The 51434-nt window shown below is 33.4% G+C and overlaps 4 protein-coding genes across 4 annotated transcripts in view; 2 read left to right on the top strand and 2 right to left on the bottom strand.

The window, feature by feature from the left end:
- The window catches only part of LOC104885514 (protein NONRESPONDING TO OXYLIPINS 2, mitochondrial), a 6103-nt gene extending 4162 nt beyond the window's left edge, over positions 1 to 1941 (top strand). Inside the window, exon 3 of the mRNA XM_010670201.3 lies at positions 1566 to 1941. Within this exon, the coding sequence (XP_010668503.1) occupies positions 1566 to 1591 (26 nt within the window). The 3' untranslated portion in view covers positions 1592 to 1941. The remainder of the gene's footprint in view (positions 1 to 1565) is intronic.
- Positions 1942 to 14517: 12576 nt separating this feature from the next.
- On the bottom strand, positions 14518 to 16755 carry LOC104885528 (GATA transcription factor 12). The gene is made up of 2 exons (XM_010670213.4): positions 16117 to 16755; positions 14518 to 15453 (listed from the first exon to the last, which is right to left on the bottom strand). The coding sequence occupies exons 1-2, from the start codon at positions 16471 to 16473 to the stop codon at positions 14680 to 14682; spliced, it is 1131 nt and encodes a 376-aa protein (XP_010668515.1). The 5' UTR covers positions 16474 to 16755; the 3' UTR covers positions 14518 to 14679.
- Positions 16756 to 24160: 7405 nt separating this feature from the next.
- On the top strand, positions 24161 to 30962 carry LOC104885537 (uncharacterized). Its single transcript, XM_010670220.4, has 10 exons — positions 24161 to 24492; positions 24580 to 24624; positions 24716 to 24772; positions 26882 to 26951; positions 27366 to 27407; positions 27542 to 27615; positions 28574 to 28644; positions 28785 to 28870; positions 29282 to 29388; positions 30694 to 30962. Exons 1-10 carry the CDS (start codon positions 24343 to 24345, stop codon positions 30754 to 30756), a joined length of 765 nt encoding a protein of 254 aa, XP_010668522.1. The 5' UTR covers positions 24161 to 24342; the 3' UTR covers positions 30757 to 30962.
- A 1728-nt stretch (positions 30963 to 32690) lies between these two features.
- LOC104885547 (argininosuccinate synthase, chloroplastic) lies at positions 32691 to 39421 on the bottom strand. Its single transcript, XM_010670228.4, has 10 exons — positions 39242 to 39421; positions 38916 to 38962; positions 38670 to 38751; positions 37942 to 38071; positions 36925 to 36973; positions 35940 to 36122; positions 35691 to 35765; positions 35422 to 35607; positions 33612 to 33700; positions 32691 to 33397 (listed from the first exon to the last, which is right to left on the bottom strand). Exons 1-10 carry the CDS (start codon positions 39309 to 39311, stop codon positions 32845 to 32847), a joined length of 1464 nt encoding a protein of 487 aa, XP_010668530.1. The 5' UTR covers positions 39312 to 39421; the 3' UTR covers positions 32691 to 32844.
- Between the last annotated feature and the right edge of the window lie 12013 nt (positions 39422 to 51434).

The raw sequence follows: 51434 nt of genomic DNA, 5'->3' as shown, positions 1-51434 counted from the left end.
TTCCTTTCATGAAAGAATCAAGGACAAACCACTTTGGACAACAGCGAGGGCGTGAAAGTTTTAGATTCATTCATTGACTTAGAAGCAGAGGAAGTTATGATAGGTAATAGGTTTGAATTGAATTAGGTTAATTCAGGAGTATCCTACCGATATTCATGTATGAGTAACATTGGCTTTGTTGTGTACGTTACATTCCATGGGTCTGAGAAGTTCATTGTCAAACCGTGATGGACAATAAGTGGAATATACCTAATATTTTGCTGCTGAATACTGTTTTGAAGCATCACGAGAAGTGTGAGACAAGCTTTTCAATTGAAGAATATCGAATGACCGTGGTTTCCTCTGTTATATGGGATCATGATGTTAGAGGGGAAAAGGCTAGTCTGAAATTTTATCTAAGTTAAATTGCTGGTGGGAGATCAAAAAAAGGGGGGGGGGGGGTTGGCTTACCATGCTTTTGGCTTATTATATTGCTATCAAATGTAGCCTTAACACATACCATGCTGCTGTCTCCAAATAGTTATAGACACTTGGATGCTTCGTTTACCAATATTTACAGTTATATAATTTGGTGAAGAATGATCTCCTGTGCCAAGTACCATCGGTAGACGGGCTCGATGCTTAATGCCTAGACATATTTGTAACCTTTGAAAGAATTATTTTTGGCACCATATAATTATCTGACAAACGAAATCTTTCTTTTATTAATTATCGTGCCCTTATCAATCAAGGTCTTTGGTGCTTGGATTAAGCATTTAAATATTAGTAGGGCTGGGCTCTTTTTTACTTTGGCTTGGACTTTAGGGTTTTCCCAGTCGTAATTTATACATGTTGGATCGTGACAATTTGTTGATTTCCCTGAGAATAGAAGACTGAATTTATCTTGCTCCAAAATTGTGGTGGCGTGCTTTACTAAACTTAGTTGCTTCACATTTGAGCTGCTTATTAAATTGTGATACAGAATCATTAATTTCTTGTTTCAGCTTCTGTTGACAAGATATTTTCTCCTTTGTTGTTCATGATTTGTAAATAATGAACATTGTGCTTGGAAGTGTTAAAATTAGGTTCTTATCATGTTGATAATGATGGCATTGGCGGCAAATGGAAACCGAGCAAAAGAAAGTCTTTTCACACTTGATGTAGCTTAAGCTTCATGACTCTTGCTTTAGTAGTTTAGGATTCGTTGTTGTCAAGCTTCTGATTTACCCCCTTTATCCATGAATAAAAAGCGGATTTGATTTGAGGTCTACAACTATATAAAACTCTTTACATCTCCAACATACATACCAATGTAGTATTTCTTTCATATCTTAGCTGAAGGTATCGATAAGGACAATATGGGAAACCTCCAAGATTTTGATGTACTAAATGTATGAATGTGGCCTATGGAGTATGAATTTAGGTTGGACAGGAGAACCTTACTACTACTGAACTGCTTGCTGTCTCTCCACATTCACCAATGCATAAGACATGAATCTTCTGTACATTATATTAGGATTCGCTCTAAATCATTTTCCAAAAATTGAAATATGTTTATTACCTCATGATCACTTCATTTTCTGCAGAGCTTGGTCTCAGTGTACCTCGATAAGATGGGATAATAGCCTGGAACTAGAGGATAAATACTTCAACAAGCTGCAGCAGGGCCGTATAACCACTGTGAAGTTGTTCCTGACAAATTCTGTATGCAACACCACCATGCTTTAACATTATCATATTTCAAGGATATGAAGTATATTGCTAGACAAATTTTGTTTTATCTTATTGTTGAATAGCGATCCAGTGACTGATAAGTTTATCATAAAAGGTTCTTTTAGGCCATTTCATTTTCAGGCAAACTGAAATTTTCATGTGGAAGTAAAAATTTCTCCTATTCAAGTTTGAGAGTCCAGCGATTTGCTGGTTAAGCGATATAGCTGGATGGCTTGCTTTGATATCAAACTTGTGTTTCGTATACATTAATTACTTAATTACTTGCATGCCTGAATGTCCCACGTATAATTGAAGTACCTACGTACGCCTCAAAGCTGGTGTGCTCCACTTGCTAGCGTGTGGCTGCACTTCAGGCACTCTGCGCGTGATTCATGTACTTCATGACTGGTTCTATGCCAGTGAGTGTACTTTTACACAGGATGTAGAGTTAAACATTGCGAGAGGATAACCATTTGTTATGAAGCACTATATTAGAATTGATTTTGCCTTGTTGTTATAATGTGTCACGATTGAACTTTTAGGGTTACCCGCCAGATTTGACGAGGTTTGCTGTTAGCAAAAGTCGTAAGAGACTATTTATCTTGGGATGAAGGGATCTCAAAAACTGATATATCAAAGTACAAATGTGCAATATATACTTGACACTCCATTTTTTTAGATCTACCATTTTGGTTTTGACACTATTTTTATATTTCACCTTGATCATCTTGTTGGATTCATTTCGATATATATTTTCAAAAAATCTACATTTTACAATTTTTATTTATGTATAGTTTAATATATTAATGCTTAAATATTAGCTTTGAAAAACGTGCAAAATAGGAATGGTAGATTAGAAAAACGGAGGAAGTACAAAAATAGAATTGGATTATGTAGTGTTTTTTTTCAAGTCATTCCGGATTAAGTTGAAGTGCGGGTTGGTTTGCTTATGGTTTCATGGCCCAAATTTTTGGTTGGAAATGTAAATCTAGTTTCTTTCGCGATAATCTAGTGGGCCATAAACAATAACAAAAATAGTACCAATCAAATCCTTGGTATTCTATCTATATATTTAAACAACAATCTGCAATTAAATTACTAGATATTTTTTATGATACTTTAATATTTCTCAATATTAAATATCTGCAATTTACCAAGTGCTCCATAGCTTTATGAGTTTCGTAAAATATTAGGTTCAATTTAAAAGGAAAAGGTCGAATTTCTTTCCAAATTTGTTAACATCTTCAACTTTTTTTTGAGGGAACATCTTAGAGATTGTATAAATTGGCCCATCTTAAAGATGTAACGCAATTTTATCCATTATTCGTTGTGAGCAATTTTCTTTTAAGGAAAAAAAGAGGAGTGACAGGCCCAATACGTATGTGCATGTGGGGATAATAATTTTCTGAAGTTTCTAACATATATAGAGGCAAATTTTGGTTGCTTTCTCCGAGAGGAAAAGAATGTCTTGATTTGTAAGTCTGTAATCTTATAATATCCACTTCACCCCTTATGTGTACATGGTGTAATCAATTATCATTTAAACAAGCAATACTTTTTGTTTTTACTTAAAAAAAATTCCCTTTTAGTTTATTACCCAAAATCTTCCATATTTTCAAAATTTACGAAAATATTGCATTATGCTGATGTAGTACAACCGTCGTATATATAGTCTTTTTATCCTACAAACCACTTGTAGATTTATTAGGTACTGAAAAAGCTTGTGTAATATAGTAGTGATCGCCAATCGATTACTAATAAGGAGTTAATTTGATTGAATATTGCTATTGGAGTTTTATTTCTAACTTATACATGTACGTGAGTACGTGTCTACGTGACTAACATTTGACTTGTAGTTAATTCTCAATTAATATATGTTCGATAGCAAAAATACTCGCGAAAGGACTTCTCCCTTGTAGTATATATTAAGTAATTTTTGTTGATATTTTGTCCACAAGCATACATGTAGCTAGTATAATTACAAAAAAGAAGGGTAAGGAAGAAGATAGTTGTAGAGGGAGTGTAGTGACTAGTGAGTACTCACTACTCACTACTGAGGTATCTTAAAGAAGAGGAGAAGTGCACGTGAGACAGAGTGGGAGAGAATAGAGAGTGTTTGATGGATTGAGTTTTGAGATAAAATTTGTCTCCTTATCTTTACAAATTGCAACACTTTTAGTCATTGTTTTCATGTTTCCTTCCTTTGTCAAACAAACAAGTCTTCCCTTCATCACCTTATTGCATGTGGACCTTCTTTAATTTTTCTCTTTTTCTTTATTCTCCTTCCTTCTTCAAGCTACATGTAATTGAGTACCAACTACTATACTTTGTATCAATACCTTATACGTCATTATCAATGTATGTATATCTACTCTCATTTAATTGTACGGATAGATAAATACTATCTAACCCCACGTGTTTATTTTTATTTACTCCACCTTTTTTGTCCTCATTCATTTGTAGTATTATATATTTATGTCATTAAATCCAACGTTGCTTTTGGTAGTTTTATTAATTTTACTATTTTTCATGAATTTTATGCAATAAAAAACTCTTTCGTCCATAATCAAGGTAACATAACTAGGTTAATATATATATTGTGTTATGTTTATTGATGAAATATGAATTTTACCCTCTGAATTTAAAAGGGGATAACCTAAGGGGAATATTCAATTAAACTCGCTTTATTATAACTTATTTCATGAAAAAGAAAGTAAAAAAGTGATCTTAATATGTACGTTAATTAACCTCAAAAGAATATAATTAATTTTCATTAGTTTCAGATAGATTCTAATAATTAAGTTCTACTAATTTCAAATAACAAATTTGGCTAATAATATAAATTTGTACTAATATGTACAAAACAATACAAACTAGAGCAAGCTCAAATTTTTATTGAGAAATCTAAGAAATGAAGTATATTATTTAGTCACTTGAGTGTAACAATGTAAAACTCAATGTACTTAATTAGTCACTTTTGTATGTACAAGCTAAGAATCTTCAATGATAGATATCTAAGAATGTGAAGAGTGTTAGGTTAAAAAATTGATTGACTTACTATACCATAATCTTACAAGACAATTGCTAGTGGGTCTTAGAACAACGAAGACATGTTGACCCATAAAATTTGAAATAAAAAGGAAAAAGAACTAAAACATGTACAGACAACCTCTTTAAAATGATGAACGTGAAAGTACCCAGTATCCGCCATGCATGGAAACCCATCTATATTTTGATTTTTGAGACAGAAATCCTATTCGAATACCATTCTTATCTGATCATCATGCATCATGTTTAATATATAGTATGTGCATTTAGACGCTACACTTAGAGCATAACCAATGGTTGCCCTATAATTTGGGGTCATTGATTATTCTATTACTTTCTCACTCTTCCACCTACCCCACCATATTTTCTCTTTCCTCCAATTCCTTCTTTGCTCCTCTTTTTCTTGGTCCATCATGAAGAACTGGGCATCAATATTTTGCCCAACTTTTTTCTCTCTCCTAATAAACTAATAATACTTTTACACTCTCTCTCCTCATAACCCACAAGGAGGGCAACCACTGGGAGTACTCTTATTGCTTCGTTAGATAGCATCTTAAATATACACCACATAACATGCATTGATGCATATGTATTCTTAGATATCCACTATTATATTTGTACTTATTTGAATTTTTGACAACACATTTGAACTTTTAACCAGAGTAAGGTTAGGCTATGCTTAATAAAATATATGGTTTAAGCGGTCTATCCTCTTAGAATGATAAATAGGCTTTTGAATTTTTATTGTAGCTTGGCTTAGTCATAGAAAAAAACACTATTATTTTCATCGAGTCATTATTGAAGGAGACAATCTAATAATTTTTATATCTTGTTTGGAAAAATACCAATAATGTTCTTTCGTGTTTGATAAAATCCACGGTTCAATTTCTAGTTTCACAACAATGACCTCTAGTAGATAATCTATCGTGATGACGACAAGATAATTGCGTTGCTGATTCTCTAGGACACTCCGCTATAATTTCTTTGGATATCGACCCTTTTTCATAGGTTATAGTTTTTATTTTCTCTCATTATTGATCAATCACAAATTATTAGAATAGGTGGTCTAATTTTAATATAAAATTAGACGAATTCAAGATTGAATTTTTCTAACATGCCCATTTCATTTCACTCTTACCCTACACTATCGTCCTAGTTATCCCTTCTCTTCTCCTTTTTTTTTCTTGATTATCGAACTACAACAGATAGTTTCAAAAAAAATAACTCAGTAGTTTTATCAAACGGATTAAATTAGTCACTGAATGGGTTAAAGAATGTCATTATTGAATAGATTAAACTAGTCACGAAATAGATTAACTTGATCCCTAAATAGATTAATCTACTCACTATATTAAAAAAGGTGGCATGTTTTCCTCTTAATATTGGGCTTAGACCGTGCCTAATTTTAAGTTAAAATTAGGTGGTCTCTTACAAGACCAACTGTTGATCAGTTAGGGCACAATCTTGAGAGAGAACTCTTCTAATTATAAATTTATTGTTTGTATTTACCTTACTTCCACAAAACTCAATTTGTTATCATTTATTCCTATGAAGACATGAACATTAGTTAGTACTACGAATATATACTATGACGTTGAGAGATTTGATTTTGAACCTCAGCAAGCATACCAGAAAGGAAAAAAAGAAAAGCACATATCTCATAGGTGTATGTCATGTAGTGGAATAGCATATTCAAAAAAAGGACAGTAGAACACAAAGTAGAACTTGAAACCATAAAAGGCTAAAAAGCATATCCAAACCTATGGAAGCATCTGAAAGGCATTGTAGCAATAAACTACGGAGAGCAAGGTTTCCAAAAACGAATTAAACACGCAGCAAAATGGTGATGTATAGTTATACTCTTCTTTTCTTTTGAGTTATACATACATCACCATATGCAGAGGTGATCATTTTGGCCCGGCCCGACCTGTTTTGGGCCGGGTTTCGGGCAGATTTTTTGGCCCTCGGGTCGGGCATGGCCGGGCCCGTCCGTATTTTTTTGGGCTTTGGGCAAGCCAAAAATGACTTTTTAGTCTATTTTTTGGCTCGACCCGTTTTGGCCCACAAAAGCCCACTAATTTAGGCCTAAAATAGTGCACTTTTGACACAAAAATTAGGTCCGACCAATGGGCAAAATTTTTTGGTCGCGGCCCGGCCCGGCCCATGATCACCTTTAACCATATGTTTAATCATATATGTGACTTAGGCCTTGGTCTCTTAATTAATGAGAATTAAGGGGAAGAATTCTTGTTCAAGTTAATTTAAAATGTACTTTTTATATATTAATATTTTATTACTAGTACGTTATGATAGATATGATGACCAGAGTTGTTAGCTGAAAATCATGATAATAAAAAAATACTCTATATATATTTTTTAAAGGTAAGGAGAAGGCGTCATAATCAGATCGGAACCTCGCACAGGTCAACCCGATCCGGGTTTGCAGGCAAGGTCCGATCCCTTGAAAGTAGGGGGAATGGTAAGAGGAAATTCCCACCCCCAAAATGTCTCTAGTAGAATATAAAAATATACTATATAGATACTACTAAATACGTACTTGATTTATGCGTCTGAGTGTACTCACGATTTTTTCTAAGTTGCTTTATTCAACTCGACTCCTTTAAGTCTCAAGTTGAACTAAATTCTACTCCAGCTTATTCAAGCCAAGTTAGAGCTTGTGAGACAAGGAGATTCATTGATATAGTTACCCCAATTGTGTAAGGATACTATTCTTTGTACCTTGGAAGAGACTGTATAGGATAATAAAAAAAGAAGTATATATTCCTTTGCAATAATGTTAGCAAAACATACATTATATTTCAAAATGTAAACTTGTATGAATGGACAAAAATCTACAGAGATAGGATATTAATTATTTAAAAACACTGAAAGTTGATAGCTTTATCGTTGAGTTGGTTTAAGTCTAAATGGTAAAAGGCAAATTAAGGCAACATGGTAGTACTGGTGACTGGAACATGGGAGCATGCAGTGAAGACCATGTGATAACCCGCTAAGTCTGCTGCCTAAGTACGCATTATTCCAATTCTTAATTTTTTCTTGACTTATCCCCCCTTCATTTTCAGCCACTCTTTATTATATTTCTTCCTTCTTAATTCCCCTAATTTTTAAGTTAAGATAATATTTGCTATTTGCAATTGAACATGCAATATAACATGCCCACCCAACTTCTCCCCCACCCCCAAACCCAAAATGGAAAAGATATTGATAGGTATGTTTGGGATCATATCATAGAAAGTACCCACTTATAAAAAAAAAATATTAGAGAAAGTAACTCTTTAATTAGTATTTCTTATGTTAGAAAATAGTTGCAACACTTGAACTTTTGTACTATTTACGTAACTCAAATGACCGTATCATTTTAGCAATTCACGAAAAAAAGTGTTATCATATAACAGTAATATATTGTTGGATTAACGTTTAACCTATAATTTCATTGTTAAGTTTTGTGTCTTGAAAATTCGTTAGATGAAATTTTCACAGGCCCGTCCGATCGAATCGGGAGGTACCCCCGATCGGGCGTCCGTCGTGAACACGATCGAGGCGTTAGCATATTGGGAAAAGTCGACTGCCCGACCCGATCGGGCTGCCTGGTGGCTACGCAAGGGTACCTTATGTTATAAAAGGGTTTCATGGTGTTCATTATTTAACACATGTTAATTTTTTTAGATTTATATGAAAATGGGCATGGGTAACCCAATAAGGAGGAGGAGAGTTTAGCCCACTTACAAGTTAGGAGGTTCCATCCTAAAACCAATTGGTGATCGGAGGAGTAACTCCTTATCTTATAAAGTGGTTTATTCTCTCCTCTTTCTCCAATGTGGGACACTCACAAGTGGGCACTTAATAGGTTTCAACAACACACAACTTCAGAAACACTTTTTAGCCTCTGGTAAATTTAGGACTCCTTGTAATATTCTCTTTGGTTTTCTCCATTATAGTGAAGAAGCTCTAATACTCCATCTGTGGACGTAGGTCAAATTTGACTGAACCACGTAAATCTTTATGTTCTTTGTCTGTTCATCTTTATTGTTTTCTCACCTTTATTATTCCATTGATTTTGTTCCGCCTTAAATCAAACTACAACACCCTGTTTCCTAACATTCATAATCTCAAAATTGATGGATCAAAATTCACTAGCATAACTTTACTAGTTGAAATTTGAGATTTCCTCATACATCCTCTCAAACACAGATAATTTACATATAGGAAGAAATCTGTTGTGCAAAATTTTGGTCCCAAAAAAAGCTTCAATAGATAACAAGAAGAAACTAATATGTAATGAAAGATATAATGATTTTTAAATGTAAGCATGATCTGAACTGATCTGATCTGAACTTATTTTTTCTGATCTGATCTGATCTGATCTGATTAGATCTGAAATAAGCAAAAATAAGGTGAACTGAACATAGCTTAAATTGAAACACTACATAGTACATATACATGACACATAACAACAAACGTAGCAGTAGTAGCTTAGCTAGGGAACTAAATAAACAATTAACCTATGGATCAGTGTTGCCTAGGATCCTGTAAAGATTACATAATTATATAGGACTACTCCAGTTTGTTTAGTTTAAACATTATAATTAACTGTCCGTGCAGAGTGGAATAATATTCCTCTCTCACATATCTCATGCATTTCACAAACTAATCAAACTTTCAACTGTCTTTGATTCTTTCATATATATGTACTACTATATCAATTTTTTATTTTTTATTTTTTAAATTATTATTATTTTTATTTTGGTGTGCCTCGAATTGAGTGCAGCTAAGGTAAGACTTAAGAGGTTAATCATGTTAACAACTGGGGCAGCTTGATATGGGAAGAAAGAAAAAAAAAGATGTTAAAAAAAAACAATGTGAAAAAAAAGTACAAAAATAAATAAATACTAAGGTTAATCATGAAAATCTCTCTCTGCTACTAACATTCTCTGAACTGGGTAAACTCTGAATTTTATCATCAGGGTGATTATTGGTCACTCTACCCTTTTTCCCTGTTAGTTTAATTGTTTCTACTGTACTAATTATTGGGTCTCTTTTCCAATGCATAAATTTTATAAACTTCACCGACAATTTTTATATTACTCAATGTCTATATAAACAGGTTCATAAACATCGTGTCACGTCATAATAAATTAAAAAAACGAAATAGTGTAAATAATTATTGTAATTTCTCTCTATTAGAGTACTTTTATTATATGATTTATATAGAGAGATGGTATTCGACTTCTTAATCGTATTAAGATTTAATAATGTCTCATTTTGTGTCCTGTTTTCATTTTAATCCAGTTCAGCTCCTAATATCTTGCATCATGTGCTAAGCATATAAGCACATGGATGGAGAATGTAAAAGGATAGTAAATTCACACTTAAGAATAGAGTGAAAATTGTATAGTATTTGGTTTAGAATCATGTATACGGATTAAATAGTTTAATTCTATCATGAATTTATTCGGAAAATATATTGATACTCTTTAAGCTCGCAAGTAATAGAGAGTTGATATTACATGACAAATTATATACAACTAAAAATGTTAGCTAGTTAATATGATATCAAGTTATCAACTAGTTTAGTTGTGTAAAAATTTGGAAAGTGGTATCTAAGACCTAGGATTGAATTTCCTTTACATCATTGTCCCTTTGTGACTCTCTCTACTTCAAAACAATTGTTAGGTAATAATGTACAAAAACTTCTATTGATCACCTCAGTTGAGTTTGATTAGACCTAGGATTAGTCTTAATTTATCGGTGAAGATATAGAATGTTATACAAAAGTATTATGGTCATGTTATATTGAACTTATTGTGATTTATTACAGATAAACATATGTTTAGATTGATTTAAACCAATTCAAGTAAGCTTTAATAAGTTTATAAAAGTATAATTTAAGTTTACATATAAGTCAAAATCTATTAGACAAAATACATGCTACAAAATTTTAAGAAAATTACAATAACAAGTCAGCCTTTTCCGATTTATGGACGAAAAGTATGTTGAAAGCTAAATTTAATGAAGAGGTCCTTGCCTCTTTGGTTATGTGAATTAGAATGAAATTGAGTGATATCTCATACCAGCTAGAAAGGTATGGATTGATAATCTCATATCATTTCATTCCCGTTCACCAAACCTAGCTTCCCCTTTTCTAGTTAGTGTTTCATATTATTTACGGCGTTTGCCAACTTAACTGTCAAAATTACACATAAGGTTATTTGTTTGTTCATTTGGAGATATATATTTTTAAAAAAATTGCTCATTTGGAGCTCTTAAAATGAGTAAATTAGCCAAAAAAAAGTCTTAGATATACTATAGTCAATTAGTCATAATAAACTCGAGTGTATAACAGGATTATTTACCCTGTGTGTTCATTGTCTCACACACCTGCTCTTATCATTTTATACCCCATTACAAGCCCATTTTAACATGCATGTCTCTGATACAAATAAATGAAAAATCATATTTTTAAAGTAGAGGGACCCTAAAAACTTGTGTTAAGGGTAACTATTTAGATTTCACAAAATAATCGGCTACAAGAAAAGAGAGGCAGGTCTTGCATATCTTTCCAACCAATTCCTATTCTTAACTACAAACTTCCATCATGATTGCAGGTGTTTATGCATCCCTTTCATGCATTACACTCCAATTAACTTAGTTTAAACCCCTGAAAAAGAACTCTAACCTTATTTGATCTTATGTGTACTCAGCCAACTCTTGCTTTGAATTAATATTAAATACTGAAAATTGACAAATGCAAGTCCCGTCTCTTTTGGTCTTTTAATCCTTCTCCAATAATTATCATATCGAAATAAGAAATGAATTCGAAACTATAGGTAATACTCAATTTTGACTTGTTAATTCTACTCGATCCTACTATAAATAGATATATCTAATATATGATTGAACTTCTTATAATAAGCAATTAACCATAACGGAGAACCGACCTAAAAAAATCAAATTGAATGATTTATTTGAGACTTTTATATACGTAAAAATCCTAAATCTAATTTAAGATTTTTACAATGAGATATACTATATTATAGCTCATCTTCTTTAGATCTAATGAGAAGGAAATTGTAAGAAGTTGTAGTTTTTAAAAATTTAATAATACGATGCATATTAATCTAGTTGATGAAAAATTTAAGAATTTCAGAAGTAGGTGTTTTTAAAGTACTACTTCAATTAGTACAATATAATCGATCAAACTTTAATTTCTCTCAATCAAGGAGTGGGGGGGGGGGGGGGATTTGAGCATGTGACATATCGTTCCCAAAATCACAGCACCTCAATCTTAACCACCAGACCAAGACGTCCTTGGTAATTTCCATTTCCATATAGAAGTATAGAACACCAATACTAAAAAAGCTATAGATTCTTCTACTCTACACTATTCCTCATTATGCAATATTTAGTAATTGTTGCATAGTTCTAGATGTTTCCCATATTACCTTAAAAGAGAGTGTTCTATTAATTACATTTTCTCCAAAAAAAAAGAACATAATTTCTTACGTCCAAATAAATCTAAAAGGACCAAAAAAACAATCAATGAGTTATGTATCGAATCAATTTTATGTTTGAAGTAAAGTTGAACCGCTAATATCTCGAAAATTTTGAATAATATTAGGGGTAGGGGGGGCAGGTCCCCTTTGCACTTACTTCATTAGGGACACTTCCTTAAATTTTAAAGAACATGCACATGATGTCGCTTCAATGCACCCTTAACAAGGGCCCCTTTTCTCCCTGCCTTCTGCTTCTTACCATAACCCCAATCTACCCTTTTTAAGTCACCATAACGGATTTTGGATTTTCGATAGGTGTTGGTGTTGCACTTCCATCCATGTCTCTTATCTTATCTTTCTTTTTAATTACAACGAAAATTAAAATTGCCGACGACAGTAATATCTTTCTCTAAGTGTGAACCTCTTAAGTATATATAAAATAATAAAGGTGAAATTTTGATATCTTTTTCATAAATAATTTGCCCCAATCAATTTATAGGTATGAGAAATTATATTTAATTTGGTGATTTTTTTGCCAATTGATTACAACTCGTTCGCCTAAAAATAGAAAGGAAGTATTTACAAGAGAAGGCTCAACTGTAACTCATTTTTTTTTATAAGTTTCAACTATGGATTATTTACAATAGGTCCCAAATTTACTATATGACAATTTTCATAGGCCCTGCGTAACTTATAACCGGTTTAGAAGGTAAGATTTTTAAACATTGGTCCTAGTTTATTGATCTCTGTCACTTGCTGAAAGTGTTCAAAGATGGTAAGCATTTAAAAATCTTACCTTCTAAACCAGTCATACGTAACTCATGACCTATGAAAATCACAAGATGATAAACTTGAAAACAACAGGAAACAATCGATAGTTAGTACTTATAAAAGAAAATGGGCAATAGTTGGATCTTCTCTCGTAAATTTTTCCAAATAGAAAAATAAACAAAAATCTAGTATATGTGGAAGCATTGTGCATTAATCAATAGATAAATTTTAGTTCCATTTAACTTGAGAGTTGAGAGATGTGTAACAAAAATTACAAACAGTAAATTAAGTTTTTACTAGTAATCTGAATTACACTGAGTTAATACTAATTCAAAATTCAACTCAAAGATCAATTTGTCACAAATTTAATAGTCGATAGAAAAGTTTTTATAATGAATTACCGATTACGTAGAATATTAGATATTGAATTATTATTTGATTAAGTAGTCACGAGTGCATGTCCCTCACTTGTGCACAAACACCAGCTAACAAGCCTTATGATATATCTTTTTCGTATCTTAATAATTTAGTCAATAGAATTTAGTTCTCCTAATAAGTACCTTAGTCAAAGAGGGAACAAATTATTGAACATGTATAAGAACTACTCCTTCTGTTTTTTATTTTTTTAATCTTTCTCATTTTTCTTTGCACATCTCCCAATACACATCTTTGAACTTAGATATCTTTTATCATATATTAGTAAAAATGATAATGATTGAATATTAATAATGTACTAATTGAGACGAATCAAATAAGATTCCACATGACTATATTTCTTCTTATAAATTGAAAAAAATCGAGAAGATTCTCTTTAAGTATGAATAATGTCAAGATTCTAATGAGAACGATAAAAAAAATAAAAGGAGTAATAATTAACAAGATTGACAAAAAGGCTATAGTCTTGTTTACAGAAGATCAAAGGGTGCTTAGTTGGCGAGTCAATTACTCGCTAGCTAAGCTAGTTGTGAGTTTAAGATAATTTGTTATTCAAGTTGTGTCTAATTGAAGATTGCTTACTTTATTATTAGTTTAATAATAGTGATCATGTGACGCTTAGTGGAAGCACACTAATGTGTTTGATCTCTTAAGTAAATAAAAGAAATAAAAAAACTACTCTTTTCCTATTTTAATGTATTGAAAATCTATTAATATCCCAACCAAAAGAAAGAAATGAAAGTGGCAAGACTTAACTTGTCGATACTCATGCACGTCCAAACAAAGATGACCAAAGCTAAACATGGAATCTAAAAAGAGGACAAAGTTGCCAATACATTAATAAATTTGTTTTTAAGCAGAATTTGCCAAATTTGGCAAAAGAAAGAAGATTTAATGTGGAGAAAAAAGCAATAATGGGTTACATTAACAATTAATTTGCAAATTGCAACTCACTCTATATTCTTTTCTTGTAACTTTTTTATGCTCTTCATAGGGTTTCAACCCCTTGATGCTCAAATGTTGCTCCAACAAAAAATTTCAAAAGAACCAATAAAAATTGAAATTGGAAAATTTGTTTCTTTTTAAGGAAAAAGAATTAGGAAAATTCTAGACAAATGCTAGCTACTCTTACCAAATTCGTCTAAGTTTATAATTTTTAGTTCTTTGTTGTTACTTGTTACCCCTCCCTAGCTAGCTAGCATATAATTAGCTGATTGAACTAAATAAGTTGCCTAAAATCCGGCCCAATATGTTGGTGGATCAAATAATCATCACCATTAGACGGGTCGAACATCATACTAGTACTATTATTTGGATTATGATGAATGAGTTGTTGATATTGGTGTTGATGTTGGTGTTGCATGTGTTGCTGCCTCATGAGATCCTTTTGTCTTCGGAGCTCCATCACCTTACGGTGCGAGTTCGAATGCTTTGTCAACATGAAAGTCGGGCTTGCGGCGGGCCGATACTCTGGTACCAACCGACCCGACTTGTATCGAACCCCACATGCGTTGCAAAGCGTCTTCGGGCCCATAGGCCCAGTACGCCACTGAGGGGTCTTATCGGTCGCACAATGCAAGCACTTCCTCACCTCCCCCACGACGTTTGCTTCCACAATGGGCCCAATCCCTCCTGAATTCAAACCCTTCTTGTTCTTTGCACCGGACGACTTTGTGGGCTTTGTAACTGGGCCAGTATCGCTAGCACCAGGGGCAAGAACAAGGAGCCGTGATGCCCAATTACACGGGGCGGCCCGAGAGCGCTTGCTTCGGGCCTTCCCCGGTACGGGAATCTCCGGGTTGAAAATCGGGCTTACAGGAGTTGCTGCGGTCCGAGTTGGTTCCGACGGGTAGTACCGAGTCTCGGAACCCTCATCGGGCCGGGTCTTCATTGCTGACATGGCAGGAATGAGGTGGAATTTGTGCAAGTCTTCGCTAGAGAAGGATTCCTCCACAAAATTCGAAAGCCATTCTAGCTCAGCTAAATCGTCATACTGCCCAAAACAAACAAACAATAATTAAGTAAACAAATTGATACTCCAAAAAAACAATACTACTACAGTAAATATTTGATCATCGCAATCAAATTTTTGGCATCACGTATTGAATTATTCATTGGCTTTTTCTCCCTTTTTTTAATGGAGTACAACACCCATGGACCCACAACGATTACTTCCTTCCTAATGCATTTTCTGACTATCCTCCCCCACCCTTTTCTCGATAGGGACGGTATAAAGCTCAAACCACAATGAAATTTCATCAATTTTTCAAAAGAAAACGGCACATAAAGCAAAACCAAGATTTTTTTTTTTGAAAAAAATCCTTAATTCAAATTCTCATCACAAAAAATGTCAAGGAAAAAAAAACTATAGACATAGATAAAATTATGATCAATCCATTATTGTTATTATAAGCTATGTAGTACGAAAATAGCTGAAATTTCAACTAATTAACCGAAAAAACCTCATTATCTAATTATTTTTGGCCTTAATGGGCACGGAAATAGGTGAGGTTTCACAAAGGAGGAAACTTCATGTCCTAAAAGTTTCCGTGCCTACTTATCAAAGTGTAAAACTAGTACTTTCTCCGTCACGAAATAAATGCAAACCTAAAAATAGAAAAGTGTTTCATTTATTTTAGAACGGAAGAAAACGTACCGGAACAGCAAGCTCGCCGGAAAAGTGAGAGCCAATATCAGCGGGCAAAGGGAAAATAGCGTCATTAGTATTATTACCAGAAAAGGAAGAATTGCAACTATCAACAGGGGTAACAACAGTGGAAGAATCAGAATTAGAGTTAGAATGAACAAAACTTCCAGCAACAACAACAGATGAAGAAGTTCCATTAACATTATTATTATGATGATCAAAAAGAACATTATTATTATCATCATTGGAAAAGTCCAAAAGATCCTCAACAATGAAAGGGTCACAAGAGAGTCTTCTCTCATCAGGTGTGAACTGTTGTTTTTGTTGTTGGAAATGCGCGAATTCTGAAGCTGAAGATGCTTCCATTATAGTAGTTTTTGTTGTTGTTGTATGTGTGTGTGTGGAAAATGTGTAAGAAAGAAAGAAAGTTGCAAAATGTTGGTTGTTGTTGAGAGAAAAGTGAAGGGTTGTGGAAGGGAACTAAGAGAGAGAGAAAAAAGAGGAGAGAGAAAAGAGAAGAAAGTGGTGAGGAGAGACTTATGGAGTGAGAAGAGAGTGTTTTGTGAAGAAGAAAGGAGAGAGAATTGGCGTTTGAAGGGGACTTGTGGACAGCTGCTATTTCATTCAACAAACACTCCCCTTATTATTACAATTTACATACACAAAAATAAATAAAAATAAATAAAAATAATAAAAATTAAAAAAATAAATAGGATTAGTTAAAAGATTAGGTTTAAATTAAAGGTAAAGGGGGGGAAAATACTTTGATGCCCTTTTGAGTGCTTTTATGAGGGAGGGTTGCTTGTTTTAACAGTTTTTGTCCTAGAAGATTTTTTTTTTTTTTAGATAATATACTTTTGACAGTTTAAAGGGTGGACCATATATTTGTTTCTTTACAGCTATGAGATGGGTTAACTTGAGTTTCAAGTAGGAATAGCTACTTGGAAGTTATATTTTAGATTAATCATTGTGGTGTGTGTCTGCCTTTATTGTTTGATAGCAGATATTATGGTGCTCAAATGTCAGGGAGTAATTAGTGCCTCTTCAATGCACTAACAAAAATAAAATCCAAAATAAAAAAAAATTGATTTTGGGTTGTGATTATGATGATTGTTTTTTTTATCCATATGAGCTACGAAGACGGTACAAAGTAAAAAGAAGGGAAGGGGGGATTCGAACATTTGACCTATTGTTCACAACACCTTAATCTTAACCACTAGGCCAAGACATCTTTGGTAAATCAAAACAAGAAACATGATTATGATGATTGTAATTAGAACACAACTGTTTTTTGTTGAATCAGCTTATATTATCTTATTGAAGATGTAAAAAATATTATTTAACCTTTAAGTGTATGTAATGTTAGTTAGTAGCTAATAGTCTCATTTATTTTAGGGGTGTTTCGCAATTGATTGTTTCGTTGTTTTACTTGTTTTAATTAGTTTGACCAGTGCTTATATCAAGTATATGTATTGGTTGTCCGACTATTTATTATTTATAAGATGTTTGGTGAAATGTACCTAAAAACCATGTCTAGGCGCTAACAGTGGTAGCAACTTTTTTTTCTTGAATTTTAACTTTTCTGCTAACTAAAACGATGTGTGCGAAACCTTTTTAGATTACCGTTTCACTATATATAAAAAAAAGGCAAAAAAACCCATAATTTATTTTCTAATACGCTGACTCTTAGCCAATTTAATTCATGATACATACGCGCTAAAACTGTAAATATATATAAATAAATAAATATAAATAAATATATGTATATACTCCCTTCTAAATCATGTGTAGCATGGGAGTACAAGTAGTTGGGAGTTTATACCAAACGTTGTTTATTCACAACCATAAGGTCGTGGATTAAACCCTATTAGAGACAATTTTTTTTTGGGTGTTATCCAAGGAGTATCTTCCACCGATAGTAGGGGCAATCTCCCTTGGAGTACTGAAGTCAACTTAATGGGTAGACCCCTCCCAACTTTGATTGCCCGACTACTTGTTTATAGGATGAGAGCACTTACCACTCACACCAATCAGCTTTGGTTATTAGAGATAATGTGAGTGTTACATCATGATATAGATAAAAATTACAGGACTCCATCAAAACATTTCTCCTACTAGCATATCAAGGATAAACAATCAATATTTTAGAAGAATATTCCACTGGGTAACTACAGTACATTTGATCAGTATTATGATTTATCGACTTTGTTTTCTATTGTCAGTAACTATTAAATAAAATAGGTCCTCAATAATTATGATGATGAAATAATAAGAGGGAAAGAGACTAATTGATGTTAAAATTCAACACCCTTAAGAATCGATCTAGCAGGATTGTCGCTGCGACTCGTGCATTAGTGTCCAAGTTTACAGCCTCATTCTTTTGCCCTTAACTCTTTCTTCTTTTCTTAATTTTTTTTTTCCCGAAATTTCTCTCTTTTCCTTTATATAGGAAACTGTGCTTTTAATAATATTAGTTCTTTTTTTTTTTTTGTCTGAATGTATCCATTTTAATAATTGAATTTCTTTTTTTTAATTATGATTAATTAGGTTTATCTCAAGCCTACCCCACTCAGTAAGCACGATGTTACAGCTCACCACGATGAAAAAAATTAACAGTTGAGATGTCACTCACGTGTCATTCAATGACCAGTTATATTTATTCACTATTTACTATAATTCTGTTAATTTCCACATAGGAAAAAGGGGAATGCTTAAAGTAAAATGTTGGGTGAGTTGACACGTGGTAATCAATAATAAGAGGTGGACCAAAAGAGTGGGACCTTTTCTTATTAGTGACAATCCCGAGGCATAGAATTAATAAGTGGATAATCTTGAGAAATGAACTACTCCACTAAGGCTATGTTTAGTTCACCTGAAATTTTCTGATCTGAACTTATCTGATCTGATCTGAACTTATTTTTTTTGATCTGATCTGATCTGATCTGAACTTATTTTTTCTGATTACAAGATCTTATCTTTTAGATTTTTCTCAATATATAAGAAAAAATATAGTCATGTGGGGTCTTGTTTGATTCGTCTCAATGAGTACTTTATTAATATTCAATTATTATAATTTTTAGGCTATGTTCAGTTCACCTTATTTTTGCTTATTTCAGATCTAATCAGATTAGATCAGATCAGATCAGAAAAAATAAGTTCAGATCAGATCAGTTCAGATTATGCTTATATTTAAAAATCATTATATCTTTCATTACATATTAGTAAAAATTATAATAATTGAATATTAATAAAGTACTCATTGAGACGAATCAAACAAGACCCCACATGACTATATTTTTTCTTATATATTGAGAAAAATTTAAAAGATAAGATCTTGTAATCAGAAAAAATAAGTTCAGATCAGATAAGATCAGAAAAAATAAGTTCAGATCAGATCAGATAAGTTCAGATCAGAAAATTTCAGGTGAACTAAACATAGCCTAATACTCTACGAAGTAGAAGTATTTCTTTTCCACAGTAAATTGTAGCTCAACCAAATAATGTAGAATAAAATATAATGAGATTAGAAAAAATAAAGTTAATTTACCCATGACATAACTTAGTACAAGTAGTGGCGGAGCTAGCTAGGAATATAGGGTGTACATGTATTCTCAAATATAAAAAAAGTATAAAAATTATATGCACCTCATGTCCCTAGCTAGCTCTGCCATTGCTCTTACTAATATGTCAAGACTCAAGTGTAAGAAAGCAGTGAGCCATGCAAGTACTTCTGCGTCCCATGCATCGTGACCACCCCCACGTGTAGTGCACGAGTGTCAATCACCTTTTTGATTTCGCCAAAATTCGATTTTGATAATAAAAAAAATCTTCTTAAATTATCTTTTATCGGTAGTTAGCAATAATAACATATTTAAATAAAAAAATCAAAAAAATATCTGCATTATGAATAACTAATTAGGTTTTGAAATTGAGCTTTATTTTAAATGACTTTAAAACATATTCTGAATTCAAAAAATTACTGTGACAAGGATTTCGATTGGTGCACCCCGGAATTTAAAAATCCTAATAGGAGAATTAATGTGCACCACTACTATGTACACACTACATGGTATGACTGTACACGTCCAACCTGTATGTAAATATTAATTTGGTGAAAATTGTGGTTTACATCTTAGAAACTTAATAAATTAAAGTTTGTTATATCACATAAAAAATTGGAATAACAATCGTATTTCTCTTTTTTATAATGTCTTAGATTGGTATGTAAAATGTTTTTACAACTTAGCTCTATCTAGGATGATTGGTCACTTTCGGTAAGGTTTTTCTTTCCCTAAATTTATTTATGATATAAAATCGTCATATTTCATATAGTTATCTTTAAGTCTTTTAGCTAATACTATATAATTCATTTCCAATTTCTCTTCTTTCTGTAAGGGATATAGTAATTGTTGTTGGATCTGTCAATTTCATTACGAGACCATGTACTTCGATATATTCCAAACAAATAAAAATAATTGCATAGATTTTGTCAATATATAAAGAATTTAATAGTAAATATAATAGTAGAATCTTCAAAATATCTTTAAAAATAAATTCAAAAAAAAGTGGCTAACATATATTAGCTAGCTAGCTAGATAATAAGTTAATAGTCCCAATTGTTGAGGCTTTATGAGTCATTAGTCGATTTTTTTTCTTTTAACTTGAGACATACGTTTTAATTTGGCACGTGTCCTGATACATATGTTTAATAATCATTAGTATTTTTAATGTTATATGAGTAAAAACTATACAAAATGTCAAACACTTAGTACCACCATAGGCACCATTCAAGTAACCAAAAGTATGCATAGTTATGTATTACAAGAAAAATAAAACCTAGACTGATCATTGGTAATTAAACTTGACTTACTATTGATGAATGTAAGCTTATTTAATTGGTGATGGGTTTATGTTACCTTTGAAGGAAAAGCAACAAAGACCATTATGAGGTATGACGCCAGTGATTAATGAAAGAGTATACCAACTACCAAGGAGGTAAGGAAGTAACTCTGTCGTATTATTTTTCCAAAGCCTAATTAAAGCTTCTATTTCTTTATGAACATATATGTACTTATGGTAGTCAATCTAATGTTATAAAACTATTTCACAAACATTATAACAAAAACCTCGAACTAACATAATAAAAGGTAAATGAAGGCACAATTTAATATATTATATTATTGGTGGTCAACTCAAAGAACATAATAACATAATTTTTTGGATATGTAAAAAAAGTTATTTAGACGATATTTTCCTTATAAATGTTAAATAAGTTCAACAAAAATCAAATGAAGAAAAATCATTCTTAAAGGACCATGATCCATGATCAATAAGCAACGCAGGTAAATTAAACAATATGACACAATAAGATAAATATTTTCTCGGTTTTCGAATTAAATGCAACAATTGCACTTTTACGTATTCTGAGGCGTCACTTTAACTAGAAATATCTATAATTAATTATATAGAAGTAAAAACGCTAAAAATACATATCATGAAAGTGTGTTACGTGACGAATCTAACAAGATCTCACCAAAATATATTTTCCATTATGTATAAATCACAAATTTTAGTGAAAGTGATAAGTGTGAAAAGTGAAAAAGTGTATTTGTCGATCTAAAAAACGGATGAATTAGGTTAAATAGTAAAATATATTAGTAAAATTTATATTATGAAAGTTGGATAATTAGAATGTGGTGGACCAATCTTAAACAAAAAGGGATGAAAGGTAGGGCTACATAAATAGAGTTGCTTAAAGAAGAGGGTTTGGTTATTGAGAAACATAAGATGAAATAGTAGTATATTAAGTTAGTGAAATAATGATGATGAGTTATGATATTTGATTAAATTGCACTTTATATTATCTTTTAGATACTACTATATTGGGTGAATGAAGAAAAAAGGAAGGAGGATGGGTACCAATACCAAACGGCACGTGATTAGGCTAAGAATAGTGTCAGTACATGTGAGAGAGTACGTCAAAAAGCCAAATCTAACGGTGGTCAATGCCACGTGGAAGGAATCAGTCGGTCTCTTTACCCTTTTCTCTGGATGCTTTCACCGTTTGATCTGGAAGTGTTTTGATCAATATAACGTGAGCCCACGTGCCACGCTGTCACGTGAGGTGGTTTTTTCGGGGTTTTTTTCTCACGCACTTGCGTATCTTGTGAAGTGTACGTCGGTGGAAGCCGTAGATGTTATTCTTACTTTTTCCTGGTAGATTATCATTTGTTTTAGAATTTATACGGTCTGTACGATACTTATACTATACTCCCCCGGAATACGAAGGATTATTGCTCTTTGTGCGGGGACCCCAAATCTATTAGGGATGAAGATTTTTCTTTATTAGGTCTTGTTCTTATGAACTGAGAGAAATTGAACTAAACTGAGTTGAATTGAATCAACTGAGAGAAATTGAACTGAATTGAGACAAACTGAATTGTAAAGAGAAACTGAACTGAACTGAAATGAGAGAATCTAAACTGAATTGAAAATAAGTTCAAAAGAACATGGTCTTAGGACCTGTTTTCCCCAACTTATTTTCATATAAGTTCAGCTCTAGACAATACTTTTATTGTCACATATCACTATCATTTCATTTCAGTTCAGTTCAGCTGTTTTATGCCGAATCGAACAGGCCCTTAGTTATCCTTTTATTTTTTTTAAGGAGTCTTTCTTGTAGAAGTGATCAACATCGACTTGATATGATATCAAAATTAGCGGGTTTAAGGTAATATATTTCGGCTCATGGTTTAGGCCCTGCCTGAATTTCGAAAAAAAAAGATGGCCTCATACAACTAAGTTATGAAGTAAGGCTAAATTTTGGCCCAATCCAAAAATGGTTCAAAAATCCGCTTGACCAAATCCAAAATAACGGATATTGGCATAAAAATTTGGCCCAAAACGGATCACTTTTACCAAAGTCCGGCCCGGCCAATTATCAATTCTACTTTCTTGTATAGTTGGGGACTTGGGGTATTGAGATGTATGGACTCGTGCGGAATATTGCTCCGAAATGACAGTACTGCTTACTTTATGGGAAAAAAATAGTACATATATGCATATGAGGGGTGCTTGAATTCCATAGCTATGTGTGATTGATAGTACCACTCACCTCACTTGGCCCACATTAGATGTTTGAAGGATTACCCTACCAATATTTTCATTCTCAAGGTACCTAGGGCTTAATTGGGCTTGGAATATTTTGATAGTAGGGCCCAACTCGGGCCTGTATCATTATGATTAAAAAAATGTTTAGATGGACAAGTTATATTTTTTTATAAAAAATAAATTTGCATTGAAAATACTTACTAAGAGAACAGGCAATTGTAAGTTAATTTTTTTTATGATTGTTTTCTTATAGGAAAATTAAGACAAGAAACTACATGGATTGGATGGAAGAAAAGTTCTCCTTCCGAACAAACACTCCATATTGGTTGTTCTTTAGTTCTAGTGCTATGCAAATTATATGTTATCCCAAGTAGTATGCATATTGGTTGTTCTTGAGTGCACGGGATACCTTTTGTTACTTTGTAATAGTTAGCCATGAAACGATGATGGATGATTTTTAGGTGATCATAATATATATGATCATGAAAATCTAATTGCTAAAAATGATTTCGGATCCATATTTATGAATTTAAAAACACTTTGAAATTTAAACCACTAGATTTCCCATATTCATATTTATTAAGGGAAACATAACATTTTCAAACAATAAGGAACGATTCTAACTACAATATATTCCAATCTAGACACCGTGAATTTGAAATTTATCATGGATATGTTTTAGGTCATATTGAATCAATTTTAAACATATTGTTTTGGAGCGTAGCTAATTTAGGTTTGATCCCGACCGATTTGACTTATATTGTGTCAACTCTAGGTTTTTTTTTTTTTTTTTTTTTTTTTCTAAAACCTATACAATATATCCAAGACTATTTTCGTGCTCATTGGGTTGTGGACATCAAAATCATTCATCATGGGCTGGGAAAAGTTGGTCTATTTCTCTTAAACTTTTGCTTACCTACATATGTTTGGGCTTTTCCCATATTCCTTACAAAACTAATCATAGATTGTTTTCTCTCGAATAAGCCCAATCCAATTCAATCATCTTCTTCTTCTTCAATTCCAGTACCAGTGCTTCTACTCATCTTACTGAAACTCTGCAAAATTTCTGGAAAATCACCAAGTTGCAGATTTACAGATCGATCAATCCACAAAAACAAAAAAAAAATGATAAAAAATAGACTTCAATGGCTAAACACAATGGTTACAGAACCATATTATTTCTTCCATTTCCTAATATTTTTCTCTTACATTTCTCTTCGTATTTCTACTTCTTCTTTATTCTCTCCTCAAATCTCCTTCCACATTCTTCGCCGCGTACTTTCTCTCTCTTCTGATTCTCAAATTATCGATTTTTTTTTTAAATAAAGAAAATTCTGATTGAATTTTGTTGACGTTTTGCAGGAGATTCAAGCGTTTCTCGCGTTTTTAATCTTCGCTTCTGTCAAGGTTAGTGTTTTGAAGATTATTAATTGGTTAATTTTTTATTGTTTGATTTCAATTTAATGTTAATTTATGTTTTCTTTTGGGAAATATGCAGGTGATCAGGGAAGAAACATGGGAGGGTTTTATGGCTGATACTTTGCTTTTCGGGAAGGTGATAAATTTTGATTGATTTCGTTTTAATATAGAAATATATGTTTGAATTTAGTTAATATGGTTTTGAGTGAATTATATAGGAATTAGGTCGTCTATTGTTTGGTTATACTAACGGCGCATTTGGTAGTGGATAATGGTAATAATTTTAGATTTAGTAGAGAATGATCAATGTCAGTATCGATAGTAATTCTCAATAGGGATCCTCTATGCCACTTGGTGTCTCATCTTGTCCAAATAGTTCTCATCCTGACCCCTCATCCCCGCTTATTGATTATATAAGTTAGTTGATTTCGAATGGAGTTGGACACAAGATGACATATTAAGGGGGCGTTTGATATGATTAATGGAAACGAAATGGAAAGGATTTGGATAAGGAGGGAAATGGAAATAATAATTGTTACCTTTAATAGTTGTTTGGTATCCTAATGGAATGGAAACAATTGAGAGGTTTATGATTGAGGAAGAAAAATTAATTTGTTTCCACTAGTTTGATAAGGGTAACAAATGGGGGGATTGTGAATCTCTCCGGAAACGGTATTTGTTACTTAGCACTCCTACGAAACAATTAGAAATGGAAATACTTGTTTGAATCCGTTTCCTATATCAATTTTTTCTACACCAAACATCCTCTAAATGGGACATGTCACATGTGATGGTGATCTCAACCTGGTAACTCTTATCCACCCCAAGATATCTTTTTAACTTCATATAATTTTATTACCACTTTGGAAGGTGGTATTGGGAGATAGTAAGAATTTATGAAGAAAGATTCACAGAGGATGGAGCTTCATTACCATGGACATTGGCATTGAATATTCCAATAATACATTCAATTTCATCACCGTTGCCTCCATGTCTTACTGCCTACTAAATGGGCCATAGGACTAGCTTTACCATTTCGCCAAACTGCCAGTGCCTCTTTTGTGCTATCTATAGTAAGCACTAGCTGACTTTATTTATAGGAAGATGATAGGGGAACCATCAGATTTGTTAGCGATTTGGTAATCACTCTCTCTCATACTCATGGCGAGCTCCAAAAAGAAGGGATTATGTATCAATTCACTGGATGGTTCCATCTAGTTATCCTTTAAGAACAACCTGGTTCCACTTTTTCCCTAGAGTTATTCTGCTTGCATTACCGTGGGTGTGGCTCCTTAGAGATGCAATGGCCGAACTTCATGATGATGACCAGATGGCATCATAATATTCACTAAAACTACAATACAAATCATGGATTGGAACTAATTTGCTTTTACGAAAAATAGTTTAAACTCTATATTTAGATTAATTAAGGAGTGATGCCGTTATGTCATTAAATTTCTTACGAAGGCATCAAATGATTATATCTTAATGCAAACTGAATATAAGATGGAGATACCAAAAAAATCGACCAAACATAACCTTGTAGTGTTGGACTGTTGGTGAGCCCTATGGGGGTCTGACTAGCTTGTCATAAACGATTGCAGAACAACCTATAGTATGAATCTCTCCATAAGCTGAGTTTGAGGAGGTTTTGATGTACACAACCTTACTCTTAACCATAGCAACAATTATTTCTGAAAGTCCGAATATTTTGGCTGGTGAGGAGAAGTTGCTAATTTAGGCTCTGGTTACCTCATCAACATGAATATGCAGTGATCTTCTCATCAAACAGCTCTAGCCAACTTTTTTGAAAGTAATAAAACATATGTCGTTGATCCTCTGTGTAGGTAGTTTTGTTATGTGTAATGTGTATTTAATGTTCGATTGGTCGTTTTGTATTCAGAAGATTGGCTGATTGGCATTGAATTTTGCATAACATCCCTTTACATCTGGAATGGAATTGTTCAACCTATATAAGGACACTTTAGTGTGGTGTGCCTTGAATTGAAGAGGCAGAACTCTCCCTGTATTATATCATCCATCATAACATGATAATTAGAGAGAATTCTGAAAGCATACTTAATTGAGATTCAAAAAAAGAATCAGTAGGTCTTTTGGCCCCATTTTCTCGTAAGATAATTAGAAATTCAATTTTATTTTTGAAATAGAGATGTTTGTGTATGCTTCTTGAACTGTATAAAGGTATACATCTTCTGAATTCAGATTTTCTTTTTTCTGATTTCAGGCGTTTATTTTTCTGCTTGCTCTATATGTCGATTACCGTTTGGCTTTATGGTACATGCTGGCGTTTCTCGGTAGGCCCTGTTCTCTCTCTTTTTTGTCATTCACATAGATAATGATAATAAGTTAGGACGATCTTAATGCCCCTTTTGATATCAGGAGCCATAACAGGGGAGGAATGTCGAATGTCGAATGTGCGTCTGTGTCTTCTTTTTGTTTTGGGAAAAATTGATTAATTGCAAACCTGTAAACTTATCAAGTTCTTATTTTTGGAGGTTTTCCTCCATATGTTGTTATACAAGATGCTGGCTGGAGTGATAAAATCATCAATCAATTTTTAAGTTATTTTGGACCAATGAAGCTGAAATTTTGTGTTTGTAATTACAACTTACTCTAGTCTTGAAATTGGGATGTTATCGAAGTTTTCATGCAGAAATGAATCAGTTGTCACCTATATCTGACACAATTGTAGCATTTTCTTCTTGTAGTGCTATATATACTGGCACAGCAACCTGCATTTCCAGAACTAGGTATGTAACACATAATTATACGATTTCCCTCATCCCCTCCCCCCCTCTCCTTTTAAAATGAGATTTCCATTAATTGTTAGAACTGTTTGGTCTGATGGTCTCTGACTTGAGATATTGATCTTTGCATTCCATAGGTGCAGTGAGCACTATAACACCACTACAGTTGGAAACTACGCTGGTTGAAGGGGACACGTCAAGATTTTGGCTGGTTGGTGAACCCTTCATTTACTTGTACTAAATTTAAAGGCTGCAATTTCTATATGTTGCATATTCTGTTAAAATATGCTCCACTGCACCTATGGTCAAAGTTTAAACATCGTTTATGTTTTCTATGTCATGGTAGATATGAATTTTTTATTCTGCTTACGATGATACTAAGTCCATGGAAATCTTTCTGGAAGCATGAGTGCATACCAGTATATCGTGTTCACAATTATCTAGAGCATATCAAGTATCAGCTTGGATATTGAAGCATAAGTTTTTATGATCCATCATTGCATTGTATGATTCATTTCTCATTAATGATATTGTTTGGCACCATTAACTGTATAATATTACTTTCTCTTTCCTATCTTTTCCACTACCCCCCACCTACCTAGTACCTACTTCCTACCCACCCACCATTAAAGGAGCTAAGAAGAAAGTTCATATAGAACAATATGACTATGTTTGATATTCTGATCTGAATGGGTTACTGGTGTCTCTACATGGTATAGTATGATGTGTTGCTGTAGATTTGTTTTAACTTTGTCTAGAATTATTTGAGGCCTGGCATTGTGCTCTGCTCATATCTTGCAACCTAATTCTTCAAGGACTAACCCTTGCTGAGTTATTATCAACTCGTGAAGTTCCTATTGCAACCTGAATATTTTGGGTAAGTTTTCTATGAGCGTAAATATTTACCAAGTAATGACATTCAACAATACCCACTTTCAGTTTTGTATCGGTACATTTTTCAAATAAATTCTACCACTCCTTTGAGCAAGCCTCCATGTTATAAAAAATTACTACATTGAGTTTTTTTCCATGGCCGTACGCAACTTTCATCCCGAGCCTTGGTAACCTAAAACGTTCCGTGCATGCTTGTATACTTCCTGTCATGTTCGTGGAGTGTCTCTTCGATCCCTTCGAATGATTTCCGTGGTTGATGACTTCCTTTGTTTCAGGTTGAATTTCGTACTCTATGTTCATCAACTTGTGTGCGGAACAGTCGGAATTTTCCTGAACTCTCTGTCACGTGAGTGTTGTCTATAGTGTATATTGGATTTTGGTGCTACTTATCTGTCTTTATGATGCCAGATTCTGATAAAATATTCTTATTTTATTTTTCTGTTCTATTGATTCTCTTCCTTTCATGCTTTTGAATCTTTAATGCAGATATGCAAATAAAAACTTGTCCTTTGGTACAGTTGATCTTGGGCTTTTCCCTAATGTTGCTGAAAAATTTGGAATCTCTCTTACAGGTGATCTCATACTGTTCTTGCCTTTGTCATGTACTTCCTCCGTTTAGAAATAGTTGCATCATTTCTAACTTTCACGCATGCCGATGTATGATTTCAACCATTAATATCTTTAATTATCAATAAGTAAATATTATAAAAAGTTTATATTGAAAAAATTTACATCGAGACAAATCTTAAAAGACCCCACATGACTATGTTTTTCCTAAAATATAAATCACCAAAGACAATCTAAGTGTAAGATGTGAATAGTGCACAAAAAAGAAATGGTGCAACTATTTCTAAACGGAGGAAGTATAAAGCTTTAAATTAGATTCTATAGATTTAGTTGCTTGTGTTTTATATAGTAAATAATTGTGAATATCTGATGCTAGGAGTGTGCTACTTGTCGAACTATGTATATTGTATTTACAGGAAATGTGGGAGTTCCAGCATACATACTATTTGAGAACAACGCAGAGGTAGCTCGATTCCCAGGATTGGGTTTCGAAGCAAGAGTTTCTCATCCTCCTATAACCAAGGTACTCACAAATGCTGCATGACTCATGCACTGCATTTCGTACATATTTTTGGTACATCTCATTTGCAGTTACAAAGAGAGTATGACCTTTCTAATTGTTGATTGAAGGCATCTAAAGATGCCTGATTAGCTGAAGCCTTCAGGAAGAATATATATGTGACGTTGGACTTGGTCATTCCTTTTTTCTTGTTAAAATTTGCTAATGTTTACACGGTTCACTTGGGAGAGAACTCAGGGAAATTTGCCAAAAGTGAGAGAGACTGTAAATATTGGGAAAAGTAAAAAAAAAAAAAAAACGATAATATTGGAGGAGAGAGAGTATATGAGTATTGAGATGGGTTGGAAAGGTGGGGAAAGATGATGGAAAAGGTTAGCATTTTTAAATAAAGTGAAAGTGTGTAGACTAAAGAGAAACGGCCTAGAAAAGAAAATATCCTTCTTTTCAGCTCGTAAAATTACGAGATTTCAAAACTATTTTCTTTTACATTTTCCCCTTTATTGCAACTGTCGGTTCGTATTCTTGGGCTAAGCGAGTAAAATTTCATGTTTTTGTATTGCGTCTAGACGTAGAATAATAAATTTATTGAATCCAACTCATTATTCTAGGTTTAGGAGCAATTTTTCGATCCCAAATGGCCAGAATCCAAAATTAAAGAGGATTCTAGAAAGTGTCAAAATGCATTCAAATTAAAGAGAAACTAAAAGAGAAAACTGAAACTAAGTGTTTCTAATGGGATTTTAGCAGCAGGGATACAATTTCAGAACCATAGGGGTACTATGTGGAATTCTCTAAAAAGAAAGGGTACGTTGTAGAATTTGGAAAAAAGTGAAAGGGTGTTCTTGCTCTATGTGTTATATTCTGATTTTTTAGGATCTCTGTACATTCCCATCAGATATGGTACTTCACGTCTTCAACCATGGTTCATAATCACCTCATTTAATCAAATGATGACATATAATATAAGAAGCTAAGGTTTCCTTTTGGGAATTGTTTGGGCCGTATCAAGAGCAAACTTCTAGAAATGGTGTGGATGTAAAATTCCCGATATTGCTGGGAAATTATATGTAACTTCGTTACCCTTACCGCTTACTAGTTGCCAGGGTACCAAGCAAATTGGCTGATTTAGTATGGTAATTTTTTCAATCTATGACAAAGAGGGGTCAGGAGAGGGGGTATTTGGGTGCTGGGGTATGGGTGCAGTGATCCATGTTTCACCAGTGATGAGTCTTCTTCTCATGCTTTATAGTTTTCGTATGATTGCTTTTAGTCACTTTTGCATTTGGTGCTAAAATCGGAATCTTGCAGGATTTCTTGTCTCGGCATTTCGAGCTTGATCGGTTTCTACTTGAATATGTAAATGGCAAATAGCCAAATTAGCAGCTGTGAGTTGTACCCCTGATGTTGTATACCAAAGGTTTCTCAGAGTATTTTACGCCACAAGATGTAATTATAAGTTAGACTTCAATATACTGCTGGAAATTTCCTGCCCAAATTTTGTATTTGTTTCAAAAATGTATAAATATATTACCAGAGCTTTTGTAATGATTTATTATGCCAACGTTGCTTTAGGTAAAGTTTGGAAATGTCTCCCAATTGATTGCAAATTTGCAATTCTTCTGCAAGGATTATTGAGCCACCTGAATCAGGAGAAAATATTTGTAATCGCAAAGGATTTCAGCTTAGACTTTGTGCATTTGTTAGTGGCTTTCATAGTTCAGTCCCAGATGCGCCATATAGGGGTTTTGCATCTCTGACATGCACGAAATTTAAAAATGTTTGTTGTAACTCCCTACTAGTCAAGAAAGTTTTCTAAAAACCGCATATAAATAGACCCTATTTGTTTCAGTTGGTTCCTACTAAGTTTGCTTAATTTTAGCGAAACAGATGTTTGTAAGTTGAATTTGATGACTATTGATTCTATGGTGCTTTTCTTATAAGCAATTTCTACTATTTAGAACTCAAAATTAATGATAAATTCTGGTTTTTTTTATGATTATAAATTTATAATGGGTTATAATTGATGATTTTTAAAGAGAAGAAAGGGCCTAAGTCAAGGAAAATCTTTAAACACCATGAATATTTGCATGTTTCGTAAACACTTTTTTCTTTGGTCATTTTCAAAAAAGCAGTCCTTCTAGTCTATAATATTATAAATATATTTCAAATAAAGACTCTAAGGTCTAATGGTATCTTTGTCCATCTCTTTGGGGGGTACTTGGTTCAAAGAAATAAGGTATGAGGTATGGGTTTAGAATGACTAGAACCTGTACCTAGTGTTTGTTTGCAAAATTTTAAAATTCTAAACTCATACCTCAAACCCATAAGGTATGGAGTTTGGAAACCCAATGGGAGAGGTGAGTATGACTCATACCAAACCTTTAGGTATAAAAATAAAAGGAAAAAGTTCATTCCAAGATAAATCCAAACACATAGAATCAAGTATTAAGTTTCAACCCTACACCATCCTGGTTTCATTTCTTATTCCAATCTATACCACTTCATGAACCAAATGCCAGGAATCAAAGGTCAAATCCTAGAGTCAAAACTTTGGAGTAAAAAGGGGGGAGAAGGGGAGAGAGTTGTCTTTAATTCTGAGTGTGGATTGAAGTCTTAAGAGAGCATAGGCTCATTAGTTCGTGTAACTACCAAAATAATTTTAGGAGGCCTTTTGAAACATTGTTCCTAGACATTTCTTCCGTGTAATCTGTATGCCTCCCTAACGTTGTTTATGGCCTCAATTGGTGTCAGTCAATGTTGCTCATGAAGTCATTTAGAATCTGTCTATGTGTTATGTCAAAGCTACTTCAAAATGTGATGTAAAGATTTAGCCTTCCATAATCATTTTCATGATTTTTTAAGGGCGAGAACTATAACTTTAAAATGGGTATTGGTCAAAGGCTATATGCATGTAGTAGCAACCTTCTTTGATCTCATCCTTATTCATCGTTGAATGGTTGAGTCGATGCTTGAAGCACCACCTGCTCGGACAGAGCTGACGATCTTAACCAAGGTCCTCTGACTTCTCCAAAGCTCGTTTTCGCAAAAATTCATATGCAAATGTACTAATATGATCTGTACTGGGCTCTTTTCCTATTTGGTGGGTGAACATCTATCATCTAAAATTGACGCTAACAAATGTCATTCACCGCGGAGCACCAAAAATGATGCTCTTGGCCACTGGCGCCGCAGTGTGCTCTTGGGTGCATCCAACATTTATTCCTTCCATTGTGATTTGTGTGTTTGTACCAAAAACCTATCAAGAGTATCAAATTTCACAGGAATCAGTATTAAAACTCCAGAGATTGACCAATCACCCATCCCCCTTCAGAAATTTTGAGTCAATTGCTGGTGAAGCCAGGTTAGATTATGGTGATACAACTCTAGTGCAACTTCTCAAAAAAAAAATGGCCCAGAAGGACCAATGTCCAGCTAAAAATACAGGTCTTAATTAGGGTCTTACATCCCCCTCTCAAGCATGGCTCTAACTCTCATGGGTAAACCATAGAGTCTGATAAAACCACCAGCATCTGCCTGATCATAAATCTGTCCAGTCTCGAACGATGATATATCTTCCCTGTACAAGCTATACGGGCTTTTCCTACTGGTTACCGTGACAGAACCCTTGTACAATTTGAGCGTAACTGAACCAGTTGTTGTTTTTGTGATTTGCTCCATGAAAGCATCCATGGACTCACGAAGTGGATCAAACCAACGACCTGCATAAACAAGCTCTGCATACTTGAGGGCGAGGGAGTCCTTTACTTGCATCGTCTCCCTATCAAGGGTCAGAGCCTCAAGTTCTCTGGCAGCACTGAAAAGGATGGTTCCACCTGGAGTTTCATATACCCCACGACTCTTCATACCCACCAACCGATTTTCAACCATGTCAATCCGTCCAATTCCATGTCTCCCTCCTATGTCATTGAGCTCAGATAATAAGGTTGCTGGGGAGAGTTCTTTTCCATTGAGAGACACAGGGATTCCAGAAACAATGCCAATTTCAATGTATCTGCACGAAGGAGACAACGGTGAGGTATTATTTCATATCATCTTTACTCAAATTCTTATTTAGATCGTTTGTCTGAATTACTTGTTCAATATTTGACTATTCGTTTATTTTCATAGAAAAGATTTAATATCAGCTGATAATAGCAATGCGATTGGCGGGCAGTAAGAAAGCTTAATGACTTGAATCACAAAAGGCAAATTAATGAAGCACATACTCAGGCGTGTTAGGTGCATCCTCCGGGTCAACACTCATCATGTACATATCCTTCTTTGGCTCATTTGCAGGGTCCTCCAGGACGTCTCCCTATCAAAATAACAGGGAAAAGTTGATCATTGATCATTAATGTGGGATTTGTCCTCATCTCCATGCAGAGGATGAAAATTACAATTCTTTTCATCACTTCTACAATTACACACATACTTCTTCGAAAAGGAATATTGGGTTTCAATCAGGGGTAAATCCAGCGGGGTTCAGTGGGTTCAACTGAGCCCACGCTGAATCTGGGAAAAAATAAAGCGAAAAGCCGGAGACGAAAATGAAATATATAAAAATTCTGCGCTGCTTAAAAGCAAATGTTGGAACTTGGCTTGGTGGTTTGATTGCTATTATTACTTCTCTACCTTCTCGGCGGACGCAGGATCAAGTCCCAACTCTGATGTTTTCCTTCTCTTATAATTTGTTTCTCGTTCTACTGATGTTGTTGCTTTTTTTTTTTTTACTTGTTTTCCATTTCTTAATTTTCCTATTGTCTATACTCTTTGGATACTAAGTGCCTAAGTGGCTATTTAGAGAATTTTGTTTTCTTTATTTTCACTTTCATTTATTTTTCTTTTGTTTTTATTTATAATTTTATCATTATTTCATTACTTGATGACTGTGAATCTATTATTAGTTTACCTGCAAATATTTTTCCCTATTTTCACTTTCATTTCTTTTCCTTTTGTTTTTTCTAAAACTTATTCATTATCTCATTACTTGATGATTGTGAATCCTCTATTAGTTTTTCTAAATAACTAATACTCCCTCCATTTTAATATAATTATTGATATATTTTGTAGTTTAACGTTGTTCACATACTCTACATTGACCATTGTCTATAATTTTTATATAAGGATAAATTATAATAATAGAATATTCATTACTGTATAGCCCTTAATTTAGTAACTTTCTACCTTCAAACACTTAAAGAAGTGTCAAACAATTATCCATTAATTCGAATGTAAGATGCTTACCCGTGTTTTCACGACGCCAATGCTAATTTCTACATATTGAAAGTTTTTTACTCTTATTTAATAAATAAAATTTAAAATGTTTTCTTACAAAAAAATAATTATAATTTTTCTTAATTGATATTATTTTATCATGTGTCCCTAAAAGAAAACTCTTTAACTATTGACTGTAGTTGAAATTTGAACTTATGCTGTAAAATTTCTCATCAACTAGTCATGGTCCTTTTTTCAAGCGATTACCCACATGACCTAATTTCTAGATCCGCCACTGATTTCAATGGCTTATTGTGTAATACTTCATGTAGTATAATTGAGCTTTTTGCGGGGATATACCAGGGTAATAGGGCATTTTGTGGGGATATACCTCACTAAGTGTTTTTTGTTGGGATATACCAACCTAAATTTAAGTTTTGTTACAGGACAAATCCCACATTAATGATCAATGACCTACAGCCTTACATTGATATAATAGATGGCTTTTACTGTTTCATTGCTACTGTAGAATGACTAATAATCGACATAAATACCTTATATGTTCCCACAGAGGAAGATCTACTTTAATAGAAGTATAAATTGATAAACCATATAAGCTAGCTCACTGTGTGACTAGAACTCTACTTTTCATATTATTGGAGTAAGCAGCACGGGTGTTCCACCAACAATCTAGCATCATGATTATGCAGCTCACCTAGTGTAACTATGGAACTGCTATCCAGTAACCCTTCCAGAACATTTTCTAACATGAGGCCTCTAAAATATGTAGACATGAGAGGATACAATATATGAGAACAGTACCTCGTGGCTAAGGTGCCATAAATTCCTGTCTCTGCTATAAATAGATTTCTTTGTTACAGGAACAGGAACATTATGCTTTTGGGCATATTCAATAGCATCTTCTCTTCCTCTGATGTCCCACTCCCTCCATGGGACAACAACATTGAGGGCAGGATTAAGAGCAAAGAATGTAAGCTCAAAACGGACCTGGAATAAATAAAAATGATTTGATCAGAGAGAGAATGGAACACAGATCTCATCTCATGTTGTATGGAAAGAAGATATCATGCCTGATCATTCCCTTTTCCAGTGCACCCATGAGAAACAGCATCAGCTCCAACTTCTCTAGCAACATCCACCATAGCCTGGAGAGATAGTAGAAAAGGCATAAATATAATTCTTTATGAATTGTTGATATTTCCATGCACATAATCTAACTACTAACAGATAATAGTCTACTTTGTTGAGGTCAATCTAGTGGGGAAAAAGGGGGCAAGGGGCACTAAGCGTCAGATCGCGAGGCTAGCTCATATGCACACCTTTGCGATGACAGGACGAGCCATTGAAGTACCAAGCAAATACTTCCTCTCATAGATGGCACCCGCACGCAAGCAAGGATATATGTAATCTTTGACGAATTCCTCTTTCAAATCCTTCACCACTAATTGGCACGCTCCACTAGCCTTTGCCTTTTGCTCCAAACCCTCTAATTCTTGTAGCCCCTGAATTAGGAAAAAGACACTCAATAAAATAATCGCAGAACAAGAAAAGGATAGCTTGCACAAAATTCACTAAAGAAATAACAATGTCAATCAAATATACCATGCAGGCACATTATCATTGAATAAATACTCTGGAAAGAAAAGTATTGCATTAACACAACACCCTTTCATTTTCCTCACTAGGAAAAAGGCTATAATGGCGTTCGAAGGAGAAGAAAAGAATGTTGGCCAGGAAAAAGAAAAAAGAGTGTTAAGAATATAACCTGAGTAAATAAGAATTGTTTTCTGAATAAGTTACCAACTTTAAAGCCATGTGTTCAAATGCATACATATTTGTGGGAAAACAAGTTACATAGACTACTGCCTAGAAAAGTAAAGTTGTTGCCCTTGCATTTCTTCACCTTAAGCAGAAACAAATCCAGCAATATTTGAGCACAAACTCTAAAGCTTTTTCAACAAGATAGCACATCGAAAGGGAGAATAAATTAGATATGAAACTTGAAAATGATATTTTGTAAGGATGTCCTTATATGTTTTATTATTAGGAAACTAACTCAATGACGTTGTATTTGAGTTGTATACATAAAATGATTATTTTCAGTGATACCATTAACCTAATAATAAGTAAATTATGAGGTCAACCAACTTTGTTGACATTGCCCATACTTAAGCTTTATGCCTTAGAAAAGTTTCAAGAATAACAAGTTCAGATTAGTTCATGCAACTTCAGATAATGGCCAATAAGTTCTAGTGAAAGAACAAAACCAGAAAAAAGAGCAAAAGTAGTAAACCAGCGACATACTTGGCCAACATCGGCTGTAAAACAAACAACTTCGCAGCCGTAATTTTCCCTGGAACAGAGAACAACTACTCTCAGTATATGCAGAAATTTGAAGAAAACCTTATATAAGAAACAGAGAGTCATCAAGTGAGATAAAGGAGCAAAAGGGAGGAGAGTCTCTTGACGCACTATTGTTATCAGGAGTCCAATTTAAAGATCCAAGGTTACCCCCAAAAAGCCCCCCACCCCCCACCCCACCCTCCAAAAAGAGGCGACTGATGATAAAAGCCTCTAAATTTGACCACAAGCTTTGCCACTAGCTGCAACTGTTCAAAGGCTTCAATATGCAGTATGCACTGTTTTGTACTTTTGTTCATAGTCAGTCAGTTCATCATTGTTAGACACTAGAATAACACTACAAATTTATAAGACAGCAGTAACTTAAAGTGAAATGGCTAACATTTTGGGTCAAAAGTACACAGTTCGGCCGTCAGTTCCGCCACTAGGGCCTCAAAATCTACTTCGTAAGACAAGAGAAGCTAAACAACCTGAACCACATTTACCAGAAATGGTTGTAAAAATAAAGTTGACTAAAGTATTCAAGGGTTATAAGGTTTTCCACTTGCTCAAGGAAAAGGGTAAAATTTAGACAGCAGATGATCTACAAGCCAATCTTAAGGGCCACCCACATTCAAGATTCAAGACATTTGATCTACAAGCCAATCTTCATGGCTACCCACATTCAAGAGTCAAACCATTTCCAATAATACTTTTTGACACGGTAACTCACTCCTTAGCTACAAGTAACAGTCAAGCATTGATGACTAGTTTAGTTATTTTAACCAGTAAATTTCAGTTAGAGTTTGTTAGCATTTACTGGATCAGCTGTACAGCAGCAAGTAAAGCAGATATGTCCTCTTTAAAATTTCTATTTCCCTCATCTTTTTCTCTTTTTCTCTTTTTCTCAGCACCTTTTAGTCAAGTTAAACAAGCAAGAACCCTAAAATCAAATTTATACACATAGGAATCAGAGTATACCTCAGCCATGGGACAATTACTGATGTGTCCAAGCCACCACTGTACGCTAGAACCACTTTATTTAATTTACCACGTAGCCCTCTACCATTGGTTTCTACCTCTTTGTCACTTGATAGGATTGCTTTGATAGCTGTATCAGACATCTCGAGTCATTGGGCATTGCAATTACAAAAGTTAAGGCATAGAATCAAATCTAACAAAGCACCCAACCATTTAAGATAAGAAAAGATAAGTTCGTAACCAAGTGCTTCCCGTAGGTTGCCAAGAAGCTGGGCTATCACATCATATACAAGTGAAAAAACAGCTATTTAAGGAAAAGGATAAACAGGGCAGGTTTCAGGCCTCCGCTCATAGTTCGACCTCATAGCAAACTAACACTTCTTCAGTTGGCAATTCCTCTCATCCTATTGCTACATTGACCAGTTTTGCATGCATAACGAATCCACTATGTTTGATATCCAATTATTGGTAATGAAATCGACAATTGGATCTACCTTCTGATATGCATATAAATCAAAACATCTGCTCCACTAGCAACTAGTAATGGAGCAAAAAAGTTCAAATATAATGATGTACCAGAAACTACCTACATGATAAAACATTGCACCATATCTGTCCAATCTTTACTAAACCGACAGGGGAAAAAAGAAGAATCTAATTAACTAATATTTATCTTTTCAAAATGTACATGTCAAAAGATTTAACAATTTGCATAATAATCAGCTCACCTTGTTTCTTCTGAACTTCACTAATGCACCTGCTGTTTTGAACAACTGCATTGCCACAGAATTCACTCAAGTTTGCACCCAACTGACATAACCCAACACCCAACACCCAAAATCAAATACAGTGCCTCAGAAAAAACAATTAGCAAAAATGCAAGGAAACATAAAGTAAAATCACGATCTTTTAATTAAGAATAGCAATGGCATAAAATCAGCTAAATATCAGACTAAGAAAGCAAACTCAAATACCTTGGGATTCAAAGACCATCTTCTTAAGCAGCATACCTTTGTACATGCTGCATGTACAGAAAAACTAACTTACATATATATAATAAAACATCAAACGAAACAACATCTACATATATCCTACCTTTTCAATAAAGTTTCTAACTTTTGATCATTCATTTTTATCTCAAATTTTGAATTTCACATTACAGTTTCTTCGGCAATGAAAACTGAAAGGTGATAAAAAAAACTAAACAGATGAAATCTTTTCTCGACATTTCCAATTCTAGAAATTAAGAGAATTCCCAGGAAATGAAATTTTAAAAAAATTAATGGAATTGAAGAATTACCTGAAATTTTAGGGGAATTGAAGAATGAATTAGTGGGAGAAGCAGCAGAAAAAGCATGCAATTGAGCCATTATTTTGTAATTTCACCCACCAAATCGTCAAGCTTTCTCTTCACTCTCTCACTGACAATATGATCAGAATAAGATTTTTCTGGGTTTAACTGAAACTATGAAATGAAGGGTTTTTTAGGGTTTAACTGAAATTGTGAGGAAGCAGTCTCTGACTGCACATGGGCTAACCCGACCCGAATATATGGATTGGCTGGATCCAACATTGTGAGAAGCATGGGCCTTGAACCACAAAATTTGTTGCATACATCGTTAGTTTTTCAAGTCCAACTTATCATCTTTATTATATAAGGGAAGGGAGGAGCAATGGTGTCCTATTTTGAAATGCCTATTTTGTCCCTCTTCCATTTCTAAATTACAAAAGGAATGTCAAAATCAAAATCGACACTCAAAGAAAACTAACGAAAATTAATTTAAAACACTCATTCACAAATCACTTAAAAGAAGAAACTTTACAAATCACTCATACAATTGAGAAAATCACGTTATAAAAATCGCGTAAGTCACTCAAATAATCAGAAAACTTTATTAAAACTTAAAATTAACATATAAACTAAAACTAATAACCTAGAATGTCAATACATTTACAAAAATTTGCTTAGAAATCACTATTCTCAAGAACCATTCACAATTACATACTCACAAAAGTTACCTATAAACACAAATCTGAGAAAAACATAAGATTTTAACGGCGATATCACACATTCATCCATCGGCAATTTGAGAACTCCCAAAAAGGTACATAATTCTTTTAACCTTCAAAATTATTTCACATTAGTGAAATAAACAATAACAACTTAGTCGACTGTTATGTAGTTAAAAAAATGGAGATGATAGTAATGAGTTCAAAAGGGCTTTTATACAATCAGACTTAAATTTAATTCATTTTCATATAAAATAAATTTAGTTTTTTCTTAGAAAATGCCAATATTAAAATTTTTGCCCAAAACTTTTGCAAAAAATCCATGTTCAGAAATAAATTTTGAAAAAAAAACAATATCAAACTTTTTGCGAACAACTCTTGCAAAAATCATTTTAGAAAAAAAAACTACATTAATTTGCGAAAAGTAACGATTTTTTTTTTCTAAAAAAAATTACAATATCAAATTGTGTATGAAAATTTAAAATTTCATTTCAAATATAATTGAAGCTCAAAGTGTTAAAATTTAGAAAAGGACAAGATTTAAATGATGAAAATTTTAAATATCAATGTGTGAAAACAAATTTAGAAGTTAGACAAGGAAAAAAACTGAAATTAGTTTATACTTCCGGTTACAATTTTGGGATTATGGATCAAATTTTACCCTTGCTAATGCCCAAAAAAACTAGAATTTGTTTTTTTTTTAAAATGAGGCACGCATCGCATGCGTAAATTGCTAGTATCTATAAAGAGAGGCAAATATTAGAAGTTAGGTGCATAATATTTTTTTTGAGGGGAGGTGCATAAATTTTTAATTGCATAAGTTTTTTGTCAAGTAATTTTTCGTGGATGTGGATACTAAAAGTATAATATGATCTACCTTTTCTTAAGAAATATTGTAAATTATAAGTATTCACCTTTACTGATGTATTATGGTTCCTATCTTATGCATTTTGACTAAAGATTGACATCCCGTCGGGGAGGAGTAGTTGATAAAAACAAATTATAAATCTTAGGGCCCGTTCGTTATCGTTTTTAGTTTTCAGTTTTTTTGAAAATTAAAAACCAAAAACAGGAAATCAAAAAAAGTGGTTTTCACTTTTTAGTTGTCAGTTTTCAAAATCATCATGTTTCTAATAAATTTGACTAATTTTTTTATTCATTATAAGACATATATCAGCTGTTAAAATAAAATAAAACAATTAGTATCTGGTAAAATTAGTTGTTAGTTAAGAAGAGAGCAGTAGAGGAAAAAATATAAAGATACTTTCTTCGTTCCATAATATAGTGTTTGTTTCTTTTTTACACGGTTTTTTAGATGTAACTTTGACCTTTAATATTTTCAATTCCGTATTAATAAAAAATATAAAAAGTTGATATAAAAAAACTACACATTGAGACGAATCTAACAACCCACATGAATATGTTTTTTTATATATACAAATGAGAATATTCGATCAAAGATTATAAAATTTGACTCATAAAAAATAAAGTAGGCACTATATTATAAGACGGAGGGAGTATTTCGATAATAGGTATCTTTTTTACAACAATACATCAACAAAACAACAATTATAAGCCATCTTAAAATGACTTTAGCAACGGTTGTTCACCTTTAATTTGGTTTGATTTGACTTGGACAATTACTTCATCCATTTTTAAATACCTGCAATATTTGCCTAGTAGCCATTATATATACATCTATAAACCTTATCCCATATTTATATTTTAATGAAACATTATTCTCAAACACAAAATTAATACAAGTGTAGATTAAGTCATTGTATTCTTTTTGCAACTTTCTCATGTTATCTAACGTCTGATCGCAACTTCATCATACACGTGAGCCTGATATACTCAAATTAAAGCTAATTTTATTTTTTTGCTTATTGCTCATTTGAAGTCCTTTAAAATAGAATTAAATATGCAAAATTTTCCACGATAAGGAGAATTTAAAATAAGTATATATAAAATAGTCTTACATATATCATGTACAGAATACATCTAGATATACAATAAATGCACTCTACGTCTAATAGTTTCCAATCTATTAATTGTGACACTAAATAGCAGTGCTCACATATATTTCACCGTAAGTTCAAATTGAAATAAAAATGGATTAATAATTTTTGAAATTTGTATGTTAATTTCTTCCAATTAGAGAAAGTAATATAAAATAGGATTTAATATTTACCGTCTGTATAATTTGATAAATATTTTTATTTTTTTTACCTGAAAATATTTAAAAATTTAGAATTTTTTAATATGTGCCGAAGCAAAATTTTGTTTCCACCATGGTGGAAATGTACGGAAAAATATTTCAGAACCTCCATGAATACCCTTAAAAAACAGGATCTCAAAACAGGGGAGGAAAAGAGGAAGAAGAAAAAGAGGTGGGTGGGCTTTGTGTGTGGGGGGGGGGGGTTGTGTGGGGGAGGATCTAGCGGGGGTTGGAGACTGGGCGGTGCGAAGCGAGAGGAGGTGGGGGAAGGGCGAGGGAGGGAAAGGGGGAGAGGAAAGGAAGGCAGCGGGGGTAAAGAGGGTGGGGGTTGCGAGTCAGGTAGGCTACAAAGGTGGGGGTGGGGGCTAGCGGGAGATGGTGATAATGGTATCTAGGTGGTGTTTATGGAGTAAGAAGTAGGGAGGAAGAAAGAAGTAAAAAAAGATCGTATAAACACGGCCGACATATGGTAAATACGAAAGGTAAATAACATGCCATAACAAAAATTCACACAACAACAAGGCAAATTTAACCGCGTATCGTAGTTGATTAGCGCAAGCGCCTTCGAATTAGAAGGTATTGGGTTCGACTCACCGTGATCTTTATGTATAAGTACTCTTTTTCCTTTTTGAGTGGTTGTTGTACTAAAATATGTCAATTGTATGGAACGTAAATTTTAGTGCGAATTCGTTAACAGTGACTGACCGTCACTGTAAACCTCACTTGGAAATTAGTAGACGAGACAAGTTGCATTTAAATGGAAATGTATAGTGGGAAAGGTGGCAACAAAATATTGCATTGTTGTTCAAATTACATTTTTTAAACATTTTGGACCTAGAGCATGTTGGAGGAAATCGATGTTTTATGTGTTAAGTGGTTAGCTAATGTTAGAGTAGTTCTCCAGCATAGGTATTCTACACAATTAGTTATAAAAAATGAATGAGAACCGAAAAGATTATTGTAGTAGTTCTATAAACACTATTCAAAATGGTACCACTAAAAAAATGAGTGTTTGTTAAGTTAGTGATTGTATAAGCGAGTAGAGTCTTAATAAAAATTGTTGAGAATTACACATAATGACCTAATAATTCCCTAAATGGAATAAATTAAACTTAATTTGAAATGACTGATCTTGATTTATTCTTTAACATAAATAAGACTATTAATCAAGTACCCGATCATGACCCAAGTTAAACCTGAAACAAGTTGAGTTAAATAGACCTAATTAAACTAAATTACATCTATTATTATTGAATCAATATAAACAACGTGTTTGCCATCACTTCTAATATCGCCCTATAGGCTATATATATTCGAAAAAACAGATTCAACAATAGTAAATGGTATTTGTCAAAATTAATTTTCCCTTTATCGTATTAACGTAAGAATCAGAGTATATATACAATCCTAGGAAATAAATACTAGGCCTTAACCAGTGGCCCAAGCTAAATACACTATTTACAATATATATTGGCTTAACACCCCCCCTCAAGTTGGAGCATGCAAGTCACAAATGCCCAACTTGCCTAGTAGATACAAAAATTGACTTTTACCCAAAGCCTTAGTAAACAAATCCGCTAGTTGCTCGGTTGTCTTCACATAAGACGGATTAAGAAGACCATCTTGAATCGCATCACGTACATAGTGACAATCCACCTCTATATGTTTGGTCCGCTCATGAAATACAGGATTTTTGGCTATGTAAAGTGCGGACTGACTATCACAAAATAAATCCATTGCTGCACGCGGGTGACGAACACCCAAACTAAGAAGCAAAGCTTTGAGCCATTTTAATTCCGATGTAATAGCCGCCATAGAACGATACTCGGCCTCCGCAGAAGAACGGGAAACAGTGTGTTGTTTCTTGGTTTTCCAAGAAATTGGAGAAACACCCAGAAACACCAACCAACCAGTAAGCGACCTTCTTGTCAAAGGGCAACTAGCCCAATCCGAGTCACACCAACCTGTCAATTGCAAGTCACAATTCAAGTTCAAAAGAATACCCTGTCCCGGACAACCCTTCAAGTAGCGCACCATACGAAGGGCAGCCTCCTAATGGTCCTGCCGTGGCTGCTGCATGAATTGTGAAAGAATGTGAACCGTATAAGATAAATATGGACGTGTGAAGGACAAGTAATTAAATCAAGCGGCCAACAAGACGTCGAAACCGCTCAGGATCATCAAAAAAAGGAGAATCTGATTTAGCCAAAGTGTGATTCTGTTCGATAGGAAAACTCGCCGGACGAGCACCAAGTAAGCCGGACTTTGCAATAATATCAAGCTCCTCTTCTCGATCAAGCTCGTACTTGGCAGCGACATTACAAGTACACGCCGCACATGTACAACCATGTGGGGGCTTGAGGCGAAGCAAATCATCATAGTAACCCATCAAGGTATTATAGTAATCCTCAATAGACGTCGACTTGGACTGACGACAATTAGTTATTGAGGAACGAAGTTGTTGAAGAAGAGGACCACTCACCTCACAGAATCGCATCTCAAGATAAGCCCACAACTTTTGGGCATCATCAAAAAAGGGTATAGCAATTTAAGCTTTGGTTCTATAGCCCTCAATACCCACGACACTAGCATAGAATGGACTGTTTCCCAGTCAAGAATTTTCTTCTTTGCAGTCGGTTTGGAGATGGTGCCATCTAGGAAACCGAATTTTTTTCTAGACTTCAAGCTAGGATAAAGTAATTGCTCTAGACCAAGCCAAATAATTATCACTCTTTAGAATGACATGAGTGATTAAATTACCTGGTTGATCACCAGAGCCTAGGTAGAAAGGGGAGGAAGGATCAATTTTGTCATCATCCACCATGATTGATCAAGGAGATCGATTAGAAAGGGAGGAGGAAAAAAAAAAAATCAGATTTTAGGGTTTAGAGTATAGAGGCTCCGATACCATGTCAGAATTAATTTTCCCTTTATCGTATTAACGTAAGAATCAGAGTATATATACAATCCTAGGAAATAAATACTAGGCCTTAAACAGTGGCCCAAGCTAAATACACTATTTACAATATATATGGGCTTAACAGTATTCGAAAGACTTCGTTCCCATGCACTGATGCACCTTGAATACCTAGCTCTAGCTGGAACTCAGTTTTCCGTTTCATTGGACAGGGATATATGTCAAGCTTATACTTACAACTTACAACTTACAACTTACAAGATATGCATATATAGGCATTAGGCATTAGGCACTAGGCAGAGATTTATAAATCAGAAGCCCTCGTGTTATATAACAAAATAAAGGGCTTCTTCAATTAAGAATCTCAAACTACGAGATCATGCATGTTAGTAAAGAGCTTTCAACTTTGCTGGGTTAATGCACTCTAAGATATCTGTTAACCAAGATGTTGTCACATTTTTAACAATTCCAAAGTTTTTGTGATGCATTTTGGTTCCAAAAGTTACAAGTTGCTGGTTAATGTTGACAATTATGAGAGAACATCTATTTACTTTTTGTAACATATATGATTTTGTCTTGCAAATGATTGGATTTGCTTAATTGAGTCATCTGAAAGGCAGAGATCTTTTTTCATAAAGGAAATCATGTCTCCAAATTCAAAGAGAATTCTATGTAAACTTCTTCTTAAATTAACTCATGGTGATTCGTGAGCTTGCATATATACATCAATATTGCGTGATTTTTTGGGTTGACAGAAGAAGAACATGGAAAATAAAATTTGATATTTCATCAATCAATGGTTTTGCTTGATTATAATTAGAGACTATAATGTTATCGAGGTATAATTAATAACTAGTGAGTGTCCCGGGCGATGATCCGGGTTGTTACTTTTTCGTAACTTTTTGTCATGTAAGGAAAAATTGACGTAATGGCATGATATGTAACTGAATTGCATGCAGGGTTTTTGAAAAATAAACCCTTAAAAGTTTGGTGATGAAAGCAATAGCTTAATTCTTTCGACAAGAAATTTGAGTAAGAGTTTATGTCTATAATAGTATCTTGTTATTATCATAAAATTAAAGGTTGGGTATCTAACTACTTGCTTGTATAGCTTTTAATGAGATATAATTATAAGACCTTATGATATTTTATTTTGAAATACTAAACAATGGTGTGGTTAAACTTTCACTTTTCGTTACAAGGTCACGTGTTTGATACCTTGTACAACATTATTTTTTAAATTGAGGGTTTTACTTGAAATAAAGCATTTGCATTAGAGCCTTAGAGGAGAGTGTCACAGGCACACAAATTTTTTTATGAACACCTCTTAATATATTAGTAAAGATTTTTTGTTTGATAGGAACTTATAATGTTAATTCTCCTAAAAAAACTAATAAATTAAATAGTAAAGTAACTCTTAAATCAAAAGACATGTATTTTTGGATAACTATATTTAAATAGAGATAGTGTGGCGACATATAATGTTATCGAGGTACTAACTAGTAATTGCTAGAAATATTTTTCTCTTGGACTAATTAGACAAATACAAAAAACACACATTCTTGTCAATTGATTTTCTATAGAGGTGATTTTTGGTCGGGTCGGGCCGAGATTTGGCTAAAATGGTCCATGTGGACCAAAGCATTGGGCCAAAATTTCCGTGCCAAAACTTACTATTCCGGGCTGGGGCAATCAGGCCTTTCGGGACGTTTTCGAATAGGGTCAAAATTTAGTGTATTTTTTCGAAGTTGGGTTACCCATGACCTGCCTTGTTTGCCCAAAAATCAAGCCGGGCTTGAATCAAGAGGTGGAAAATTATGCCCAAAACCCGTCGTTTCGGGTCGGACCCTTGCAGATTGCCTCTAACTTTGTATAACAAACAAAGGCTATGTTTAGTTCACCTGAAATTTTCTAATCTGAACTTATCTGATCTGATATGATCTGATCTGAACTGATCTGATAATACGATCTTATCTTTTAGATTTTTCTCAATATATAAGGAAAAATATAGTCATGTGGGATCTTGTTTGATTCGTCTCAATGAGTACTTTATTAATATTCAATTATTATAATTTTTACTAATATGTAATGAAAGATATAGTGATTTTTAAATATAAGCTTGATCTGAACTTATTTTTTCTGATCTGATTAGATCTGAAATAAGCAAAAATAAGGTGAACTAAACATAGCCAAAGTCAATGTTTCTCGTTGTATCCCAATGGTATTGTTGTTTTGTGCAATACGATTTCTAAAAGAGTCAATTAAAGAACTACGAAGGAAACGGTATATAGATCACATACTTTAAAATTTCAAGTATTTGGTCGCTTGTTATATAAATCTTTCACATTTATGAGAGACTATATGGTCTATATCTTATCTATCTAATAGCCATACATATTAACCAACGAAAAAATGAATTATGCTCATCAAAACCAAAAAATGCTAAGAATCCCATAACAATAGGTATAGTAATAATAAGTGGTAATTTGGTTTATATGGCAAGTCAAAATTCTCATGAAACTGCAATTCATTGAAAATAAATTAGTTAATCAAATTTATGGGAAATTGGTTAAATCGTTTGGTTGACAATGGTAAAAGTGAATTCCCAAGAGAATTTCTACTTACCTAGTAGAACCTAGGTAAGTAAATTCTTCTATTTTGTGGGAACTCAAAATTCATATGAATTTCTATATCCTTCATTTTGCTATTTTGTTGTCAACCAAACAACTCAGCAAGTTTTCAATTCATAGATATATTCATTTTCCATGTTTTCTCATATTAACCAAACAACCATTAAATTTTGTGTATTATTCATTCTTTGACCTGTCCTTTACATGGGTTTAAAGAAAATTAGTATTCACATGATGACTCTGTTTGATTTTGTTAATTGATTTGTTGAATTTAATTGTTTTAACAGTAAGGGAGGATGACTAAACGTTAAATAATACATTGTAATTAACTAATTAATTAAATAATAATAATAATAATAGTAAATAGTAGTAGTCATATACGACTATTAGAATTTTAAACTAGTACTTTTGACCCAGGCAATTCCCCGACTAGTTACAATTACAAACTAGTTTTTAGTCCTAGGTGATTCTTTGGCATTTTCATATTAAAAAAAAAAAATCATTTAATGTTGCATAGCTTATTGGTTAGAACTTTAGTATCTTAACTTGAGATCACATTTAGGGGTGAAAGTTCGGTGTATGGTTTAGATTAGGGCCTAATCCCTTTCGATCCGAACAAATTTTGGATTTCAATTTTTCAATTCAAATCCAAACTGATTAGAGTTTGGATCTGATATGATCCAATCTGAATTTTCATACTCTACATTGGATCCGGTCCGAAAATTCGATTTTCTAAAACTCTAGTTTTTCAATGAAATAAATTAAGCACAACAACAGCCTAATAGATTTAGGAAATGAGGAATTAAGTGTTGTTTGGGTTTTAGGAGAATGGTTGAAGTGATACACCTATTGGGCTATGGACTAAGCTTTTTAAAAAAAATTCAGTTAATTACCTAATCCCAATCCAAATACATAATACAAGGCATATTGCTATTCGGCTATATTATCGGATTTTGGATCAATTACCCTCAATCCAATCCGATTCGAAAATCCAATTTTTCAAAAAATTCAATCCAATCCGAACACAGTTCGAATCTGATCCAAATTACTAATTCAGATTGGATTGGATTTGGATTTTATCCGAATAACTTTCACCCCTAATCACATGATTGAATCTTGTATGGAGCATATTTCTGATTTTTTTAATAGATCATGATGGCATTGAATGAACAACTAAAGGCAGAGTGACGCGTGGTGCACAGAGTTGCTTACGAACACTTTTTAATATATATACTAGTTATTAGGCTCGGGCTATGCCCCGGGTAAGAAAAAAATTCATTTGTTAATATAATACTTTATGAGAATAACACTAAATACAACTTAGTCTAGTGGTTAGAACTTTAGTATATGTACTTGAGGTCTCGAGATCAAACCTTATACTATGCAATTTCTTAATTTTTTTAGTGTACATGGATTACATGAACTAAAACTCCATAGGAAGCTAAGAGCGCCACGTGGCACAGTTTCTTGTTTTCGCACGCCTTTTAATATATTTGTATAGATTGTTATTCATAAGTTTTGAAATTAGCTTTTTGTTGTTTTTCTTTGTGCAAAATTGAAAAATAGACGTTACAGCATGATAAGATATTTTTTAAAAAAATTCCAAGGAGTTGGGTATAAAAATAACAATGTTAATGGAATTAAGGTAAGAGAATACTATTACCTTAATAAAAGTGTTAGAGATCAAAAGACTTGTTTATGTCTTTATAGTTACATATAATTATAAGATTTTATTATATTTTAGTCTGAAACAATAAAAATTGAAATTACAGTAGATTGGTGGTTAAACTCTCACATTTTATTTCAAAGGTCATGTTTTTTATTCTTAGTAGTTATATATTGTTAGTAAATTTTAATGAGATAATGAACATTTATATTAAAAGTTCGAAAAGAGTGTCATGTGCATCGTTCCTTTGATAGAAACGCTTTTTAATATATTTGTATATATTTAAGGGCATGGTCGTAACAATTTTTGAACTACTTTAGAGATTTGATCTAGTTCAAACTCTAATGATAAAAAGTGACGTTTTGTCACCTTCAGTTTCTTTGTTTTATGCCGGTAACAAGACTATAAATCAGGGTTCTTTTGCTAAGTGGTTGAGGCCTGGTTTTTTCATAAGCCAATTTCAATCAATTTCTTTTGCCATTTTTAGTAGAGGTAACTTTTAGTGAGAAAAGTATTATTTTAAAGAAGATAAAATAATTGAGTTTTGGGATAAAGATAGGTTTTTAGAATATGTAGTCCGTGTGTCATCTACTAAACCAACACACATCTAGATTACCTCATGGCAATAATTATTCATAAAGTTATTTTTTAATAGGTAACCAATACTGCAACAACTAGCAGATACCATTTTACCATAACAATTACAACTAAGCTGGTCATGCTTTGAAGATTAGCAAGAAAAAAAAATCTAAATCAGCTTATAAGGACCTTCTTGTAACATCAGTTGAAACGAGATTCACCACTCTTTATTTCGCATATAGATATCTACATATATCCACCAATATCATAAGAAAACCAAGAGCTAGGGAGTGTTTAACGAGCGAGTCGATAACAGGACTGACACATGCTCGACTTGACTCACTAAGTTATGGAGTCAAGCTATTTCTTATCGAGCTTGAAATTATCTAGCTCGAGTTGCTCGCGAGCAGATATACTTGAATAGTCACCCTCAATTTGCAATAAAGTTTCATATACTATTTGTATTATTTTATATGATTCGGGTGCACCCAAGCAGCCTAGACTTGCTTTGACTAGTAGCCAAAACAATATCAACTATTGGTTGGGTGCAGAGCATGTCATATATATACTTCCTCCAAACTTTTTAGATTTTACGCTTGTACAGTAATTACTATTCATCAACTAGCATTATTCTATTTGGTATTCCTTATGTATACAAAATAACATAATCGAGTGATCACATGTTTGATTCATCTAAATGCATGTTTTTCATAATATCGAATTTTTATATGTTTTTCGCTATGTGTAACTAAAGAGATTATTGATCAAAATAATGTATTAGATTACGCGAGAATATGAAGTGTAGCAATTTAAATAACAAAGAACGTGTATGCATTATGCAATGACTAAAAATATATCGAGCAGCTCATGAGCATATTAATTCGGATTTAGACCAGCTCAACTTAGTTATTATTTATCAAGCTGAATTCAACTCAAATTGAGCCATCTTAAATTAAGTGTTAACCGAATCGACTTCGAACTATTCAACTCAACTAAAAACCCTACCAAAAAGGCAAAAATCCACAATAGTAGAGTTGGCAGTAGGGTTAAGGATATTCAAGTGTGGGGGCCTTGGGGTGGTGGTAATTGCAATTTGCAGTGGGACTGACGGACTGTGGGGTTACATTTAATTTAATTAACTTCTAAAATAAAGAGAGAAGGAGAAAGAAATTGGCTAAATTGTGTCATTATTTTTTTTTTGCCGCCGTCGAATATTCTAAAAAAGAATTTTCAAAGCACAAGAAGCACAGGCGATCAAATCAGCAATAATATCAAGTCCATCTCATATGTATGAACTGATGTTTCCTTTTTCTTTTTCATTTTTCGGCTGCTTTATTTTGTATTTTTAGGACTATAATTTTGCCGACTCCCACAAATGTTTTCTGTCCAATCACACTTTCCGGCCGCCCCCACAGAGTAACTTAGTAGCTAGGTTCAGTAATTCAGTAAATAGGAGTATTAGATTATAGCAGT

This window comes from Beta vulgaris, chromosome 2 (assembly GCF_026745355.1).
Source record: "Beta vulgaris subsp. vulgaris cultivar EL10 chromosome 2, EL10.2, whole genome shotgun sequence".
In the NCBI taxonomy this organism is placed as follows: domain Eukaryota; kingdom Viridiplantae; phylum Streptophyta; class Magnoliopsida; order Caryophyllales; family Amaranthaceae; genus Beta; species Beta vulgaris.
This window is presented reverse-complemented; position numbering and strand designations above follow the sequence as displayed.

Bases quoted from the DNA above. Each gene is read 5' to 3' on its own strand.
- LOC104885547 (XM_010670228.4), bottom strand. From the start codon at position 39,311: ATGGCTCAATTGCATGCTTTTTCTGCTGCTTCTCCCACTAATTCATTC. The intron at 38,963-39,241 runs GTAATTCTTCAA...CTGTACATGCAG, and splicing joins CAATTCCCCTAAAATTTCAG to CATGTACAAAGGTATGCTGC. The intron at 33,701-35,421 runs GTACTGTTCTCA...TTATTTTGATAG, and splicing joins TATGGCACCTTAGCCACGAG to GGAGACGTCCTGGAGGACCC.
- LOC104885537 (XM_010670220.4), top strand. From the start codon at position 24,343: ATGATAAAAAATAGACTTCAATGGCTAAACACAATGGTTACAGAACCA. The intron at 24,773-26,881 runs GTGATAAATTTT...TTCTGATTTCAG, and splicing joins ATACTTTGCTTTTCGGGAAG to GCGTTTATTTTTCTGCTTGC. The intron at 28,871-29,281 runs GTGATCTCATAC...TTGTATTTACAG, and splicing joins ATTTGGAATCTCTCTTACAG to GAAATGTGGGAGTTCCAGCA.
- LOC104885528 (XM_010670213.4), bottom strand. From the start codon at position 16,473: ATGGAAGCATCTTCAGCTTCAGAATTCGCGCATTTCCAACAACAAAAA. The intron at 15,454-16,116 runs GTACGTTTTCTT...TGTTTTGGGCAG, and splicing joins CCGGCGAGCTTGCTGTTCCG to TATGACGATTTAGCTGAGCT.